At 39.0% G+C, this 65,152-nt stretch overlaps 5 protein-coding genes across 5 annotated transcripts; 3 read left to right on the forward strand and 2 right to left on the reverse strand.

Annotated features, from left to right (window-relative positions):
* Positions 1 to 10,885: 10,885 nt before the first annotated feature.
* LOC139741698 (beta-1,3-galactosyltransferase 1-like) lies at positions 10,886 to 12,361 on the forward strand. The gene has a single exon (XM_071652279.1). It carries the CDS (start codon positions 10,886 to 10,888, stop codon positions 12,359 to 12,361), a length of 1,476 nt encoding a protein of 491 aa, XP_071508380.1.
* A 6,165-nt stretch (positions 12,362 to 18,526) lies between these two features.
* LOC139741700 (beta-1,3-galactosyltransferase 5-like) lies at positions 18,527 to 21,300 on the forward strand. Its single transcript, XM_071652280.1, has 2 exons — positions 18,527 to 18,602; positions 20,348 to 21,300. The coding sequence occupies exons 1-2, from the start codon at positions 18,527 to 18,529 to the stop codon at positions 21,298 to 21,300; spliced, it is 1,029 nt and encodes a 342-aa protein (XP_071508381.1).
* Positions 21,301 to 26,596: 5,296 nt separating this feature from the next.
* On the reverse strand, positions 26,597 to 27,818 carry LOC139741701 (adenosine receptor A3-like). The gene is made up of 2 exons (XM_071652281.1): positions 27,443 to 27,818; positions 26,597 to 26,943 (listed from the first exon to the last, which is right to left on the reverse strand). Exons 1-2 carry the CDS (start codon positions 27,816 to 27,818, stop codon positions 26,597 to 26,599), a joined length of 723 nt encoding a protein of 240 aa, XP_071508382.1.
* A 15,702-nt stretch (positions 27,819 to 43,520) lies between these two features.
* On the reverse strand, positions 43,521 to 50,566 carry LOC139741721 (NAD-capped RNA hydrolase NUDT12-like). Its single transcript, XM_071652307.1, has 5 exons — positions 50,433 to 50,566; positions 49,136 to 49,408; positions 48,060 to 48,748; positions 47,237 to 47,398; positions 43,521 to 44,091 (listed from the first exon to the last, which is right to left on the reverse strand). The coding sequence occupies exons 2-5, from the start codon at positions 49,348 to 49,350 to the stop codon at positions 43,769 to 43,771; spliced, it is 1,389 nt and encodes a 462-aa protein (XP_071508408.1). The 5' UTR covers positions 49,351 to 49,408; positions 50,433 to 50,566; the 3' UTR covers positions 43,521 to 43,768.
* Positions 50,567 to 54,856: 4,290 nt separating this feature from the next.
* On the forward strand, positions 54,857 to 64,838 carry LOC139741702 (elongation factor-like GTPase 1; the record flags this gene model as incomplete). The annotated part of the gene is made up of 8 exons (XM_071652282.1): positions 54,857 to 55,012; positions 55,871 to 56,029; positions 57,182 to 57,312; positions 57,717 to 57,911; positions 58,848 to 59,044; positions 59,635 to 59,758; positions 64,051 to 64,130; positions 64,702 to 64,838. Coding segments are annotated over exons 1-8 (1,114 nt in total), but the record flags the coding sequence as incomplete, so codon positions are not given.
* Positions 64,839 to 65,152: the final 314 nt, after the last annotated feature.

Below are 65,152 nucleotides of genomic sequence, written 5' to 3' on the forward strand. Positions count from 1 at the left end.
TCCGAAATAGGGGTAGTGGGGCTTCCTGGTGTTTGCAGGATCTCTATAATGCTTATACTGATGTACATGTCTTGCTGCAGAGCATGCCATGCCGGCTTACTCTTCCCAAGACATTTCGCCAAACGCACTACACGTACGTTAAATATGCTTCTTTGCTAGCTTCCCTTCCAAAAAACTCAATAGAGGTTCATTTTGTTGGCTTCCCTTCCGCAAATCCGTGATAGGAGGTCAAAACCATAACCACTTCCCATCCTTCAAGGGGACATCACTGAGAATCTGGAACAAGTACATTGCTGTGTATGGTTGACCGCCTGACTATAGCAAGGATCATCAAAAATGTTTCGTATTAAGAGAAATCGGCGAGTGTAGGTATAACAAGCATAAAATCCATCGAGACGTGCGCGTTCTAATGTAAGCCCTATATACTGTATGCCGACTTTCGTCTTTTCATTAGCACGTCGAGGCAAGGTTGCGGTGTGGTGTTGTTCTGCTCGGTACATTTAAATTGAGGTCGTTTCCTCGTCTTCGTAAGGATGCAAACACGAATACGTCCTTGCTGGTTGGATGGGTTGCCTGGTATACTCTATGAGCAGACGCACGATTTGAAAATTTCTCGGATGGAACCCTATATACTGGTCCAGATCTAAAGGCACACTATGTCTGAAAATTGAAATGTTTCACCTATGTTGCAATATTCGATTCTTTTGGTGTATACAATTTCCATGCTGCGGACTCGTGTTTATTCGGATTTATTGTAATGAGAGGGGGGGGGGGGCATCACGCGATAATATGCTTTGCCAATCAATTGCTCCAAAACTGTGGAATATGTGCCTGACACAAGATTTGAGTACTTAAGTTGCGATTTTTTGGAAATTAGACTTGCGCTGCAACATCCACTTTAAACCATTATAAAGAACGAAGATATGGAACATGGTTTGTTAAGTGTTAATCAAACGGCCCTCGATCTCTCCAAAGAATACAATTCGAAGGCATCCAGCTGGGCCTGGTGGAAACATCATGATTCATATACGTACAAAGGAATGATCCGGACTTACTTCAGATTGCTGAATACGGTATATAGGCCACAGTGGGATGCCATCGTCATAGACACTGGTAAAAAAACTTCCTGTTTCTGGTTTTTCTCTGTGTTTTTGTTTTTCTTTTATGTGTGTGTTTTGCTTGTGTTTTGTTTGTGTTTGTGTGTGTGTGTGTGTGTGTGTGTGCGTGTGTTCTTTGGGGTTTGCATCGGATATCTTTGGATTTGTGCATAGCTGAGGACAGACTTTCAGGGGCGAGGAGGGAGACCATAAGCCTACACATGCCAACGCGGACTAGAAATAAGTCACCCACAGAATGCGGACTAGAAATAAGTCACCCACAGAATGCGGACTAGAAATAAGTCACCCACAGCCTGTAAATATAACCGTAAAACGCACAATCCGATTTATTAAGTTCAATTAAACTGACTTCAATGACCTTTATTTCCAGCAAACAATACGCATATTAAGTAGAATTAACGTTAAGCGAGTGCCATTACTTCCTCCGCCTCCGAAATCACACAAATGTATTGAATTCTAACTTGCATCAGTGACTCGTTAGACAACGATTATACCCTCCTATGACTAATCGTTTCCTCATTAGATTTGCTAGATCCATTCAAAACACGAAATAATTCAACTGCACACGTCATGGTGTTGCTGATCCAACAAGCAGGTGATAAATGGGCATTCCGAAAGAAAACAGCATCATCATGTCTGCGCATATCGGGCTTTTAGGATGGCTTATACCTTTTACGAAAATATATAGTCCATCTTACATCAAGACTGTTGGAGAGGTATTGTATAAAATGTCCATTATCTCTCGTGAATCGATAAAGAAATTCGTCGCCTCCCAACGCCCGGCCACCCACACACTTGGCAGTGAGAGACTCGAGTACTATTAGTCATTGTTAAAGGAGGCAGGACACCAGAGCGGAACAAAAGATCTTCTCTAGAATGGCAAATAGAAGGGGAACGTAGCTGTCCCTCTGCTCTTATATTATAATAGCATCCTCCACGGCAGCAAGCCGGATTGGTTCATGACCATGTAGGCCCTACAGGCAGTAGTTCAATGAAGAAAATGACAAATGCCAGGAAAAATTTCCCAACACTTCTTAACAAACTGTGGTTATCTCTAGGGATGTTCTCCGTGCGGGATTCGTATATATAACATGGAAAAGATTATGATCCAAGATATACTGATATATGTAAGTGAGAAATCGCATCGGGAAAATTGACGTTTTATTGACAAAGGAAGAACTGGATTAACAGAACCTGCCGGCAATACCAGTGAAGTGTGTAGGGAAAAACGGATAAATTAGTTCATGTTCTCTTGTAAGTAAATTTTATATAAATTAATATTTTACTTTGAATTTGGTAAAACAAGGGATTCTAATGAGAAGCCATACTTACTCCCACAAATAGAGTGAGTGAAACAGCCCGATTATGACCCTAAAAATATAGGAACACAATCACTTTAGAATTCTATATTATAACTCCAGGTAAGAGTTTTTTATTCTACCTTCACAAGATTAACGGAAATAATGATACGTGGCTGAAAATTATATTTCCAGCCATAGGTAATGTTTACTGACTATTCACCAGATCATGTAGGCCTATACCCACTGGACTTTATCAGGAGTGATAAAGGAAGAAACATGTGGAGATACGTAGTAATGTTTCGGACGATGACAATACAGTTAAGGAGTAACAAGGGTTCGTTGTCGTTGGTGTGTGTGTGTGTGTATGCGTGCATGTGTTTGTGTTAAACCTGTAATAGATGTACCTTTCTTTAATAGAGCACCCATTTTCAATGATGGCAACTACGCCGAAGATGGTCATCTTGTTCATTCCACGCCCCCCCCCCCCACACACACACACACATACACGCACGTTGTAAAGATTGAATTTAGCCAAAATTAAGACATTGTTGGGTCATGATAGTAACATTAACGATCTAGCTGCCTAGCGAACCAAAAGGTACTCACCACTTCGCGCTGAAGTCCAAAGGATACTTTTAACGAACCAATCCTAACACCTGCCCACTTGTGTCTGCCTGCGAAGGGTGTTTGACCGCAGCAAGATGTATAAGGATGTGAGGTCACGTAGATCTAGTCTAGATAGGAAAATATCCGAGGACCACGACGAAAAATTACGACGGAGATAAGGAAATATCAGTGAAACTAATTAATTCCCGGGAATTCATTCCGCCGTCCCTAATTGCACTCATTGCACACCGCTTGCTCTCGTGTAGCTTTGTGTTGGCGGAAACACAACTTAACATGCCACCAGTCAGTACCAGAATGATGGCTGGAGGAGTTGGGCAGCACACCGACTGAGAACAACCCAGTGATGTAAAAAGAGTGTATTGTGTGGAAAGCGCGCGCAACAAAAGATCCCGCGAGATCTGACGGGGGACGCCCATTAGCCACCCGTGAATTAAGCATCTGTGAATAAGTTCCTTAGCTTCTTTCTACATTTCAGAGAACAATTCCTCTCTTAAGAAACGCTGATTCTCTAACATGTGAGATCGATGCATACCTAGCGCCTATGGAAGAAAGCGATTACAGCTGAAGAAAATGAATAAAAATACTAAAAGCGTCTATGTGCGTTAAAGGGTCTATAGTGATGTAAATGGATGTTGCCTTTTATTGATTCATAATAACTTGATCATCACTTATAATGTGGCCAAATAGATATCTAAGTACGTGCCAGGTATTTATAACAATTTTTCAAATAATCTTCTTCTGATTACTTCGATATGCCTACAAAAAACTTCCAAGACAAGATTTTGTCACGTTATCATTGGTCAATCAATGCTAAATTATACCAATATGATTAAAAAAGTATGTTTTCCCCTAGACTGATCATTACTAACTTGCATGTTTTACTGCAATATCTTTTGTTGGTTATAATCATATTATTAGCAACGTAGTCTTTGGAAAGGGACATCCATATGTCTTTCGTTAATCATATTAGTACTTAGTCAATGATTGACAGATGATGTCATGTACAGGATCTTGGACTACATGGTTTATTTTTGTTGGATAATCTAAGTAATCGGAAAAAAATAAATACATTAAAGATTTATGTATAATGAAATACATGGCATGCATTTAGGTGTTCATTTGGCCACATAAGTGATGATCAGGGTACCATGAATCAACACAAGTCCACAAGCATTTGCATTGCATATTGACAGTTACTTTAAGCTGAAGATCTGAGAGTGAGTGCGAGTGTGTGTGTGTGTATGTATGTGTGTCTGTGTGTTGCGGAACAAAAACGCTTTCTTTCCCTTTTCTTTCTTTCTAGTTATTGTTACATGTAAAGAATTGGAAACTCCCCCAAAACAAACAAACAAACAAACAAACAAACAAGCAACAACAGCAACAACACTTGACATATTGCACTTCAAGTTTCTTTATTCACAAAAGGAAAGTCGATATGAAAAACAAATACATACATCAACATTAGAATACAATTACAAACATATCAATTAAGCAGTGTAAAAAGGAATGATACGGTAGGCAGCAGCCAGAAAGAGAATGTCCCTTATATTCGGCTGACCTAAAAATATTCATTAAATTTCTGTTACGAATGTGTTCGAAGCAAGCAAAACATAAGAACAGGACAAGACAAAGACAAAACAATCAAAACATACAATGGCAAATAACAGAATACATGATGTCTCATAACATAAGGGATAAGAAATGATACTCTTGACTTCAATGAGTTTGGGTGTAATTATTGAATGTTTTTATATAACCAGATTTGAATATATTCGAATATTTGAACATATTGCACAGGGGAGAGAATTCTACAGAGTAGGACCACTGTAAAATGATAGATCGTTGATAAGAAAAAGTACGAGATAAAGGTAGGTGAAAATCACTCGCGGATCGCGCATTATGAATTTGATTATTGTATGTGAAGAAATCTAAGAGACTATTTGGTAATAAAAGATTCTTACATAAAAACATAAACATTCCCACTTGATATTTATACATATCATTCAATCGCAATATTTTCAGGGATGAAAAAAAGTGGTGGGGTACGGGTAAGATAAGAGGCACGTTGTTGAAGTGTACTTAATGTCTAAATATGATATTCATGAGCATTACCCCAAACAGTTATTCCATAATACAAATAAGGTAAATTTATAGCATTATGAATTAATTTCAAACCAGACTTCGGGAGAAAACCAAGCTTTTACAATTACACCAATATTTTTTGATGATTTATTACAAAAAAAAATATGATTTGACCAATTCAATTTATTGTCTACAAAAACTTCCAGAAATTTCAGTGAAATATTCTGCGTGATTTGAGAACCACACATGTTGATAGACACAGTGTCAATGCTACATTTTTTCTTTGTAAATATCATAAAATTAGTTTTTGATATATTAATCAATAATTCATTCATTCGTAGCCAACTCAGTTGTGACATATTGCAATTCCTTATTAAAAACCTCTTGTAAAGAATCAATATCATCATGAGACAAAAATATGCTTATGTCATGGGCAAATAAAGTGCATTGTTAAATATTAGAAACATTTGGTAAATCGTTTGTATACAAAAGAAATTACAATAGGCCCGAAAAGCGTTTTCTCTTCTTTTTTTCTTTATAAAAGGGATATCATTTGTAATAAGAGGATAGGTACATAGGTTCATTGGTAGATTATGTAGATTGATTACAAGAGAAATAATATGAACGGAAAGTAAAACATACTCGTGTGCTCGTGTGTCTTGCGGAGTATAATGTGCGCGAGACAATAAGTGTTAAAGAAACACGGAATGATTTGAAAAAAGGCAATCTCTCACTTGCTAAGAATGATAGTCAATTACAAGTGTTGTTGTGCGCAGTGCCCTTCTTGCGATGTGGACGTATTAAATGTTCCCACCACATTGTAAGCTGAAACATCATGTTCGGCGTCTATTGCAACTAATCTATTTGCAACTTGAAATAAGTTAAGGCGATTGTTATGCCTCCACTCTTTCGCACTTTTCTCACAAGAGGTCTTCAGAATATCTTGGCAACGTGAGACAATGGTTTCAGGATTAGCAAATGATAACTATCTGCATGTATTCACCAATTTTCATGAAAATATTTTGAACAATTTTTCGAAATATAGACAAAGGCAGTGAACTTGCAGCATTTTCTCTTAACGTTTGATCACATGGCTCAAATGTTTCCTTACATAATCATTATTCAGAATATGCAAGTTTAATAGTGTACACATTGAATAATTTCTAAGGTACACCTCTGTACGGAGAAAATAGTGTTACTTTACCTTACATGCCTTACGAAGTATATTTTTCGCATTTTCACCTAACCTTTATTGACCATTGACCTTATGACCCAATACATCCCATGAGAATCATTGTCTGGAAGCTCATGTATATGTATGAAGTTTTATCTGGAGCAATTTCTGAAATGAGGAAAAAATATGAAATCTTAGCATTTTCACTTGACATTATGTCTTTGACCTCATGGTCTCAAACTTTATCCACAGAATATTTTACATAGCAATACATTCATACACCAAAGTTTAATGAAAATATTTTCCGGTGTCGTACGTAGAGATATTGGGGAAAATATGAAATTGCACTATTTGATCTTGACTTACATGACCTTTGACCTTCAGCGTGTGCGCTCAAAAAGTTCAAAGGCCCAGCTTCGTGTCAAGTTTCATGTCGATACCTTTATAGCTCAAATCGATTATGGACGGATCGACAGAAGGACGGATGGACGGACAACCCGAAAACATAATGCCTCCTGCGATACTTCTTGGCGGAGACATGAACAAAAAAAAAAAGAAGAAAAAGCAAAGACATGAGAGAATCGCCAAACTATGCAAACTCACGTAAGTGGGGAGAAATGTGGAGGTTCTTGGAAGGGCAACCATGCCACAAAACTGCATTCTTTTGCCCTTTCTGTGTCAGGGATTTGGGACAGTGTTTACAACGCCGTGAACCGCTGTTTTCTATACCAATCGACACTCAGAGCACAAAAAGCTAAAAGAAAAATTGTGTATAAGAATCATGATCCCAGTCGCTAAACACGCAAAAGAAAAGTCACAATGTCGGGTTCCTTTTGTCACATTCCCAGGGCGAACCTATATTGTTAATATTTCATCAAAATCCTCTCGTAATATTCGAGCGATACTGCTATAAACAAACATGCAAGCCAATAAACACGACCCCAAGGAGGTGGCAAAATAAAAGGACGGAATCGTGAATAGAAGCCTTCTTTATTTCCGCTGTGTTGGTATTATTGATCGTTGGTGTCCTATTCGTTAATCACCGAAGGATGAAATTTGCGTACATTTGAGAAGATTGACCACCGGGAAAGAAACCCAAATATATTATTCAAAGTAAACCGTGTCGTTGCAACTTTGCCTGTAATCATTGTTAGATTCGTCCGTGGGTCAGAGGATAATGGTGAAGACGTGTCAAAGAAATAAGACCCGAGACAGAGTATGTCAAATACAATCTCGTCCTGTGTTTGGAGTTGTCCCATTGCATTCATGGGGGAAGGTAAATGCATGGGTAGTGTGATTTAGCCTGTTACGTAATGACAAACGACTTTCCTTTGTTGTAATGTCTGCGGGGAATAAGGATTCACTCATGCCGTAAGTATTCTCTGGTCTCATTCCACGGGGTATTATACCAACCTGGCCAATGACAAAGACCCTCCGCACAACTGCGCATTTGTGCCCGTGTCGTTTATAGGGCGCTCTTGTCTTATTTTTAGCACGATCATGCGTAGTATTTCTTCTGGGTGTTCCTTCAAGAGTTAAAAAGCCCCATGATACGGACATTTTTCCTTTTCAAATTCTTTCTTGTTTCCTTCAAGACTTTGCACAGGTGAACGCTGATATGTAAGGACATAATACCGGCATTTTTCGTGACAAATTTTTAGTGCTAGTCGGAGCGGACGGAGGTACGAAGAGAGGAGCGTTATCCAGGGCATTCTTTTATAAGTCGTCCCTTTCTAGGAGCAAGGTTACAAGACTGCCACACAGACAACTATGCTCTGCTCTTAGAGCCGCAGCGACTGCAGCTCTGCAAGAAGTCCACATTTCATGTTATCGGCGTGATCTATCTGGTAAGTGACTGAAAAGATTCAACATGATCCACATGAATGTATCCCGCGTCTTCATCTTCATGTTTAAGTGGCGATGATAAAAGTGGCTTCTTATACCATGTGGGAATGTGCACTGGGAAGACGTGTTACGGCGAGTAGGCGAGTGAGGAGAACGAGCATACGCTTCGAAGATGATGATATATGATATATTTAGAGAGAGAAAAAGAGACTGTCAAATAATGATATCGACCACCACCAGAGAAATCATGTTGGATATATATATATATATATATATATATATATATAATACATGCATATATGGATATATATGGATATAAACACGCTAATACAATGTATACATGTATATATGTGTATGTAGGTGTGTGTAGGTGTGTGTTACACACATTGATCTTTTCTGTGGTACATGTATTTCTATTACATATATACAAGTGTATTATGATTGAACTACAAAGCGTAGGTATAGTTGCTGAATAGATTGTTTTACGAGAATCTTGAATCTTGAAGATAATAATCCGATAGCAGCTTGTCCATGAAGCCAAACTGGGATGGGTGTGAGCCAGTATAGGTGACAGTGTTAGAAGTATAGAGTATAGGCCACAGTGAAAAAGTTGTATGTATACATTTAAAAAAAATGAATGCGCAAGCAAAATCCACTTCTGGGTTTAGAGCAGCCTGGGGCACACAAGAGGGTGCATCCCTTGATGACAGGAAGGGTGGCCTCCTGGAAAGCAGCAACTGATGATGGTGCTGTGACTGCAAAGAGAGGTACATTAGTAGGGGTTCCAGGTCCTGATTGTGCGGGGGTAGAAAGAATAGTAATTTCTTAGCGTCAATGGGTGCGGCAGGAAATTCGTACTTTAGTAGGTGATCGTCTCTGCTGAAATATTTAACTGGAGTTATATACACTGGAAGTGGGATATTGACGTGATGGTGGTGAATCTTGAAGAACATGGTGCATCGTGCTAGAAGTCTGCGAGTGTGTAAAGTGTAAAGAAAAACTTCATGTCACGAGATTTTAGCGGGGTACATATGGAACTCTTGCCTATCACAGCATTCGTTCCGATATCATAATCATTCATACCGGTGAAATAAAGTCTCACATTTTGCAAACACCCATGGGTTTATGTATAGTGTATCTATATACAATGCACTGTATATATTTACGTATAATATATACACATACTACATTGTATATATCTACGTATACATGCGTATATATAATTGTATATACATACACTCAGCAAAGAAAAAAAAGAGAAAGTGAACACTTTTTAACTCTCATATTTCGCATAGAGTCTTTGGCTAGAAATTAAAGTATAACAAATACCATTCTAAAGGTAATTCAATTGACTATCAGCCTGGTGGGTCAATAAAAAGGGAAACTTTACACATTGGTAAACACATTCGTTTTTCTCTTCCGAGGCACAAAGGACAAGATTGCAATAACGAACAAGTTGACATTCATGAGTAAGTGCTCTACAACATATGAATGAGAACAAAAGACAAATTTAGCACTATAAGAAATACTTATTATTTTGAAAATAAACCTGTGATCTCTATACATAACGTTTTTGTAGACATGATGATAACGAAAGACTAACAAAAATGGAGTAAAATCATTAATCTTCTGTCAAATCCCAATTCAAATGGCATTAGAGAGGAAGTGATACTTACAAAAATGTTAGAAATTTGACATTTTATTACATGTATGTAATAGGAACTATAAAAAAATATTTGGCTCTTGATTATTGTCTCATGAATTCCTAAATTTGTGAATTAAAAGAATGAGATAATGAATTTTTTCATATCAATCACCTTTGTGGCCAAACTCCCTACAATTTTGTATATCCTTTGAAGTTGATGTTGACAGAAAGTTCTTATGCCCCCTCTGGTTTCCCACTTTGGTCTTCTAGTTTTAGTTTGAGGCTATGAAAAGGTACAAGAGAACAAAAACATATTTTTGCTATTTCATTCATGTCTCTCATTGTTTTAAATTGGTCTTTTGTCATTGTTTCTTGAAGGACATTTGTACATGAATAACAACATGTCAATATTTGCAACTTTCGCTTTTTACTTTGGAGGACAAAAATGAATGTGCTCAATCATGCATACCTTTCCCCTTTGTATTGACCTCTGGGCTGATTTACAGTGTAGGTAATAAAGTAGCTTTAAAAGATATATACATGTAATATATTGATTTTTATCAAAATCTTCTACAGTGTATGAAAAATATTAACTGCAAGAAGTGGTAACCTTTTTTTTTTTTTTTGCCGAGTGTATAATTGTACATGTAGTTGTGTAAACACGAAACATGATCATTAAGTTGTATTTGATGGAAATTGAATGTCCGAAATTAATAAGTAATGCTTCCCCCTCAACTCCTTCAATTTATTTTCTCAAATCCACTTATGATTTACAGATTAAAGGTTGTCAAGTGTGTTTGCTGTGTCGTCACAATCATGACTGTTTATTCTATCTTTAAAAATAATGCCAAGTTAAATCCACAGTGCCTTGACAGGAGATGAAAACGCGATGGATTTTTGGCGAAATAATGATTAATGAGGAAAGTAGCGTGATATTCGAAATACATTATTTCAGCTAGGAAAAGCTTTAACTTATTCATGCGGTTGCAGTAGAATTTCCAATACAATTTCTGAGAAGAAAACAAATGAAACAGACGCATCAAAGCTTACAACTTGTATGCCAACTTCTCTTTATTTTTCAGGTCCTTGCAAGATGTCGATGATAGCTCGATCCAATCTCGTGCGCATATCATGGCTCTTCCTTCTCGTACCCCTTGCCATCTATGGGCTACTCTACCTCCACTGCAGTTCGAACGCCGAATACTCCCGCGAGCTCCATCGACGTCGACTCGTCCTTTGGAGTATAACCAATCGCGAGTTGTCGGCCAATAAGACGATACGGACGTTTGCCCGGCTCGGGCTCCTGCCCGACAGCGCTGTCGTGGGCAGACTCAACGACACCTTGATGTTGCTGATGGACGCGGACAACGATATCGTGAACGTTCCCATCAGCACAATGGCCAGCGGTCTGGATGATAGGGCTTTGATAAACCTTTCGCGTGGAAATGATAACCATGAGGCGACGAACCTCCGTGAAATGGGAAAAGGACGTTTGAGGGAAGATAATGTGCCCGAGACAAAGATGGAGAATGAAATCATTAAAAAGATCAAGTCTGATGATGGCGACCTGATGAACGATGATGACGAGGAAAGCGAGGCAGAGGATGACGAGGCTGTCCAGAAGGAAAACGAGAATGCGGCAAACCAGCGAGCAGTTCCGGAAATTAAAGTGAAACGGTACGTCGACGAGCGCGTCGACGAACACAACTACCGTTATGTTCATCTACCTAAGCATCGCTGCACTCTGTCCACTGGGAAAGTCAAGCCCGTCTTCGTCATATTCATGGTGGTCACCGCGCCAGGGAATTTCAAGCGTCGGTTGGTGGTTCGTGAAACCTACGGCAATGAAAAGGAATGGCCCGCCATCAAACGCGGTTCGTTCACCTCGGTCTTCCTGCTCGGAACTCCGAAAAACGCTACTCTCCAAAAGCTGATCGACGAAGAGGCCGCAAAATATGGAGACATTGTGCAGGAGGACTTCGTCGACAGCTACGCGAATCTGACTCTGAAGACGGTGATGGGGTTGAAATGGATGACGCTTCATTGTCGACACGCCAGTTTCATGATGAAGATCGACGACGACTCAATGCTGAATCAGGGTCGGTTCCTCTGGATCTTTAAGAACTCCACCATTTCCAACTGGACGGCTGCAGAGGCCCTGATAGGAGCAAAGGTCTTCCGAAATACTTCCAGCAAGTATTACATATCTGAAGAATACTACCCATCTCCTACTTATCCGCCTTACCTCAACGGGCCTGGCTACATCATGTCAACGGATCTGGGAGCAGCGGCTTACAAGGCGGCCCTCACCACACCCCTGTTTCCCTGGGAGGACGTCTTTCTCGGCACCTGTCTCAAGAAGCTCAATGTAGATCCCGTCGTTCACAGACATTTCCTCTGGATATCGGACGAAACCCTACTGTCCATCAAAAGCGAAAAGTCTCTAGTAAGAAGACTGCGGGCCTATGTGGTCGTATCAAATCTCTATCCGGAATATATGCGAATAATGTGGACTACCTGTAAAATCAAGATATACGAGCATAGATCGCGCATTCCGCGACATCATTAAAACTGACTCATGGAATGAAGCTACAGTTATAGTTTGATTATCACGTTCAAGTGATTAACAAAAAAGATAATTAGTGAATTTAGCAAAGACAGTGTGTGCAATGATGTTGTAAACTGTACGCGCTTGATCTATATTTGCATTTTTTGTTGAATTATGTACAAAGAGTTTGCAATTATGAGTATGAAAGCGAACTAAACAAGGAATGATGATTTGTAATATCAACATTAGATGAAGGGGCACTTTCGGACCAATTGATTATCAATCTGGAAGGAAATGCATTATGTATTGATTCTTTTTACATTTTTTAGCACTAAGGTGAAATTGATTAAAATCGGAATGGAAATAAAAGTAGTTATGAAATGACGAAATTATTCTAATATCTTACCAAACAGTTCTTGAACAGTTGACACGAATATACAAATAATTAAGCTGATGATGTCATCATCTCACAATTTTTCACTGTTTGTGTACAAACAAGACTAACAAAATAATTGTTTTTTTCTGTCAAAAAAGTGTAAAACATGTTAATTTCCTCTGAATAACTTCAAAATCATGATCAGTCAAAATAATAATTAATCACTCATTCATTACGATTTGAAACTGGGACATAATGGCGTTTGAACAAGCAAGCAAACAAACAAACAAGCAAACAGAAAACCCGATGAAATCTTAAGATTTTGTGCACATGAAAACCACGTGGCACGCTATGAAGCGATGGTATCATCAACTCACTCATTTTCATATTCATTTTGACTGTTCAAGAACTGTTTTATAATATTTCGGAAAACTTCAAAATTTCATAACTTTCCTAATTCTTATCATTTTTAAGAATAAAATACTGTCATTCTTATCAAATTTTACTTTTCCTTTTCAGAGTAACTTTACACTGTTCCGAAATTGTCTCTAAGAATACGTTTTGTTGTGAAACTTCTACCTTTAAGTAGGATCTAAGAGAATGAGAGGAAATGTTTTCACTGAAAAAAAAAACACGAATGAAAATGCTACTCAAAACGCCTTTCATCAATTCTGTTTCAATGCCTCAATCAAATTTAGCCTATCAATTTTGCGAGTGATATTGAGGTATGGAATAGATTTGCTTCAATACGAAAAAAAAAAAACCTACTTGTTCTCTTTGGTTTCTGAAACATTTGCGTACTTGAGGTTAAAGGGCACCTTTTTAAAGTGCAGCATCGTCTGGTCCAGTGCATATCAGTGTACGTGCACAATGAACTGGTGCGTGCATGACTCATCATAATGTCTTGGTCTTAAATAGACATACATCGGATTACAAATTTGTCGATTCAAGAATAGGTTGAGAAAGAAAGAAATATCTTGAGCAACTCCCACTTACATACATAAAATATGGTACTCAGTGTGGCATCTATATCATACAATGACATGTATTTTGTATAGGTTGTACCATGATTACGGGTTGACATCGTGTATGACAAAAGTCTAATTCTGCTCTTTCCTCGTGTATCTGTGTGTGCTTGCGTGTATGTGTGCAAATTATTAGCATCTGCGTGCTTGCGTAAGGCTCTTGTTATTAAGCTGAATCAACTTGTCACTGCACGCCTGGCAGTACAAGACACAGAAGACACACTATTTGAACACCGAAGATTTGCTCTATTGTGACAACAGGCCAGTGGATGTAGGCTGTAACCAGGAGGGGGTTTCTTTTGTGTAACGCTCACAGCGCGGTAATGAGAGAGGCTTGAGTGATTCTCAGTTTGCATGGAAGCCAGACAAAGGCCCTATTATGCTGCACAGGTTGTAAATGTTAAAAAGGCGCCGTAAGTGATTTCACCTTTCGCAGGATTTGTGATGACGTCACAATCACTGCCAGCGGTAGTTCATTACAACATTGTATGAATACTTTATCACCACGAGATAAATCCTTGATTGCATGTCTGAGGGATGGGTTTTTGTGTATTTTTAAATCTTTGTGTATATTCGTCCATCAGGTCGATGATGTAAGGAAGTTTTATATAGTTAATATCTTTCATTTGGATATGCTTCGTGTTGATGGCGAACGAAAGCACGTGATTTACGAGTTACGTCTTCTGGAGCGGGGAATGATCTTATTAATGATGCACAAAGTAGATTTCCCTATTTAGAATATTCCATAAGCAGACGTTATATACGAAATAGGTCTACATTGTTTGTGCTTATGTTGCTTGATTCATGGAAACAGGGAGGAGTTATCTGACGATGATTTCGAGTCAGTCTGTAATGTTTTGAATTTTTGTCAGGGCAAATACTTCGAAATTCTATTAACGAGTCATAAGGTACGCTTTCCGATAGCAAGAAGGCAATTTTACGACATGTAATCTTTTTGTTTAATGAGCATAAACTCCTTCTTTGTATCCTCTCTCTTTTAAATGACAATCCCAGCTATAAGGTAAGAAGTCCCTTCTTTATGTCCATTGTTGTCCAAAGTGTGTTCGTAGATCCAGAATTACTATGGTTTTAACGTTCTGAAAAAAAAGTAAAATCAACTGCTGCGACAATGTAATGCTAATAAGTTTCTTTGTTTATTTTTAGATCCTCAAGCATATTAACAAAAATCATATGCAGTTTGGTACAAGATATTAAAATCAATTCAAAATAATGCTGTGGGATTCGATGAGAACTGTCTTCTGCCGCTCGCTAATTGTAAGAAGTTTTGAAAATGCTACATGTATTCATTGTCTAATAGGCTTCTTAATAAATTTCGAGGGAAATTGTATCTTAGGAACCTAAGTGCGTGATGAGCTTAAAAATAAAATAATGTTTTATCGGAGACACGCAAGTAATCAGTATTTCACTTAAATTGCGGGTTTATGGTGTGTAGTGATTATCATACATTGAGCAGTATAAGAGAAGTTAAGATATATATAGTTTCTCTAAAGGCAGTTCTTTTCGTGATGGTGAACTGTGAAAAAATCCTCCGTAAATATTTCGTATAGTGAATTCTTGTAGATAATTGTGTACTGGTAGAGATGAAATATATTACTGTGATGATCAATAATTCAACTCAAGGCGTGAAATTGCACTTTACAAGAATGTTCGAACAAAAAAGAAGGGTAAGAAAGCGAAAAGAAACAGCTGTTTTGACTGTCAGCTGTACGTGAAATATGAAATTGATGAGAAAGTCGTATTACTCTGATATCCTTGACTTCAGTATAATGACTGATGTGATACATTCTATAAAACTTAGTTGGCATGCTCGTGTAAAAAAACAACAACACATCTTCATTTTCTTTAAATGACAAATTGGAATGTTCCTATACAGTGCACATGTGTGTGTGGTATTAGAGTGTGCAAAATATAGATTTTACTCTATGGCATATCTTGATCATCCTTATGACCATGATAACCTTGACGTAAGATGTTTCCATCCAGTCTATATGTATACAAGCAATGGTATTGTTCGATAGGCGCTGGAGTCTTTCTCCATAACCTCTCCGTGTCTCTATGTAACAGTTGCAACAAGAATTAATTACGACACTTTTATTTACAGACATTTAATAATTGTTGTTGTTGTTGTTGTTGGCAGTTTGAGAACCCGGATTGACGCCATTTTACACATACTGGCATGCAAAAAAAAAAAAAGTTTTCATGTTTCCAATTTTAGTCATGCCGTTTTCAAATTTTACTCATACAACCTTTTAATGCGGACGCATGTATGTGTATCAATTTCTTTTACTTGTCTCATTTTCTAAAGTAATTATGTGAAAATATAGGATGTCGTGAATAATAGCGTAATTTCACGGTGATATGACATTCTGCAAGCTTGATCACCTTTCCAAATACACGACGATGCAATTGCCAGTACGAATAAACAACTTTGATAAGGTCTGAAATAGTCTACTGTTTCGCTTCATTGGCGTTTAATTGCGCCCATTTTTTTTGTACATAATAATCACTTGTTCATGTTATGTCTTTTTTCAACTTCGCCATGAATCAGTAATGAAGTGCTAGTAAAGATGAGCTTTCGCCAGCAGGTATGGTACCGTTTCTGTCTCTCCGCGACAAAAATGGTAATCCTGAACAATCATTTATGTGGTGATTTTCAACGTATTTCATATGTTTTTACAGTCTTTATGGTGATCCTGTCAAACTTTTGGAATATTTTAGCATTACTTAATGATATAAAGAATGTTCAATTTTATTTTTCATGTTCTCGTTAGATATTTTCGTCGGATATCTCCGTTATATGGGTTTAATTAAAACAGTTATTTTATCAGAAGTATTTGATTGTGTGCTCTTTTCACGTTTATTACAGCGTAACATCTTCTCTTTCGCTCATAGATGTAGATTTGGCATTCATTCTTTTATCCACGCATTCAGGGTATGTTGTTCTTGTATTTGCTTTGTTTCTATACTGTATTATATAGCACAATATTAGTGCTATAGTACAAATAAGAAATAAGCGGAAAGACCATTACGTACAGAAGGGTATCAACAAAAAGAGAATGTGATGTGTGTTGAATACATATCAACTAATGTATATCACTAATACATAGTAACAGCCTTTTGGGTTCTACTATTTAACTCCTTATAGATTAAACAACCGTGTTGGTGGCAGGTTTTGTACATGGTGCCTATTTGCGGCAGGGGCCCTTTCATTCATTGCTGAAAGCGCCCAATCCCGTGTAACTTCCCACATAACACTTGCGAATAACTCCTGCTTGTGTTCTAAAGTGGGAATACATAATTTTTGTAAGCACGCAAAATGTTTATTAGCTGTTTTATTAATGAATGAAACTGCCCTGCCACAAATAGGCACCCTGCCACATACAGGAGTAGGAGACCTTTCCATATTTTCAATAGATCAGTTTACAAACGGAGTCGAATTTCTCGGACACCTTTCAAACAAATGAGTTTCTTTGAGAAGGATTTCCAGTGTGTTGCGCGACAGAGCAATAGTCGATTAATGCAAATTGGATTCCCGTGTAACTTATTTTGATATTTTACATCATCGTGTACGCATAGGGCCTATGTTTCAGATATGACAAAAGGCGTTCTTTCAATGTAGAAAGTTTGCCGAGACCTTGCCCGACATAGGAATGGCAAATGCATGCCTATTGCATTCCAAATATCAAGATGCAATTAGTATGTACAGGTGGACCGGATATCTTGTTTCTTAGGTCCTATCAGGACAAAATAGTAACGAATTAGCCACGTTGGTAAAGTGCCCTATGAAAACGTTTTCAGCAGGAACATTAGTTAGTTACAAAACTCTGCACCTAGCATGCTTAGTCCTCGTGATATCTGTGGAATATCTATATGAACTTGAATACATTTGTAAATTAACGAGTTCGATGAAAGAGATAGATATATGAGCGATAGGAATTAAGAACCGGTCAATCTAGGTCTACCTCAGAGCTCTACCAACGTACTTTTACACCCAAGTACCTGAGTGGTGACGTCACAAAGTAGCAAGTTCAGCAAACTCGAGGTGAGGGTACGGTCACACATCAGTTCCTTTTTTGACCTCACGTATCGTTTGAGTCAGATTGTATTGATTAAATCCTATCGATCACCTCCTCCCTCGCATTGTACTTTATTAAAGCCCTCAAAAAATGTACCCAATGTTTCTTAAAATACCGATGGAATTTAAGGGAGAGAGGTCCCAGAACGGTCAAGCGGATACTTTCTTTCATTTTGAAGTCAGATGCATTACTCTCGAATAGTTGCGTTGATAAAAAATGTCTGTTGCTCTGAAAGACGAAAGGAGTCGACTGATGAACTTGGTTACCTGAATGTTAAAGTGGTTGTTCCCGCGAAGGACAATACATTCTTATACCTTCCTGCGACACCCTGCAAAGCCGTTGTCCACATAATCGATTTAAAGGATGCGAAAGAGCGAAAATAACAACGACTCACAGGTGGTGGAACAATGGCCGGGTGAACATAACACATCTACGGGAGGGATTTTTTTTCGGCAGTTGTATTGTTTGGAAGAGAGTAAGTGCTGAAGAAATTCTTTTGGTGGAAACTCATTCATAATCAACTGTACGCAGCTCTTTGCACAAGTAAACAACTCTCAAACGATGGCTCGTGGTCTGAATGTGCGTTCACCCTACTAGAGCTGACCAAACTTGATCTACGGAATCACGAACCACTGACTTGATATGACCATGGCGACGAATAGGTGTAAATTGTCATGAGGGTGAATGAATGAACGAAGAGCTCACGGAGGAGGCAGTCGTGTGCATCGGCGACTTCATAGACATCGATGAATGCAGACCGTCACGTGAGTTATGAGAGTCGCTGTTATAATACTATGCCGTGTCACTTGGCTACATCCAGACTGACCCGTTGCTGTAATGTTGAAACAGTCCGGGGGCGACGACACTAAATATTGCTTGATGTACTGCGTCCCAGTATTCCCTCCGGTTATTGGCTATATTTTTTTATGTTTTTCATTTTCCTTGTTGATATCAAATTTCGTGTCCTCATGACATTACAGTGGAAGGTAGATCAATTGATTTACGCCCACAACTCATAAATGCATTTGATATTTGCGCATTGCTACTATTATTCCTATCCAAGACAATTTGATAAAAACGTGAACGTACAGTGCAGGCTTTCACTGATTGTGTTACGAATGTACATTATACAGGCATATTATGTATGTATAGAAGAGTAATCTGCTATTTGTGAATCTGTCTCGTTTGGGAACTTGCAGTGGGAAAATCACCAGAATTGCCAAAATTGTAGAATAACTGCATCTTTGGAGTTAAAAAAGATGTGCATTGTACAAACATTGTTGTGTTCCTCTAGGCAAGTCCAAATAAAGCAACAGAAACGATATAATATAGCCTGCACTGTTTATTGGTTGAAGAAACGGGGTTGCAAACAATGACGCATTATTGATTACAGACATTGGCCCCAAGGCTTATACTTCTACAGAAAATAGACATTAGGCAGTAAGTGTGGGTTGGAGGTGCAGGGGTGCTTAGAATTATGGTTGTGGATAACGGTTAACCGCATAAGCGACCCCGACACGTTCGTGTAACTGGTTACAGCGTCCCGGGGGCGTTAGGTTGTGGATAGCATTGGATGAAGACATGGGCTTGGGTCAACGTGAATAGGTGTATCACACGTATATACCTATGAAACTCTTTTCAAGGCCATAGATGGATTTCTTAAATATTCAGCCATGATATGGACCATTGTTTCCCTCCATATCAATCAGGGGTTTGCGTATGATACACTGTAACATAGTCTAATCGAATACATGTGGCCGGTTTTTGTTACCTATTAAAGATCTAGACGTAGGCCTACCTTTTGATCAAAGGTTGTTCTTGACAACCTGAAAGTTTGTCCGAGGCTTGTTCTGCTTCCTTGAGCACCCAATCATGCATTCTTATGTGAAGCTGCTTTATCACCACCCTTGTTCATTGTGATTTGTTATGAATTTTGAAAACATTCATATTCCCTATCCCAATCACTTTAAATTCTGTAACTCTGTACCCAGTATAACTAATTTATAGATGTTCCCATGCAAAAATCTAAGAATTATCCGGAGCTTCCCTTTAAAACGTTCGCTGCAGCAGTGTCTAATTCAAAGTAAAAGTATGACTTTGAAATTATGAAATAAATGATAGTCGTTGCTCGTTATTTGTAATGGAATTTCTGTGAGAAATGAATGTGAATGTTAATTTAAAGTGTTATACTGCATCAAAGATTTATTTTAGCATTCGTTTAATCGACATGGAAATGAATGGCCCTTTGCTAATGTGGTTTGTTTGTTTGTTTGCTTGTTTTTTTTCAGCATGAACGTACGAACCTTGCCAGCCCGCCTTGCCTGCTTGCTGTTATTCGGGCAGATCGCCTTCTACTGTTTCGTGCACCTGAGGAGTCGGTCGACCAGACGAAAATATCCAAAACATATTCAGTTTCCCGGGATGTTCCAAGCCGTATCCAATCACAGATTAATACAGGGTAGTAGACTACATCGTTCCGATGAAGATTCACTCCTTGTTCATCATTCAGTGCAACCCTCGACTCTAAACAAAACTGCGCAAATCAAAGATGGCGGAACTATACAAGAAAAGCCAAAGAAATCTTATCTGGAAAGACATGCCGACGAGCACAACTACGCCTATCTGCACAACCCGGCAAACATCTGCATGACAGCAGGCAACACCAAAGAAAAAGTATTCGTGATTTTCGTCGTAGTTACAGCGCCGAAAAATTCCTGGAGGCGCCGGGTGGTTCGCGAAACCTATGGTAGTCCAAGCGCGTGGCCCCTGCATGCTCGGGGCAGCTATAAACGGATCTTTCTGCTTGGCTCGACTAGCAACGCAACCATACAACGATTCATCAACAAGGAGGCAGAAAAATATGGCGATATCGTGCAGGAGAGTTTCGTCGACGTCTACGAAAACCTAACGCTAAAGACCACCATGGCTCTGAAGTGGGTGACGAACTTCTGCCGCCATGCGCAGCTGATGATGAAAATCGACGACGACTCGATGATCAGCCAGACCCGTCTTTTGAGCATCCTCGACAAATCGTCGCCGACCAACTGGACTGCCGGCAAGGTGATGGTGCAATCTCCAGTGTTTCGTAATCCAGATGCCAAGTTCTTCCTTTCCGAGGACTTTTACCCTCTTCCTACTTACCCTCCATACCTCAACGGACCTGGCTACATCCTCTCCACAGACTTGGTAGAAGCCAGCTACCAAACGGCTCTGACCACGCCCATTTTTCCGTGGGAAGATGTCTTTGTCGGCTTTTGCCTCGCGAAGCTCAACGTAAAAATGGATAACACCACGTATCATCGATTTCTCTGGATTCCTTCTTTCGACAGCGTGGACGAGAGGCGGAAGTACCTCATGGTCGTGCGGAGGATGAGGTCATACGTGGTCGTGACGAACTTGGATTACAGATTCATGCGCATTATGTGGGCTGTCGGGAAGCTAAAGAGTCCTGGTACCAAATGAATGCGTCAACTCGTTGCGTACTCATTGTCATATTAATTGTCGTAGTCTACCATAGGTCATTCCACGAGACCAACACCCGCGAGTCAAACAGCCCTAGAGTTTGGCATTGAAAAAAGTCCATGAGTCATACAGCCCATGAGTTCGACACGAAGTAGATACAGCCCGCGAGTTCGACATTACAACATGGGGCTTAGTGTGTCGGTCTCGTAGGCCCTTTTTGCTTAGTGTCAAACTTATGAGTTGTAGACCTATGACTCGTGGGCTGTATAACTCATGGGCTGTATGACTCATGGCTGTATGACTCGTTGGGTGTATGATTCGCGGATGTCAAACTCGTGACATGGACCCGTATCGCATTCAAACTATCATGCTTTTATTCGGAAATTTGCAGTACGGTCTCAATATTTAGACTTACACACAGAACACAATCGAAAATCACATGAGTTAGCTTGATTACCTACAACAGGACTCGACATTAGTCGTGGTGACCCGGGGCCCCTAAAATCTAATGTTGGTCCACCAAACTGCCCGAAAAGTTATCTTTTGGCGGCCCGATCGGGCAACTAGGTTTCAAGATGGATTGTTATGCTTTTATTTCGGGCAATAAAAATGTCGAATTAAAAGATTCGATCCCTGTCTTAAAAATATGATCATTTTGGTATTTTTTTTTGACCATGACTGTATTCATCCATTTCAATAAGGTAATTATAAATACGAATGTTAGTCAGTACTTCCATTTTAGAATTTTGTTTCAGAAAACAAGCATTGTATGACCAAGGGGGTACGAGAGAACACGTATACCTCCTTGGTATGACTCACAACTTGGAAAATCTTGACTCACAGAATACCTATAGAGTATTTTACCATTGTTGCTTATATGTTTCCAAGACAAGGCAAGCCGCAAGTCATATAGCGTCAGATTTTTTCTGCTGCCTTGAAAACTGTGGGAGACCTTTAACACAATGGTCGTTCAAACTCACTGTAATACCTTCTTTCATGTGTAGCCTCGCTATCCGACTAAAATTTGACAACAATTCAAAACTCGGGCTGTATTGGAAATGCTACCGACGTTGGATGAGGCAGGAACTTAAACAGAGTCATCTCAATAATCGGTGAAGATAAAAAAACAGGTATTTTGAGAAGACTCAAGTCTGCATAGTCAACAGAGAATTTTGAAGTTGTGTGTGACTATTGGTCCCTATATAGTGGTAAGGAGAATTGCTTGTTAAAAATTTTCTGCTACCATTACCCGTATAAAATGCCCCTCGTCGTCATTGACAGAATACAGTGCAGCTCTGTACTGACATTCTTCTGCCGTGGATCAGAAATTGGTGAAAACAGTTCTACCTGATTTCAAAATGTGAGCCTCAAGGCGGTCAATATGATTTATATGTGCATCGCACTGCGGACACATCAGATTTGAAGTCTTTAAAGCTATTCATACAAAAAAATTTGGTCAAGTCCGTTGGAGACAAGAGGTTGTATCTCAAGGTGTATTTGACTCTTTCCGCTCTATAGTATACATGCATATTTAGGATGAATTTGAATCAGATGTGACTGGTTTCACATTTCCTATAACATATTTTTAGTTTATCACTCAAAGCTGGTTTAACTCTCAAACAAACAACAAACCAGTGAACAAAACTGGATCATGTGGTGCTATGTTCGTCATGAATTCGACTATCAGCAAAGTGCCCTGTTTTATGAAGAGTTAAAATTGATTATAAAGTTGATTTCTATTATAAGTCTATGGCAGCCTGTGTGTTAAGGAAATTTAAAATCGATTATACATGTTTCGTTTGATAAAACAGGGCACTGGACTACTACACTACAGTAAGAGTGTAATTATGTAATTATGTTATTGAGTAGACACTCTGTACCATGTCCATCTGTTTGATTATTTTTTAACCGATGTTGGGCCAAATGTTTCAAACTTGATACACAATGCAATAAAAGCTGATAAACCGATGACTGCCTTCATTGGCTTTTACAAGGTATATTGTATTACAGTATAGTACCATTCAGCGTTGTCTGTGATCTGACCGAGTTCTCTTGTATGGTGCAAACATCTTCCGTGTAGATGTGATAAGATGTTTGCGTTGTTAATATCATTTAATCATTCGTCCATGCACTCGTCTGCTGAATCACCACACACAAGTGTTTCGTCTTCGAATTCGCATGCAGACTGTCGTATTCATGTGGCAAGGCAACGTCGCTTATCTTGAAGTATAACGTGAACAGGGGCGGATCCAGGAATTCCGTAAAGAGAGGGCGCCTTTCCAAAATTAAATTTTTATTTTTATTTCTTTTGTTTTAACAAAGAAAAAAAGGGGGCGTCCAGTGCGCCCCCCCCCCCCCTTGGATCCGCCACTGTTGAAGGATGCCTTTTCACGTCAGAGGAAGAGAGAGAGAGAGAGGGGGGGGGGAATTAAAAGCGTACGATTAAATTTGCAAAGCTTTTGCGGATGCTGATATCGATTTAACAAGAGTTATTCCGATATGTATAGAAATGGATCAGGCAGCTATACATTGACCTTGTTTGTTTTGAGTTAAATAGTAGGCTACATATACCAGCCCGAAAGTCATTTTCAAATGATTCGATCAAAGATAGATAAACTTGTATACTAGTCGAATCTCGAACTCATATAGACCAATTCGGTTTAGGTACTGTTTTTATGGTAATTTCTAACTGGGGGCTTCAAGTATGGCTAACAAAAGGTAATTTATGCACTGACATAGCAACGAACCTGGCTCATTCCTTGCATAACCCATTGAAAGTGCTTTTGTTTTTCTTTGCAGGCCTCAAGTTATGGCCGCTATAATTTACCATGCTCTGAAGTCGGATTCATCTATATAGGTACATGTATCACATGATTGATGATATCATAATGAATTACATTAATAACGTAAACCGAAATGTGCTGGTCGTTTTCATGATTTTATGTCGTCTCTGAGATGACATTTTTTTCGTCACCAATACACAAAGTAAGATTTGACACCGACATAATTCTAGCAACAATTCGAATCGATTCCCTCTGTCCGTGTTTTTGTCCCTTCCCCTCTTCACACACACACACACACACACACACACACACGTGCGTGTATATATATATATATATATATATATATATATGTGTGTGTGTGTGTGTGTGTGTGTGTGTGTATGTGTGTGTATGAGCACATTGGTATTATGTGTGTGCATTTGGCTATACATGTATGTGATTAGCATAAAAACAGCACATACTAAAATTGATAACAACCATGTAGACACAGATTAGTAAGGTTGTTCAGGCCCTATTCACGGAAACCCGTGTGTGTGTGTGTGTGTGTGTGTGTGTGTGTGTGTGTGTGTTTTAAATCTTGCTTGTAACTGCTGCATTTTGGAACAATGCAATTAAGCAAAGGCATAATGTGCTTGTCATTGTTTTGGCTAATACAAGACTAGTGGCTACAGCAAGTGACTACCACATTACACTCAGACGGATCATATACTATCTCACGTCCCTTAATGACCACACACTCGCAATACGTATCGTTCTTTTCCACTTTATTATTCTTGCAAATAGTTGGACGAATTAGTGATATAGCATGCCGTATTACATGTATAATGTGTGTGTGTGTGTGTGTGTAGTGTGTGTGTATGTGTGTGTGTGTGTGTGCGTGTGTGTGTGTGTGTATGTTTAGTAATTCGTAGTCCTCGTGTTGGTCTAATGATGTTATCAATAACAGAGCAGAATTCCAGAACTGTATCATGCTGTCAATTCCAGCAGTTTTTTGAAAAAACACAAATTTTCGGTATTCTGCCCTTTGTCAGTATCAAAATAAGTTGACAAAGGGCAGGGTGCTCGAAAAAATTGTGTCCTCTTTAAATAAACAGTTGGTATTTACAGCATAATACATTTCTGGAATTCTGTTTTATTTTTGATGATAGGATATATACAGTGAAGCCTCGTTATATAACGAGGTCCATGGGACCGCTGATATCACCTCGTTATAATTGGTACCTCGTTATAACCGTATACCTAAAAACAAAGAAAAAAACATAAGCATCGAGTCACATACCAGTCAATCAAAAAACATATAATTATGAGCAGTCTTTTCGTTGTAATTACACAAGTATATGGATCATCATAATAGAGAAAAAATAAAAAGGAATCATTTGTGAGTTGATACGAAAAGGAAGAGAGAGAAAAAAAGAAGGGGTTCAGACCGTATTCTTCATTTTTCTTCCGAAAATCTGTCGTATATGCGTTCTTGAAAAGTGCAAGGCAGTGTCAACTTCGTGATCCTTTCTATACCTATGCTCTTCCTCGTGTACTGAACCATTCTGAGAGAATGAACATTTCCGTTGGTGAAATACAATATTAAATCTTAATGAACAAAATCCGGTTTTTTTATATTGGCAAAGCAAATAATAAAATGCATTGTTCAACTTATTTTATGCTGATGGCGCCAGGCGGGATCATGATGATTTCATCAATTATTTCGGCTGTTAATCTTTTACTATTTCGTGGGTATTTCACGCTGTTGATACCCAGCGGGACTGCAATGATTTTGTGAATTATTGGGGCTATAAACTCTCATGATGTTGCGCCAGAAGAGATAAAAAATGCGTTATTTCTTTTTTTTTCACAAAATCTCATCGCATTTTGTACATGCGTTCTAGAAAGGTACACGACAGGGGTGAATCCCTGATCCTTTTTACACCTATATCTTTCTCATAGTATTGTACCATTACTGTCATTTGTAACCTATACAGATTTAATGATAATGAACAAAATGAGATCGTATCACACACTTGTATTCGTTACTTTTTCTAGACATCGGCACACTAAGTAGAATATTATGCATTATATTCAACTTATTTTATACGCTGTTGGCGTCCAGCGGGATCGCAATGGTTTCATTAATGATTTGGGGAGTAATCTTACTTAGCGCTTGTAGGCCTACACTCCAATGTTTACTAGCCAGCAAAACAACTAGAAGTCTGAACTAAAATGGAAAGGATGTGATGAGCTGCACATGCATACCAACAACATATTCTTCCATGTTCTGCCACAAGTTCGTTTCATCAGATGAAGAAAGTGTTTGATTTTTTTTTTCATGTTACGACTGGTTTGAGCTAAGTATAACGACCTTGTTAAGGCGGTGGAAGCGCTGTCGGGCAATTCTGTTTCAAGTTTTGAGATTACTAATGTACTCAATGAAATACTCTTATGGCAGTCTGGAGCCAAAATGTCAAAAACATTCTTAACTGCAGCGAGATGATGTTCACTTAATTTCAGTTCCGGGTATCTCATACATTTAAGATTTCACCGTCCAGCTTGACTGTCAGTCTGTGATTTATGTATGTTTTCTCGGTGATGTACCCGCTTGCAGCCACCCTCGTCACAATGGTAAGTACTGAGGTGTATAGTGGGCACTGCCTCGCCACAGCGGGAAGGAGGCCTCTTCGGGCGAATGGGACGTATGACAGATATCCGGCCTTGTGCTTGGGGAGTAAGGTTTTCGTTCCGCGCCGGAGTGCACGGAGGTCGACAAAGTGGCGGTGACATGACCTTCCCCAACACCTTGCCAAGGAGGCGTCCACAGCTTTTCCGAAACTGTGACTTCGTGAACCAATACAGGGCGGGGTTGATGGCACTGTTGAGATATATTAAGGCAGTAAAACAGAGGCGGACTATGGGCTTCAACCTGAAACTTGGGTTGTACGTTTCTATGAGAATGCCGATCATTATTGGTAACGTACAGACCATAAACACAGCTTGAATACTCACAAGCTTTATCACAACTCTTAGCTCGTGAGATGACCGTGCTGTGGCGAGTGCGAAGCCCGGCCTGCCAGGTCCGTCTGCCTGGACGTCAACTCTCCGAATGCGTCTCATAAGGATGTAAATCACTCGTGCGTAGAACAATATAGTAAAAAATAATGGTACGCACTCGTGCACGTACAGTACCAAGTTTATGTATAATTTGTCGAAAAGTGCTGTAAAATCCATACATGATCGACCGTCTCCGTATCGAAACGTTGACCGGTACGATGTCACAATCATAGGTACGATAGCGGTGATCGTGGCGCATATCCAGATGGATACGATTAAAACGCGTGCATAGAACTCAGTGATGCGCCATCTTAATCTACCAGCGATGTGGAGGTAGCGATCCAGCGCCACCCCGACTAGGCTCCAGATACTGGCGACACACTGTCCTATCAGGATGCAATAGACCAGCAGACAGGACCAGTAAGGTGGAGACGAGTGGCTGATGACGATGCCGAGGATCATAGAGAGCCCGAGCAGGAAATCGGCCACGGCGAGGCTGATCAGGAAGGCAGTCGTGACGCTACGCAGCCTGTGGGATCCGCACACCGTCGCAAGTACAAGACCATTGGCAACGATGGTCCACGTGCACACAAGGACCTGCAGGATCAAGCTCACTATGAAAGATCTCGGATTACCATCGCTTCCATGCCTCACTCCTGCTGTGTCGTTCTCAAGTTCACTAACCAATGGATCCATTTTGTCTGTCCTGTCACTTCCAACTTTCCCCACACTTATACACGATGACTCACAGATTTCTATGGCGTGATAGTTGTTAGCACACCACAAGGAGAATCAAACTCACATGCATCCTCTGAGCCGCTCGAATGGAAGGAATGCTTTAGAATGTTGTGAACCTCGCAGCATTATTATTGTCTTTAAACTTCGTCGAGACAATGATTTTGATGTTTCCGATCTTGAAAAATGTAGCCGTTGACGCTACACAATGTTTCTGCTTGAGATGCTTCGAGATAATTGTGTTAGGTGCACGCGATACGTCTTCACGCCAGCCAATTCGCCACACCAACTGTTTCATGAAACTATGGGTTCTTTTATGGTTGCTAAAGGTAACTGACTCAAGAGATGCCCATGCGAAGTGTTCTAGATATACACTGGTTCCTTGTTCTACTTTGCGACGAGAGAAAAATCACGCATGCGCGCGCAGGTACTCCGCTCACGCAGGCAAAAAACAACAAAAGTTTCTCTCTGCTTTCCTGGAAATCTGCGTTGACCAGTCTAATTTTGTGTTGCCAGTACTCATATAAATCAAGTTGTGACCAAGCGCTGTCATGTATGACTCCAAAATCCACACTCCACACTTCTCTTGAGCAACACAGTAATCTACCGTTACATTATCATAATATTATTTTGTGTCGTCTGCGCATTTTTCTTTTCACTAATAGGGCACACGTGCGATTAATGCACCTGGATGTATCTAGTGCTTGTGAGTTCATCGTCACGGGGCATCGTCTATTTTCGTCACGGGTATAGACAGTGCAAGAGACGATATTCGGCTTGTTCAAAATGATCTAACATCTCGGGAGGATTGATGACGTCTTTAATGGAAGGATGAAGATGTTTCCAAAGACCACTGTGAGAAAGAGAGAAAGAGAAAGAGAGTGCAGTCATTATCAACCAAGATAATTGGAGGCTTTTCCCAGGGTAATTTGTATAATGACAGCGAAGGCGAAGTAATGATGCCGATTGGTCAAATTGTCGGTAGTATACCTGCGTAGTATTTCGGCAACTACACCTAATGAGGGTGCTAAGATTACCTCAAAATCTGAATCCTGAAACAAAACTAGTTGTCATTAAGTAGTTAGATAAACTGAAAAGAATATCCTTGCTATCTATTACAAAAAGTGCGAGATACAGAAGCTTTTTACTTCAAGCCAAAAGACTCTTTACAAGATGATTATGATATACATTTATTATGGTGTACACAACGCACAAGGGCGATGTGATTAAGATCTGTAGATAACTTTTACTGACGTTCAGCAATCAACGGATACTTTTACTAACTTTGTAACATTATCTTAAAATATTAGCAGCGTCGTTGTCAACAACAATATTATGGTTACGAACAATATGTGGGGTTTCTTAGTTCGTTCTTCATGTAGTAGCATAGAAACAACATCGTTGTCGACAATAATTATGATTACCAAAAAAAAAAAAAAAAAAAAAAACCCATGTATGGAGTTTCTTCGTTCGTTCTTCATGTAGTGGCATAGAAGCAGCGTCGTTGTAAACAACAATTATAATCACAAAATATATGGGGTTTCTTCGTTCTTTCCTTCGTTGCTCGTAGGTTAAAAGTGGTTGTAAATGGAAAAGAAGGGAGGGGTCTCGAAGGTTAAACTTTTCGCCTTCAAAGTCTTATAACCAAGCATCTGAGATGAAGCCACATCGCCGTAAAATGATGACGTTGGTCCAGTACCCACGCCTCGCCACTCTTTCTTCCTCCCTGGTTTCTTTTGAATGGTTCATTAGTATCAAAGAAGACATACTGTATAAAGAAGACATATAAAGGGGAATATATAGTATTCTCTAATTTATTTTCGCATGCAGCGAGTGTGCAATTGTAGAACCGACAGGTTCAGATCCCGGGCTATTATAGTTCCTTATACTTTTATATCAATGTATTTTAATGCATCAAATAATAAAGGTTACGATCAAAAGTCGATACTGTCAATAAAATTATCGGCGTTATTATTATTTTGATTATTACTATCTTAACAATTATCATTACTATCATTTTGTCATTGCTGGTTATTATTAGTGTCTCTACTATATACTATAGTATTACTATTATTATCATTACTACTGCACTTAATTTGTCTTCATAGTGTGTAAAGATAACGTTAAGAGCGGTGGCATATCATTCATAGCAGTATCATTGCCGCTTGACATTTTGTTCCTCTTTTAGAAATAACGGAAGATATGGGATCAATTTGGTTTCGACAAATGACAGTAGCCCTAATTATCGGTAAGCACCTCAAGTTTGTATCATCTTGAAGTAATTAGCCATGACTGATGAGACAATCTTACGACGATTTCATCTGAAATGTTGCAAACGACGGTGATCTTTCGTTGTGGCTACCATCAACAAACATAGCTGTTATAGGTAACAGTCAGTTAGGGGTCAGAAAATAGGTTTTTGCCATCGAATCAACGATATATTTATACTAAAATCAGACTTAATGAACATTCACAAATACTAAGAACACCTTCTGTATCGTGAGAAAAGACTGCTTATCGAACATCTAAGTGGTACTAATCATATCGTCCCTTTCTATGTGATATTCGTGCCATCGTTTCGATATGGCAGCGCAATTAAGGTTCATTAAGTTCGCTTCCAAGACGGCCAGTCGAGGTGATGCAAAATCTGCAGTCATGACACATCGTGCGGTTTCTGTACACTCCCCCCCCCCCAAAAAAAAAAAAGAAAAAAACGCCATCAAAACAATTATATAGGAATGATATATAGTTGTACGTGAACCTACGAAGAGGATGAAAAGGAGGAAAATGTGGAGGAGGTGGTGGTGGAGGAGGAGGAGGAAGAGGAGGAGGAGGAGGAGGAGGAGGAGGAAAAGAACGCGCACTCTCGTTAGTATCACGTCGCCTTCTTGACAAACCTCTACGTCTAGAAGTGTAGTTTCTCCTACAGACAACCCTTATCATGATTGATTATCCCATTGGAGAATTGCGTCGCTATGACAACGAGCGGGAGAAACTCTATGATGTACGTGCTTGCGACCTCCCACACTTCATTTCTCCGACTGTGACAATGGTCTGAAAACAAAAACAAAAAAAAAAAATCGAACAACAAACACTAAATAAATTTCATTAGTTCCCGCATCCAGCCAAATTAGAAGTTTCCGTGAAAGAAATTTCTTGTCAACATCACAATTATAAATGATATTTTCCTTCCTGCGAACGAAACACATATACAGAACAATACGATTGCTTGAAATTACGTTATGACTCCACGAACAGGCATTTCTACTGCGTCGTAAGAAGTTGGCCTTTTTCCTTATCTGTTGTGGAGAAAACATTCCATGACATGCAGTGTCTTTACTACTGACTTCACAGTGTTTCATTCACAACTCTATACCTCTACAAATAGATTACTCTATTATGACTGCTTCCTTTTTTTCACTGCGAATCAACAGCGAGGTTACTACAATGACAAATATATATATATATATATATATATAATCTTATACGTGTATATATATATACATACATATATATATATATATATATATATATATATATATATATATATATATATATATATAGAACACTGGTAAGGCTGAAGAGAGTAGCAAATGGTCGTATTATGATGACAGCATGATTCAAGGGGAGCCGAACGTTTTAACCAAGGTGTGTGTCTGTATGTGTGTGTGTGTGTGGGGGGGGGGGGGTTAGTGCTCGTGGTCACGGGTCAATGCTCCCACTTCCCCAACCCCTCCCCCTTCAGTTCGATGAGAAAAATGCCTGGGGACAACCCTCAATAATGAGAAATTCATGCATGGGGTTTGAGCTTTTGTGTATTACCTCATCATTTTCCCTTTTTTAATAGCCCAAATAACGTGTGTGTGTGTGTGGGGGGGGGGGGGGTTGCAGCTAGCCCCCTTTCGCTGCTGATGTGATCTATAGTGCTTAAATTGTGTGCGTGTGTGTGTGTGTGTGTTTGTGTGTGAGGGGAAATTAAGCTTTGATATTGCTCCGCAAAGGCATCATCCTCACTATAAAATGGAAAATTAAACCTGCACGGGAAAGAGAAAGCTGTGCTTTCGCTTTATACCAAAGAAAAAAAAAGCTTTTAGTGAATAGAGGACGACGTCTTCTCGGGAAACAATGCAAGCCGGATAATTGGCAACGCTGATAGGCTCGGTGGCTGGATACTTCAATAACAATTACCGCCTCCCGATTTGACGTTGGTCGGTATAAAACCCAACAAGGCTACCCCCATTTTGTTTACCAGCACATTAACGTTAATCATGGTTTGATGCACACGCATACCGAGTAAGGATTGCCGTCTTCATTCCTTTATTAATTCATGAAGCTGATGTTGTTGCTTCTGCCAGAATTGTTTCTTGTGAAAAAAATAAGACACATACGACCTACACAAATATACAGGTTAGGTCTTCATGATCTGTAAATCCAAACAAGATAAAGAGAAAAATCAAGTACAGGTGTAATCAATTTGTGGAACATTACATAGAAAGTACTGATCTCCATGCTTCTTGCATAGATCTCAAGCGTCTCAAGAAAATTAAGCTGCACTGTGATAGTGATGTTTTTAGGCTTATATCTCGTGGGAACAAAAAAAAAAGAAACTAATGAAAGACTTGAAGTGAGACTACTGAGGATGCAATCTGTACGAAAGTTACTATAGAACCGAACAGAAATCCCACACGATGGAATTTCACCAGCTGCCTAAAGATATCGATTAATAGGGACTCCACGATCCTAGTGTTACATCGTTCCAGTTCGAAAAGCAGCACAACTTGTACGGGGAGAGCAATGGGGAAATTAAAACAAGATGACCCTTACGAATGAAAAAGAGAAGAAACTCTAAACTTCCGTGGAAGATAATTGCGCAGCCACGGTAATTTACCTCAAACGGCAACGAATGGAATCGGATGCTGATGTTGTGTACACTAGTATATTGGATGGCACGCTGCGAAAAAAAAAGACACTCAGTACAAAAGAAATAAGAAAGACACTTCATTTTAAGACTCACAGTAGTCATGTTCAACGAAAAGGGTGCTATCGGTCCATCACGATAATGTGCGAATGGAAAAGTGGTTAGTGACACTATTGCATCCCACGTCTCCCCTTTGTTTTCACTTGAATCTCCAATCAATGTCTTGTGATCGAAACAACTTTAAACAGAACGAGTATAATGTACTAATTGTCATCAAATCAGTCGTTACGATACAGAGCTGCTATAGTAATGGCTATCTTAAAAGGGGTTGCTACTTTTCACATTGCAAAATGTTCTTTTTGCTTCAATATAAACCTAGACGTGAAAATGTACCACTCAACACTGCTCAATGAGAAACCGAAATTCAAAGATTTTATAGCACTTGTCATGTTCTGTTGCTTCTGTTTTTGTTTTGGATTCGTTTATTATTCTCATCAAAGTAAGTCTTATCATAGAGCGGGGCTATTTCGCTTTAAGTTTGCCATGCGCTTTTGGACTGAAAATATAAACTCAGTTAACTTTCGGCAGTAGTTGTTTTCTTGTTTTCCCAGCTGGCCTCAAAACGCTTCGTCACAGTATGTGATCTTTGGCATCATCTTATGATTAAAAAATAATAATAATAATATATATATATATATATATATATATATATATATATCATATATATATCTTACATATATATATATATATACATATATAATATATACATATATAATATAAATATAATATATACATATATATATATATATATATATATATATATATATGCTTTCCAGGGAAAACGACATCAGCATGCTGAAAAGCTGCAGGACATTCTAATTACCATCTCTCTCTCTTTCTGTTTTTCTCTCTATCTGTCTTGAGCACGGGAAAATGTTGCCTCAGTATGAAGGGTGATATTTATGACATTATTACCATCGTGACTCGTGACTTGAGAAACTATGATGACGGGCTAATATTTCATGAGCGAGAAACATCATTACACAGGTGCAGATGGGCGAAACACGCGCTGCCTTCGGCAAGGCTATAACATCCATGTCGCAACGATGGGTCTTCAGGAAATTACAAGACAGGTGCATATACTGCACGAGCTAGAACAGTCATTTCAAGAGTTATAGACCTGCGGAAAACGTACTTTCTTTATCAGCAATCAAAGGGCAACACCGGTTGATTTTTTGATAAGACGAAGTCTCATAATCTGTATGACGCATATGATTTCTATCACGACGTTGCGTCCAACAGTGAATATAGGAGGTCTTTTTTTTTTTGGCATTATCACCACACGTAACATGAGAATGGGACGGCATGTTCAACCCGATTGATAAGTGATAATGAATAATTGTATACAACCGAATCAAATGCATTGACAGAAAAAGAAGAAAATAAATGGAATTAAATTGTTATGAATTCAGTCCGTCGGTCGATAGGCAAGTCAAATGACAAATGGCATGGAACTCACAAAAATTACAGGGAAGCACTCTTCAAAATAATTGGAAAACTGCCTCCAAGTTTCTGTAAAATGGCCGATGTTAGAGAGTAAACACGACACGTGAATGTTATCACTGATAATTTTCTTGTCCGTGCGGAAAAAAATAAAGCAGTAAATGTATTTTCACAATGCACAAACGTGAACTTACTTTGTATATGCCATGTCTCCGCAGAATAATGAACGATGATATGATCAACTGTATAGAATACGGATGTTTGTCGCATAACCACTAAAATGGGAAAAGATCATTTTCGGGTGTCTCTCGAAGCCATTCTGTACAGCAGAGACTCGCAGATATCAGGATGTACTGTATTCTGAATGAGCAGAAGGGGATTTGACGATTTCTCTTTCTCAGCCCAGTTATCTTATATCTACACATATAGCACGCGATTAGATTTGCGTAAGGAGCTAAGTAACTTACCATTTCTGGGAATCGGCGGAGACTATGCGAATTTCAGAATGCCAGTACAACGAAGGTATACCAACGAGGCATTCACATCTAACCTAGATGTGCTCATCCTGTCGAGTTGAAACCACTGCCAAGTTATGGGCTGAAACGCAGGGCGTCGCCATCCTATATGAGGGAAGCCGAGGAATTATAGCATACACCACTTGTTTCTCCTACACTGATTGTCTTCCTGACAAACTACAGGCCATGTTCTCCCTCTCCTCTCGCACGATTGCTGACAGGATTTAATTTTCACTATACCGCGCTAGGTAATCCTCAGAAAGAGCATAAAGCCCGCCAACTTTTCGTGCTTAGTCGTCGACAACTTGAAAACCACCAATGGATTTCGTCAGCTGCGCAGAAGACACTGATCTTGTCGCAAAACAACGGAGACTGGAAAGAGAGAAAGTCGAATGTGAGAGGACAGAATACGAAGGGGGGGGGGGAGATAGAAGGCGGATGAGGAGAGAGAGAAAAGGATGATATATATACATAGGGCGGGGGACGCGGTGTTGTCACATACCACGAGGTAAAGAAGTGGCTCTCTTTTCCACGACTTGTCTGCCTTCGAGAAAAGGGATGATTGATGAAGAGTCGTTCTTGCCATTTCCCCTTGCCGTCAATGAGAAGGCACTGGGGGGTCAATGATTGTGATGGCGGGATAGTGACGGGTAAATGCTCTCCCATTCATTTTGTTCTGCGCTACACAATATCAACATCTACAGCTTTACAACATATTTCCTTCTCACATCAAAACGTTATCATGATTTCTCATACAACACAATAACGCACACTTACCCCTGGCTAAAAGTTCAGAGTAGGGTTTGGGTTAGATTTGGGATTAGAATTTGGGTTTGGGCTAGGGGAAAGGTCTCGGGTAATTGTCCGCGGTAATTAATATAGAATCGTACATATAGATGTACATGTACTGCATATTCATGTATATAACTTTCAAAATATAGTGTCATTGACGGTTTTGTATATTGTATCTGTGCTTGATAAGAATATTCATCTGTATTGCACTTGTCATCTTCATTAGGAAAAGAGACAAAATAAAATAAAAAGACATATATACTGTGCAATACCATGGCCATATACTTACGCATACACACACACGCAAAGAACTTTGCATAACGTATATAGCATTAAACATTACTCATTGCATAAAAGGCTTTACGATGTACTGCATAGGTTGTTGTCGTTTTTTTTTTTTCAAATTAAGAAACTCCTTCACTCAACCACAATCACGAGCTCCAGACAAGTGTAATTCTAAACCACCACGATCTTATCACTCTTTCATGCGAAGGTTTAGGCAAAATCTGAACAACTTATCCTTGGTGGAGGAAGAAGTGACGTGTCGTAAAAGGAGAAACATTAAAGAGTCCTCATTCAGGAAAACTGAGGATAAGATGGCAGTAATTATGGCACAACCATTCCGCCCTAAGTCATCAATAAAGATCACACTCAGATTTCCTGTTGGAGTTTATACAAAGACAAGATGTTGACGGGAATATAGTAGCTCAATTATTTATCTCGTGCAGTCGTTATTGAATGATTATGATATTATAGTTTATAGCATGCTACAGTGCACCAGGCCTTTGCGAAAGTTATCTGTAACTAGCTTCTAATAGTAACATAGAGAAAGGAAACACAAATGTATGAAAATGAGGATGTAGAACGCATCGACTTCTAAAACATGTGGCGGGAATGCTAACGTAACACACGATCAACTACCTGGCCCAGCAGTATCCACTTAGCATGCTCAGTGCTATACGTGACCGCTGCATTATAATAATTATGGTGGACTCGATTACAAATCATGGTCTTTTCTCCATGGGCATGATAAAAAAAATCAATGCATTAAGAACAAAAAATAAAACAGAACAAAAGTGAATCAAAGATGACAAGATAAGAATAGATTGTTAGCTAGAAGACTGAAGAAAGAGGACGGGGATAATAGGACAGTAAACGGACAAGGACACGGACAGGGAAGGAATAATATATTGATGATTACGGTATAAAGAAAATAATGACGAGGATGACGATTATAATGATGATGGTATAATAATTACTATCATCATTATTATCACTATAACAATCACAGTTAGGAGAAGAGAAATGTTTTGAAGAAAGAATGGTGAACAATGCAACACACATTGATACGTTGGTGAGGAAAACAAAACGCAAAAAACATTCCAAAGAAATCCTTATATAGGCAGCAAGCTTTTTACCTGAATTTATGTGTCGAATTTTGCATGATTTTTTTTTTTTTACGATTGAGAAATACAAAATTCATTAAAAACAAAAAACAAAAAGGCAGCGGGCAAACTCACTTTAATGCAATCTGCGTTTGTATTCTAATTTGTCAATTTCATGATGTTTACATTTTTTACCAATGACAAATCAGCGGGACAAAAGTCAGCTTGAAGAAGACAAAAAAAAAAAAAAAGGAATACGCATGGGTCTGAACTAAATTAGGAGTCAGTGAGGTGACGACTGGCCCCTACAGACCTCATTATTCATATTCTTTTCTTTGAAGCGAAGATGTTATTAAGCCGTCAGTGCATAATTATGGTCACACTGTTCCCGTGTTACCACACGTGCCTTCCGTGAAACTTATTATCTTCAGGACACATCGGATATTCACTATTGTCATTGGTCTATACATTTCATTTGGATTCGAGATTTAACTTTTTAATGATTACTTATCTGTTTCTTCTTTTTTTTTGTCTTTTCAAGATAGTCTTCCTTTTTTTCTGATCAATCCGAGAAAAATTTGGCGTCCGTGAGGATACACACAAACACACACACGTATATATATATATATATATATATATATATATAGTTGCTCCACGTATTGGCAGTACTAGAAATAGCAATAATAGTGTCACAACAGTGGAATGCATTAAATGCCAATCTTGATTTTGATGGATAATCCGAATTTTCGAGGATCCTTCCTCTTCATCAGGGATGACAGTGCGAATTTTCACAGTGATATCACTGTGAAAATATCACTGTGAAAATTCGCACTGTCATCCCTGATGAAGAGGAAGGATCCTCGAAAATTCGGATTATTCATTAAATTCAAGATTGGCATTTAATGCATTCCACTGTTGTGACATTATTATTGCTATATATATATATATATATATATATATATATATATATATATATATATATTATATACATACATATATCTCAGAAAAAACAAAAACAGTCATTATTACAGGTTGAGATATGCCACAAGCAGGCAACCATTTCCGATATATGAGATATAGCCTTGTTCATGTATCTCCGTTTCCTTCCAGACTGTTATTGAAATATATTATTCACGATTTATGTAAGCTGGCAAGGACAATACTTTGGAAAGACTTCTTCTCTTCCGCCTCACCCCTCCTCCTTTTTCTTGTTCTAGTCATTGTCATTAATATCACTAGTATGATTATCATCGTCATCATCATTCTTATCGTCATTACTTGTATGTTTTTATTACTTTCTATTGAATTATCATTTTAAACTTGTTGTGGGTTAACCAGTAAATCATCAATTCAAATTCGTAAAAAATGGAAAGGGAAATTAAAAGACAAGGTGTTACAGACCTCCCTGGTACGCAATATTCATCATGATTTATTTTGTTCCATCACAAAGATTATCAATTTAAACGTGCTGTGGGTTCAGAAATCTTCAATTCATGTTGGACAGGAACAGAAAAGGGAATTAAAATGACAAGGGATTGCAGACTTTCTTCAAAATTCATCATATTTGTTTCATCACAAAATCTTTGCTAGGCAATTTCACGATTATCATGGGACTTACCCAGCATTGCAATAACGAATGAGGACGGAACAAATTTCAGTCTTCGGGGGAAATTGGATGGTGGAATGAGTAAACGATTTTGAAATTAGTGAATCACTTCATGATTACTGAATGCAAACAGTCACTATATAGTTACAATTTGTTTGCAATCACTGCTGGTGCCTTGGGGTTGGTGCTACTGACACTATCATCGATATTATCACTACCATCGTTATAGTTACCATCCACCTTACTGGTATACAAAACTCGTGGGAATGGAAAAGGGCCAGCGTCGTGCCGCCCATACGACGTTTTATATACCAGTGGCGGATCCACATATTTTGTTGACTATTTCATTCTTTAAAAATATTTCCTGCATCAATTGGTATGCCTAGGATGTGAATTTGTTTTCAAACGATTAATGGTTGTACTGAAAGTGTCAATTGCTTATTTTTAATATGCACATTCAAGTGAATGTTTATGATTGGTACAATAGTTATGTGTTGAACGAAATGAAAAAAAAAAAGACCATTGAAAAAAAAATACATGTACCCGTTTTCACATCAGAACAACCTATTTTGATGTATTTGCCATATGAACTTTGCAAAGAAACACAATTTCAAACTGGTACATGTATGAAGTTTGCAAATAAGCCAAGTCTGCTGTAGGTATACTCTACAAACATTATTATTGGCTTGTCAGTTCAAAAAGGTATACATAGGCGAATATCTATAGAACAATAAAGGGCACCTGTTCTAAGTATTTCAGGTAGTAGGAGTGTATTTCAATGAGGTATGAACTGGAAGTCATTGTTGGGCTTGCAGTTGTCCCAAACAAACTTAGGAAAATCTGGAAGCACAATATTACTATCTGCCCACGGCATGTGACTTCTTCGGCAAAACGTAAATCAAAAGCAACAGATTTACCGAGCGTTCAAGGTCGACAAGACGCACAGCGATTGCGGTAAACTCTCGCCAAACACGCAGGCTCGTACGTCGTGCGTGAGTCCAGTCGACAAGCACCTGTGATTGCGGAGAAATCGGCGCCCACAAAATGCCTTGTTGACCTTTTCCGAAGAAACAGCAGCGAGCAGGTATTTTCGATCGTGCAGGGCGTCTCAAATATCAAAACAGCGCGGTATCCCCGGGGGCAATTACTTCGTGTCTGTCTTCATTTGGCAACTTGTCTTCTCCGGTCTCCGTCGAAGGAAGGCAATAATAACAAAATTTCCTCCATTTCATTTGCAACCAGACACCGAAACCCCATGATAAAAGCAGGTCTTCTTCAGTATTGATGGTACACCGTTATAAGCGAGCTGACAAGCATATCATATCATTCCATAATCAAGTGCATAATTATGTGCATAAGGAACATCTCACAAAAGTCGTCGAAGGAAGGCAATAATAACAAAATTTCCTCCATTTCATTTGCAACCAGACACCGAAACCCCATGATAAAAGCAGGTCTTCTTCAGTATTGATGGTACACCGTTATAAGCGAGCTGACAAGCATATCATATCATTCCATAATCAAGTGCATAATTATGTGCATAAGGAACATCTCACACAAGTCATTTTTGAGTCTCGATATGTATATTTAAAGGTGAGCTACTGTACAAAGAGCTAATGTTAGATATTAAACACACTGGTTGGACTCAATAGGAAAACATTTTAGTTGATTTCAAAATATCAGGGCAGTGTCAGTAGTACGTGTTGTGCAATCTGTTGACAAAAAAAAAAACAATTAAAAATGGAAGCAGTTAAATAACATGTTATAATTTCACTAACGTTAGTATTATCAGACCCCCCCCCCCCCCCCAAAAAAAAAAAAGTGATTTTGGGCACAATCAATACTGAGACTGAATGAGGTGGTGTCACAATAATACATGTTCCTAACGACTTGTGCTTACCTTTTGATAATCTTAAACCCCTCGTCCTTGACTAATGACAAATCTGTGAAGAATACAGCTCTAGGATAAATGCAAAAATTGGTGTGATGGATACCATAACTTTTTTAAATTTTCAAATGAAATCAAAGAAAATTCATGTGAAGGTAAATTGAAGATGTGATGGAATGACATCATCACCTAATCTCCTTATCTCATTTATGTGAATCCAACAGAGTATTAGTCGCTGAGCAGAAATAAAGTTAATTAACCCAGAAGTACCAATCACTTTCAGCAATATTTCTAATGAATTTTCACAATTCATCTGTTTATTTTGCAATATCAATTTAGTCGACATCATTCAAAAATATTCACAATTCATTAATGTACAAATATGTTTGAAATAAATTATACATAATAAAGCTTTAATCAATACCAATGATATTACATTGTAATAAGGCATATGTATATACAATGTATCAGAAAGGCAAAAAGGGTCATTCTATATGGCCCACATTCATTCAAAGTTTATTCCATGGACTGTCACCAGTGTAAAATAAGTGAATCTTTAACAAGCTTTCACATTTGGATGTCTTTTTGCATATGTGATATATCATGCACATTTTGCAGTCCAATTTGCATAATCCACAGACTAAATTACACCATCACGTACCATCAAGAATTCCAACCTATGATTCTCAAATGTAACATTGTTCTGTAATGATTCTAAATACAAGTATGTATGTAAAGTTCATGACTTGTTTATCCTGTTTGGATAAAAAAAAAATAGTTCTCATGTTCAGCATCCCCCCCCAAAAAAAAAAAAAAAAAAATTAATAAAAAATAAATAAAAAAATAAAAAATGAATGCTAAACTAGCTAAAAACATTGAAATACAAGCTTTGCTAAAAATATTACTAGAGATGACATAATTCAATCACCATTGGCCCATGGAATTGTCTTAGAAGAGTAATAAGGCCTTTCCCACAGAAAACATGCTTTCATCACTCACTCCCCCCCCCCAAAAAAAAAAATAATAATAATAATGATTAAAAAAAAATGAATGGCATACTTGCTAAAAGCATTGAATACAAGCTTTGCTAAAAATATCAATAGAGATGACATAATTAAATCACCATTGGCCCATGGAATTGTCTTAGAAGAGTAATAAGGCCTTTCACACAGAAAACATGCTCACCACTCATCCCCCCCCCAAAAAAAAAAAAAAAAATCAAATAGAATAAAAGTAAGAATGTCAATACAGAGCTAAACATGTCTTCAAGTTTCAAATGGAAAAGTTAATCCAGTTGATGCACGTTCTGTTACACCATATTTTAAGTCAAATCTTGAGTCCAGAACAAAATTAAAGCTCAGCCCTGCTCTCAGTCAAGAAAGGACATATTTCACCAGATGAATTATTTTAATCGGTGGCATTTCACTGTGAAAACCAGGTAATCACAATGCTGCATGTGCATGACTCACATGTGATACTTAAAGAGATCATATCTCCCTACACATCAGAAATCATGGCAAGATTAGCCAATCACACCTTTGAGTTGTGGCAAAGATTAAAAGCTGAGTAAAAAGAAGGTACACATATTACTCAGTGTCAGAGATTTATAAAAAAAACACTATTCAAAATACCACTTGAAGGATATTTATCATGATAGAGATATGCTATTATCATAGTACTCACTTCATCTTTGAGTGAAATTCATTCAGGGAGTAAATTGTGAGGTAGATTCATTATACATCAGAGTCATCAAAGTCTGTAAACAAAATTCCTATTCTGTTAAAGTCACTTTGTAGACATAAAAATCAATTTGATACACACAAAACGCTGAGACAGTGTAAGAACAAACTTACATATCAATCAGCATAGTTTAAAAAGAGCTCGTAAGAAAATTCTGTTGATGCCATCTTCTGCAAAGAACTGGGATGTTTCTGACAGATGATGACAATGTGTCCATTTTCTTTTTTTTTTCAGGAGAGGAAAGAACTCACAAGATAAGATCACAGAGAGAACTGGTGATGGTAAAATCTGACTTGTACAGTGAAGCTATAAACATCTGCTAACTAGCACCTTCATTTCTAACCACGCAACATGTGCAACAAAACAACAATCAATGTTCACAAATACTTTGCACGAAAGTCATGTGTACTTCTCGATCCCCGCAGCGACACTTGTGACTAATTCTTAATTAATCTCATGCATGATTTTAATTGTTATGCAGGATGAAAAAAAATTTGAATGAAGTACAGCAGGTGAACCATGCTCTGACAACATAATCGCGGTATACATATACCAAGAATATTCATGTTATAATGAAATCTCAATAACATAGTCGCCAGTAGGTTGCCTCTTAACCCATTGAGGATGGGCTGATTTTCCTACAACATGCATTTCCCACAGACACCTGCCCGAGTATACTCGGGACTTGTCTTCAGTGGGTTAAAAGTACATATATGTAGAACTGCAGATGGTCAAGACACATTAAGCCATGCTTGTGTTGAATACAAAGTACAATGCTAAATTCATAAACAAGTGGGCATGTGTATTCGTAATCAACCAATAAAATCACCAGATTACACAGAATGATTGTTTACTTAATTTTTGTGGGTCGGTATGAGCAAAAATCCTGCATAGAGTGAGAAGGGGGGAGGAAATAATTAACTTGCTTTCAGTGACAAGATTTCTGTCTCTTACTACCTTCCATATGAAAGTGGAAGCATCTGTAGATCATAGTAAAAAAAACAAAAAACAGTCACATCCTCATACCACATACTGTATTGTGTAAATTCCTTCATACATGACACTTACATACACTGCATAGTGAGTGTTACCTATCGGCTTCATGTGTGATGAGGCGCAACCTACACCATGTGTTTGTGCAAGTGTGATAAATATAACATTTATACCTGGTTGTAAATCCTTTAAAACCATATATTGGGAAGTCCAGAGTCAACCCCTCCCTGTTCCCCCTCCCCCTTCCCCCTCCTCACCCCTCCTCTCATTCAATCTTGTGGAGAGCAGAGCAAGAAAGGGAATAACTACAGTTTCTGGTTTCATTACATGGCTGTATACATTCATTATCAAGAGGCTGGCTTACTGCTTCCGGAGTGACAAGACTGACAAATGGCATCTTTAAAATATCAATCTCATGATAATACTTGCTGTACAAATTATACAAATTTCAAAGAATTGACGTATATAATTTAGTATGAAAAGTGGCTCAGCCAAGGAATGATTAAAGATATTTTGTCGAAATCTAATTTCTATCACACTTCATCTCAGCAAAGATGATAATGCAATAAATCTATAGACTGGGAGCCATTCTCGCCCAGTATTTGATCAGCTGGTGGGCAATGGCGTTACTGGGGGGAATGAACATCCCTGACCCTGCTCCCAGATTCGAGGTCGCTCCCAGCATCTCGATGACTTCGTGACGCGTGAACCACCGCGCATCTTCCAGTTCCTCCATATCCACAGTGATCTTTGAGGACACCGCCTGGGCGATGCATCCGATCATGATCTGGGAGGGCATCGGCCACGGCTGGGAGGAGTGGTACTGGACCTTGCCCACAATGATCCCGCTCTCCTCCTTCACCTCCCGTCTCACCGCATCCTCGATCGTCTCTCCTGGATACCAGCCCGGGTGGAAATGTGAATGGGAACATGAATTGAGGAGAAAGTACAATATCAGACGATGGAGGAAAGACATACATGTACAACTATGAATAAGGCGAAAATGATGCAGCAATATCACACCATAATGAAATATATACATCATGTTGTAGAGTTTAATCCATTGAGGACAGGCTAATTTTGCTACAACGTGCATTTCCCATAGACACCTGACCGACTATACTCGGGATTCATACCCAACGGGTTAAAGAACAGTAATATACAAGTCTTAGTTGGAGATCATGAAAAATTGCAAAGGCGAGCTAATACAATGTAGTACAATGTTACCATAAGGCCCAATGCCCACTGTATGACCTGAGCTTGCGAGCTGGTGCAAGCTGGAGCAAGCTCCTGCATGCTGCGGTGAGGTCGCACAGTGGCGATCAAAGCTGGCACCAGCTAGCTTGAGCACGCAAGGTTTTGGACAGAAAATCTTGTGACCTGCGGTTAGCTCGCACCAACTCGCAAGCAAGTCGAACAGTGGACAACCCAAGCTCACAGCAGCTCGCAGCACCTCCCAAGCTGGGCAAGCTCGCAAGCATTCAAAAATATCTGCTCGTCCTTCCAAAAGGATACAAATCTCAAGAGAATTCATGGGAAAGTTAAGTTTTAAAGACAAATTCAAGTTCAGTTATCTAAGTTAGTTTCATAACAAAGACTAAAATCTTACAAGTATGCCTATATAAAAGTGAAAATTTGATAAAAATAAAAAGAACAGTGAAATCATGACATTGTGAAGTGTCACTAATTTCTGCAGAACTGTTCTCGTACAGTTGATATCTATATGCAAATGAGTTGATGATGTCATCACTTCTCAATTTTTCATTGCTAGAGTACAAAAGTAATGACAAACATTCAATGTTTCTGTTATCAAAGAGTAAAATATGACGTTATCCTGGTTAGATAACTTGAATAATGATCAGATAGACATGTTATCAGGATTTGAGACCCAGGCAAAATTGTGCTTCAATTATAAGCTGGAAATGTAAAAAATCTATGTGCAACGTATATGGCAAATTGTAAAAAAACAAAAGAAATGCAATCAAGACTTCACTATTTGGTTTTTTGTATTAATTGTTCAAGAACTGTTTCTAGAAAAAATTAATGAAGCTTCAAAATGCCATAACTTCTTTATTTTCATCTAATCTTTTTCCAATTTTAATAGTTTTTGCTAGAAAAATATTCCTTCCTTTCTGATTAAAAGCATAATTTACCATTTGCAGTTGAAACAAAAATCCAGCAATAGTGCTTCAAAATAGTTTTAAAAAATAGAAATATTCAGATTTTTTTTTTTCATTTCGAAAAATTCAAAATAGTTCTAAAAAAAAAATAGGGATAGAAACAACCAATGTAGAAATTTGAATCAATACAATTAATGTTAAGTATTGTTTAATACCGGTATACAAAATGTGAACAATAATTACAATGAAAATGTTTCTAGACTAAACCGTCTACAGTTATGGTTTAGTGAGAAAAATAGTGATACCTCCTTATATTTTAGGCTTTATTGCAAAATTCTTACAAGGTAGGATGTTTTATGATACAACTGATCTACACATATGCATCAAATGTGATATCTCGAACACTTTTTAAATCACTGCTCCCAATGGTAAACTGTACCTTTAACTCTCAGCTGCACTGTAATTCCCCTTTAAAAGTAACATATTCTAACATAAGATGACACTGTGCATTCCATTTAAAGCCCCATTCAGGCCAGATCCTGAGCAAGAAGAACTAATCGAGCAGTGATACAGGGACCAATTAAAGACTTACTCTACAATGTGGTGGCATTCAGATACCACAATAAGCCCAGTAAGGAGAAGTGGGCCGAAGGGTCCTCCAAGCTGGACCTGCATGGTAGGACCACTAATTATTGGTTGACCTGCAGTGCTGAAACCCTCAAAAAAAAGAAAAAAAAATGCTGATGATAAATGTTACACAAACAAGCAAACAAATGAAATAAAGCATGCCTGACCATTTCCTCTATGCACATCCACACAAGTATGCCTACTGCGCCCCTCCTTGGACACAAGCTCGGCGTGCGAAAGAATATGAAATTTGCTTATTCCTCATCCGTGCATGCATGCGTGGGGATGGATCAAAAGGCTTTTACTAGGGAGCTTGCAAAGATGTCGCACAGTGGGCATTGAAGAGGTCGCGTCTGCAATGAGATCGCAGCAGCTTGCTGGAGAGCTGGTGTGAGCTCAAGTTCACTTTCAACTCGTACCAGCTCGCAGGATCAGGTCGCAGTGTGCATTGGGCCATACAGAATATTTCAGACACTATGAGGACTAAAAGGACCCCTACCCTCCCCTAAATGACTGCCATAAATAACAACAGCGGAAAGCTGGAGGTCACTAACTCCTTGTTCTGCAACAATGCCAACATCATTTCACAGCTTTTGGTTCTACCATGACAAAAACTACATGATAATCTCTTTATGCTGCTAAGCAGAGCATCAACACAGAGGTGCTTCCTTTGTAGTTTGCTATAATGTACACATAGTATGAGGATTCATGACATCAATGTAACTATCCTTTCCGTCTTTCCAGTGGAGACTGTTAAAGGTTTTACGACATACAAATGCTACCATCAACATTACTTTTGCAGTGAAACGAATATCTAGAAACAATCCATATATTTTTAAATGCACCCTCCCCGAGACCGAGCATAACTTGCATGTTCCCTCACCATGTCTTGTGTTAGTTACATTAATATCACAGAAACATGCAAGTTATGCTGAGTTGAGGGGAAGGTGCATTCCAGTGTCTTTCGTTAAACATATCAGTACTTTAGCAATGATTGACAGATCGCAACCAGAATCTTGGTTTGGAAGATTTTTTTGTGGATGTATCCAAGTAATCTGAAGAAAAATACAAGAAAAATTATTGTAATATATGGAAAGTTTCTAGATATTCATTTCACCACAAAATGATGTTGAGGGTATCATGAATCGACATAAATCAATGTGCATTTGTATGTCATAAAACCTTGAAATGGATATTACTGTACAGAGACAAAAATACATTTACATGTACCTATAAATAGAGAGTTACATGAGGAATGGACAACACACAGCTAAGAATTTCACAAATTGTACCTGGTTCCATGAAACCAGCAAGACATGAATACATCTTTCCAGGAAAGCCCTTCTTTCTGCCAAGGAGAACACTCTTGCCATCTTCGGACACTACAAGCATGATCGCCACAGGATCCAGTCGTGGGTGGCAAGTGTTATGTACTCCTTTGAGGCTTCGACACCCTGGGGATTTCAGAAAATGTCAGCAAATCAACACACGATACTGTGCTATCTCGAATACTGTATGAGGCAAGAAGTTTGTGGATGTTTTGCAATTAATAAATCGTCGCTGGGGTGATAAGACCTTGTATCTGCAATTCTGGTGAAAATGAGTTTTTTGGATTAATGGTCAAATAATGGGTTAAGTGATGTCCTGTCCAAATCCCAACTGTCTTACTCCAAAAATGAAGCCACCACGGCATGTCGAAGGAAAGGCTATCCCATTCGCCACAGTGCTTTGGCCGCCATGTTTTTTGGCTCTCCTGAACATTTGACATTTTGTAGATACGAGGTCTTATCGCCCCAGCGACGAAATAGATGATTGAGTTCAGCACCAATACAATTCACTTCTGCAGGGCTTGTTTTCTTCTTTTTTTTACTTTAAAGTTTCAGGCATGGAAGTGAAAGAATTCAAAATTTTCAGCATCTGATAATCTAAACATGATGCAAATTCATTGGCCATTCACTACTTTAAACATTCTTGAATAAATTCTTAAATCCATTTACATTCTTTGGTAATTCAAATATGTCTTATGTATATCTCTCTATCAGTTAATATTCTTCAATTACAGATCACCTCAATGCATGTCTATTCAAAATAGCATTAATATGAATAATAGTTCACCCTCTATGGTGCATATCCTCTTGTATCCTGCATCTGCCATCGTTGTCTTGGCTCCGCATGTTGGGCAGAACTTGTAACGGTCGTGCCAGGCCAGCATGGACCTCCCCTGAGCGATGATACCAGCATCTTCCTCTCTTAACGTCATGAGCGCCAATCTGTTCCTCCTAGATAAGGCCTCAGCCTCTGGCTTCACTTCCTGCATCTTCTCATCCGGTATACTCGTCACATCCAGGGCAAACCACGCTCCTTCCTGAAGGCGCTCTCCTCCATTTTGCTCCTGCTTTGGAGAGGCCTTCAGACTCTGGTGCACTGGTCCCACACCTAAAAAGACAGTGGAAGATTCCGCCTCATTCAAAGCGAAGGAGATCTCCCCATATGTGTATGCAGCAAGGGCATACTGGAACGATCCATCACTGCTCTCTGAAGGGGTGACGTAAGGGTTCAGGTCTCGGTAGAGCACATAGGTGGTGGTGGGATCTCTCATGGCGTCGTCCAGCCACTGTCGGTCAGTACGTCGGTGGCTCTGCCGATCCAGAGGATTGACACCAAAGAAGTTGACCACATCCTTCTCAGCAGCCTTCTTGGCCTGTGGATCACTCCGCAAGAGACTGACCACTGAAGAGTGGTCCCAGAACTCAGCAATGTCCAGAGAGTTTTGCCCTGATTTGTTGCGGAGAAGTGGATCGCACCTGCATACATTAAGAAATTCATGCACACAAATGATGCAAACACATCAAAATGGAGCAACATAATACTTGGCTGGAGAGATTACAGCATATGATCATTTGAGATCAGGGATGTGATGTCAAAAGGGCAGATGCTAAAACCATTTCCTATACCAAAAATAATTTCAATCTTATGAGTGTATATAAAATTTACACAGTAGTCAAATTCTCATTTGCATTGATTCCATTTGCTCTCCAAAAGTCCTTTGGCTGTACCGGTATGTCCTTTATAGTATGAAAAAACTTCACTGTGGTCAGTGCGCAGCAAGATAAATGAACAAAACAAACAAACAAACAAAAATAGAAAAAGATACCACCTTTCCCGTTTGCACCACCTGACCATTCACTCACCCACAGTCTAACAGGAGCTTGACCACCTCGGCATGGCCATTGCGGGATGCGAGCATCATGGCCGTCCAGCCCTGCTCGTTGCGCTCATCGAGACCAGTCTTCAAAGCCTTGAGCATGCGGGCGACCTTGGCACTGTCGCCCTGAGCAGCACCACTCTGGAGCTGGCTGAGGATTTGCTCTCTGGGAGACGTGGCGTCCCTGACCGTGGGATCCATCTTGGTTTGGTCCTGTAGCTGAATTTATTGAAGGCTCTCTAATCTGATCTTGATCCACCTGGAAACCAGAGTGTTATGAATGAGACACAGATCATCATCATTCTTCTAAATTTGGACTATGAGCTGCCACTGTGTGAAAGAACAAAGTCATGATTTCCCTTTGATCTATAACTGTGCATTCGATAAAAATTATGAGGAGCAAATATTTGTAGAGTGCTGCTACAGAAATGTATAAATGAGTTGATGGCATACATTTTTCTCTAAAAACATAAGTCTATAGATTTAGTATGGGGTGTGTGTCATGGCACTATCATGTAAATGGATGGGGTATATTCCACTGTGGTTCCTTTTCCTACTAATACTATTTCTGGACAGAACTGACTTTTGTTTTATATCATCATCATGAATAAACATGCAAAACTGACTTTATATTAGTGTTTAAATGAATGTTTTAAGATTGCTCAGAAAGATGGCAGCATCAAACATCAACATCACAGCCAAGAAGGCACAACACCATTAACATATAGACCACATCTAGGTCTACACAGAATTCTTTTGTGCATCCTTTGAAAAACTGACAAGTGCTTGAATAATTTCAGCCGATAAAATGAGATCAGCAGTGACACATAACAAGTACAAAACAGTGCAAACTACAAAAACAAAATCCTCGCATTGTCTTTGCTCGGGGCTATTAACCATAACATTTCTTAAAATGCAATAGCTGGGCTTACCAAGAAATGTCTTTTGTTTAATTACAATTAGTAACACTACTAAAACTTGTTCGCTAGTTGTCAGGCACGCTTACAATATCTCTCTACATTCAATGCGGCACAACACTCACAGTTCGCTGTGCAGTGGGCGCCTAGCGTTAGCTCTAGCTCACCGACTGTGCTGCAAATCCACAGCTGATTTTATGGTCAATATTTATTTTGTAAATTGTGCAAAATCATGCCATGATCACGGCGATGACAATCATAAATACGTCATATAGGCGGACGACAACAGAAGCTTACCTATTAATCAGTAGTAATTGGGGATCGCGTTCATTAGTGATATGTAATATCACAGATTGGAGGGCTTACCTTCAATATTTTGTCTATCTCCCATTCCCCAACCTTGATCACACATTCAATTGACGAGGGTTTACAACAACCTACCTACATGTACTGTATTGCGTAAGAGTTGCAACGCCGAGACTGATAGACTTAGCAGAAGGGTGATATTATTTCCCTATGGAGGTGGTAACATTACGGCTGGTATACCTCATTGATTCTTTCGAAAAACAACTAAAAAGAGTCTAGCAAACACGTAAATCTTGCACCACTGGCACTGCATTTCGGCAATTCGGTGCATTTTGTATGCGCACCGGTAAGTGTAGCCCGTACGTAACACATGCACGGATGGAAGGAAAAAGACGCATCTGAGTTCCGTCCTGTCAAGAAGCCAAGGTGTTTGTTCTGGGAAACGTAAGTTTACGCCGATATGATAGTAATGTCAGGTTAACTTGAGGCATTTCATATTCAATGTCATATTTCTCTGGCAGCTACTACGAACCGAACCGCTTGCACTGACTAACGTTAGTGTGCAGCTAATCACCAGCTGTCTACACTGACATTTAAATCATGATAGTCCCAGAAATGTAATATAATGTTGGATGCATATGCATGTAGTTATTGTAGGTTATAAAATTTACTAGACGTCTATGGTTCACTTTTAAAATACACAATAACCGATATAGACACTATGGAAAAATAGGGTAAATTACAGAATACCGGCAGCCAATCACGGAGAGCGCAAATCGCTCTGAAAAGAGCGTAATTACGCTTGCCGATAGCAACTATCTGAAATATTAATCCGATCTGCGATACGGTTCGTGATTCGGCTGTCGACGATTGCATTTGTTTACGTGTGTTTTCTTTGATCTGTGCGGTGAGAAGTGTGGTATCTTACGTTGTTCTCGGGGGTTTCGGGGGTGTCCCCCGAATAATGTAGTTCTAGATCCTGACGATGCTAGTCTAGACTAGCCGTTAAAATTTACCCGAATTTACGATGTATACTCACGTTTTCAGGAGTCGAGGATAGTCCATATCTTAGAAATCGATAGCAATTTAGGTGAGACTAGAAAACAATCACTTATCTAATTGCTGGTGCTAGCTTACAGTAGAGCTTACGCACTGTGTGGGTGCTCTTGACAGCCCACCATGTTGACTCTATGCAGTCGTACAACAACAGTACCTACACACAACAGCTTATGATGCGTACGTGTGCAGTGGTAGCGCGTATTGAGTCTGCAGAACGCGCGCATGTTTACTAGTACAGTGTACAATACGTATAGCAATTGAGTGCGCACATGTCTCTTGACAATACGCGTATACGTGCTGCCTTGCCAAACTAGTGTCTATAGAGCGATTGATCGTGAATGACTTGTGTCGAAAAGAGAATGATGAAGGAAGGAGGATGTCAGCTGTGATGACGTCATCAAGTTTAAAGTAGTTCCGTCAAAATCGGCTCGATTTTCTTTATCGACGATTTACTCGAGTTATCTTGATTTAGAGCAGTTTTCCTCTGAAACCACTCAATTTTCATAAAAATTGTGTGGTCAACCTACTTTTTGACGGCCGTTCCGTTCCCGGGCTTTTTGGGGGCCCCAGACGACGGGAAAGATGAATTTCAGCCCTTCGGGCTGAAATTCATCTCTAAGGGAGAGCCGCCGGAGGCGGGGCCGGAGGCCCCGCCTCCGGCGGCTCTTATACGCACCAATATGCTAATTTATATGGCGCAAAACCGGTATTCTGTAATTTCCCCGAAAAATAAATTCACTATGCACTATAAGGCAATTGTGCACTTTACGGTTGCTCTAATTCTAACGCCCTTCCTACTCCTAGCCCCAGAGACCGCGCCTTGCGGCGCGGTCCTGGCGGCTACCTCGCAGCTGCGCAGCTGAGCGGGAGCAAAAATCACGAATAACTCCATTGCATTGCCACATTCACGGCGACTTCACAAATAAAGCACGGCTAAATTTCTATCATAAACACTGTGACAATAAAAAATGAAATATACGTTACCTTTTCGACTTGGTTCTTCTCACCCATTTATCTAGGTTCTGCAAAATTTCCACATTTTTTAGGAGTAATAAGCGGCCTGCCCTAGTGCAACAGTGGAGAGACTTGCTGCTATATCCATTAGTACATATCTACGCATGCGTAAACAATGATGTCAACGTTATGGACACTCAAGGATATGAATGATGCACCATCGCACGGTGCTTACAAGGTGAAATGAATATGCATCATGTAGCCAGCAATACAGCTGTCAATGCACTGCACTGCATGCATGCTGTGCGCATGTGCAAGTGATTGTGAGTTTTAGTGAGCATCGGTGAGCTGAAGATATTCGCCTTTAAGACAACATTTTCTGCATCATAAGCAATGAAATGCATCAAACAGTCACCGAAATTAATCATTTAGGATTAATCGACCCATGTAAGTATTCCTAGTAGTTTTTGTTGAAAAACTAAGGAAATATAGCGCCGAAACGGCACCGTTTTGTACAACTCCTCGATCTGAATGCGAAAACGGCGTAGCCCCAACGCTGCACGTTGGGGCTGGTCGCAGTTAATGCCCTTCCCTGCTCTGTGCTATGTATGACTGAGGCGCAAGCGTGATTGAGAATAACTAGTCTATACACAGCCCAGTCGCTGTAAAATAGTGATAGGGCTGTACCGGCACGACCCACAACACAAAGAGAGCTCAGCGATGGCTTTGCGATGGCTTTGAGTTTTGATACTTGAGATCATTTTTTGTCACCTCAAGCGCTCAAACGTAACTCATTGATCATCTAATGAGTAATGTAGATCTTCATTAGTGAGACTGTCATATCTATGCTATCAATATTGACATACCAGGTACACATTTCACAACTTACCGAAAATGAAGAGTATATGCAGCATTTGACCGAATGATCGGTCTGTATCTGGTCGTCGGGGAAATGTTCCGCGGAGACTGCATCTGGCTTCATGGATCCCCTCCGTATACAGACCGAAGTCAATGATCCTGGCTCCTGTGTGGATGCGCTGCCAGCGGTCGCGCACAGATCAAACGTTACGATAAACCAAATTTCAGACAGCTTTTTTACATTCAAACCAAGTTTGACAGGACATGACACATTATGCAGCAATATTTGGGGTAAATTTCTCACATTGTGCAATTGAAATACTCACAGTAACTAGGTTATAACGCAGAAATTTTATCCATATCGCAACATCGCCGTTCGCTAGCCGTAAGTCGCCATTTTGAATCTGTTAGCCAATCACATGAGAGGTACATGTTTTAATTAAAAAAACACGTAGAAACTACCTCGCATGCGATTGGCTAAGGGATTCATATGTTGCTGCAGTTTGAACGTGACGACGCGACGGGCTGGTTGATCGGTGTTTTACGTTGAAAATTCTACCAAAATGTTGGATTATTCATTAATCTGGTGAGTGTAGCGCATTTTTGAAATGTTGATTTTGATATACAAGCTTAAATTTGCCGACCTAGGGCCGTGAATTAGACGCAATCGAGAAGGGTGAGGTACCTCACCCAATTTTCCATAGAGACAGTGGTTAAGACCATCCACACAGCGATGTGTACTATCAACTTCCGTCTGTCTACGGAGGAGAGCGATAATGTTAAAAAAATAAACGACTCCTCCGGACAGACGGATCTTTCTGTCTAATGCAGCATGTGCGAACGGTACATCTGATGATCGGGAGTTCTCGCGATCTGAATGCACTTTTAAAGTTCACGCTGTCGACCGTGCTGCTACCAAAGAGCGCACGCACGCAGTAGATCACTGCACTTCCCGCCACGCATGCATAATTTGCATTTGCTGAGTGGTCAACACGCCATTTTGAATTCTGCAACGATGAAGCCCGATGGTCGGGGATTGCGCTAGAAAGTGCCATTTTTTTGTTAAATGGACTTATCGTGAGGGCTTTCTATGATGGGCTTATGTACCTTCAATGATATAAGCATGCACTTTACGTGAGTAACGTACAAATGTCTGTACATGTAAGTAATGTATAAATTGTTGTAAGTTTTGTAGTTGTGTTGTGGTTCCCCACTTTGATGGCGAGGCCCGGTCTGTCTGACGCTGTGCTTCGCACAGCATCTGGTCGGGCTAGATTGAGAAGAGACAAACAGTAGGGTGCTGTGCATTGGCACACAACGCACGGAATGCAACCAGTGGTAAACTTTCGTCCTTCATTCATGATTTTAAATGGATGGACGCTGCATTATTATCTCAAGCAGATTAATAATTAACCTATCGCAGAGGATATTATGTCCGCTGATTGTCAGTGATACCTAGCTTTATGTAGTATGTGAATTCATTGACACTGTGATCCTATCTAGTATCAAGTAAACTTGATACTAGATAAACTTGCAGAAGAATGCATCTTATAGTTAGTGAAATGAGATTCGTTATGTGCTTTGTCTCTGACCATATGACCCAGGTTCCTTATGAGGTCCGGACCTCCCCTATAATATACACACACCACTCACTGGCTGCTGAAGGAATACACCAACCATGAGAACTGTTCCTGTTCAAAAGTTGGCTGAATTGCAGAAGAATGCAGATAGAATCAGGAACATCTGCATATTGGCTCATGTTGACCATGGTAAGAAAGCATGTTTTTCAAATATGTATGGTCAGAAATTTCTTATTTGAATTACAGTCTTTATAGCTCTTATTCCTGTAGAAGTTTCATTTTCACAGATGTTCTATGATGTCTGTACATTGATTTAAAAATATATATATATATCAAATAGTGTTTGTGCAACCTCACAAAATCCAAGCAAAGTTTTCATCTTTTCTTGAAAGACAACCGGAGAGCATTTTCTACCTCTGAAGTATATGCAGCTATGTTTATGTTTTCTCAGACAATATTTAACAATGCTTCTTTAAATGTAAAGTTTTGACGTCAGCAATTTATTCCTTGTTTGCACAGAGTGAAAATTCTAGTATGCTACTTGTCAGAACATTTATCCAAAAAAGTATACTTTATTTATTACTTGTTATTTCAAGATAGGGGGATTACAGTGATCAAGATTGAAGCCAATAGGACGTGCAAACTTTACCAGGGATCTCAACAACTCTACAGTAACTGAACAATACTCTATTACAGTTCTCATTTCATAGTTCTGAATGTCAACTGAAACCTTGCGAATGGAATGGTGTTCACTTATAAATCAATGACAGGCAATGAACCATGACTACAATTCACTAGATGTGATAACAATGATATCACAAGTGTGATATGCTCAAGGGTTATGAGGGATTGTTGGGAACCTTTTAGGGCCACCCCTGTCATATAGCTTTGCTTGGGGCTCATGCAAGTAATGACTGATTCAACACGACATTATGACTATAACATGTCAATACCAATTTGGGCCTTCTCATAGGTAAGAGAAAACCAGAGAGATTTTAAATAGTAGAGAGTCTTTTTCATCTCTGTCATTGTTCACCTTCCATCCAGGCAAGACTACGCTGGCTGATGCACTTGTCTCCAGCAATGGCATCATCTCCTCCAGAATGGCGGGCAAACTCCGCTACATGGACAGCAGGGAGGATGAACAGCTGCGGGGCATCACAATGAAGTCTAGCGCCATCTCTCTCCTTTACAGCCACAGAGAGGGTAATTCTACGATACATGTTCTTATGTCATTTAAAGAAGGCGTTTTTTTTTTCTTTCTTTTTTAAAAGCTAATATTTGTAAGGAAAGTAAACAACACAATGGTGATCAAAAAGTAGTGAATTATAGCGATTTATTTATTTGTTTTTTATTTATCAAGTCTTCTTTAAAAGCAGGGTAATCCAATTCAGTGCCACAAAGGCCTGCTTTACAAGACAGCCCTGCATTGATATACATTACATGTGCACACAATAAAAAACAAGAACAAAGCCAACATAAATATGGTACAGCTAAAAAACAATTGGTTTGTAAGAGCATAAAACACATAACAAAGAACATAAATTGAGTGGAGAGAATAGATATCTGAATAATGCATAGCTAGTGCAAAGGGTTCACATCAAATGAGAGACTGCTGTTGGCGTACAGGATTCTTAAATAATACTGACCATGTAAACAAGATGTGATGAAATGATTTTTCAGTGTACCACTTGCCATTTGCTGATGTATGTAGTAATTAGGAATGCTTCCTAGGAACACTTTGTAAGAGTTGAAATATATGCATCAGAAATGGGGTTATGAAAGGATCACACCACCACAGTGACAACATTTTTTGCATCATGATGATTATCATCCACAATATCAGTGATTTAGCAAAACTGGCCATAATTCAATATTACTTGAAAATTCTGTCCACCGTACATACACAGGAACACTCATTCCCCAGTACTTTTTCTTCTCTTGTATCTTTTCCATACACACTCTAAGGCAGGTGTGATGGAGCTTTTAAAAATGTAGTGTAGCATTTTCCATAATGCAGCTGTCTGTGAGGGAATGTGAATATTATTGAATATTAAAATTTTGATGTGAACTGATTGCTATATCTTCATATTCCTTGTGGTGATGTGTTTGCATTGTGTTTGCTAAAATAGAGCCAATGTGGTTAATGAAGTACAGTGGGTCATTGCTGGCATTTGACTGCTGATATAAAAAATGAGGTCACCCTGAAGGGATGGAAATTTTCTTAAATTGTATTGTGCATTTGACCTCATGTCTGTCTCCAACGTGTTACCTTAAGGGCCATAGAAGTTCACAAAGATCATTGTTGTGACAGAAAGGAGAGAGATCACTTTAATTTCTGTCTGTTACAATATTCAGGCGAGGACTATCTAGTTAACGTCATCGACTCACCTGGCCATGTGGACTTCTCCAGCGAAGTGTCCACAGCTGTAAGACTCTGTGAGGGCGCTCTTGTGGTTGTAGATGTTGTCGAAGGAGTTTCTCCTCAGGTAAGAATATATGTTGGGTATATTGTGTGGCTGTGAAGGTGACAGGGCTTCTTGGAATGTATCTCCTTTTATTGCATTTGTCTGTGGAACTGCTCTGTGACACTTTAAAATTCTGAAGGTGTGCAGGTCATGCTTATGTTTGCACATATTGATTTGTGCTAGAGAAACCCTTTATTCAAACAAGGATTCATGAGTATGTTAATGACTGAAATAATTTAAATTAAAAATTTGTTTTACATTGCGTTCAGTTTCAAAATATGCCTTTCATGTTATATAATTTGGAAATTTCCCACTGACAGTAACTGTGATTACTTGCAAATATGTGCCACTGTATAAATATATGAAAATCAAGTCCACATGAAGCTTTATCTACGACTTACTTCTCTGGATCATAACACTGTCAGACCCATGTAGTCTTGCGTCAAGCCTGGCTGGAGCATATCAAACCCTGCCTGGTGCTGAACAAGATTGACCGCCTCATCACCGAGCTGAAGTACACACCCATGGAGGCCCACCTACACCTCCAGCAGGTCTTGGAACAAGTCAATGCTGTGGTGGGAAACCTCTACGCCACTGAAGTCCTTGAGAAAACCTCTGCAGTAAGTGTATTTAGTATTTATTTCCTCCCTTTGTATAGTACTCCCACAGTTTTAGCCTACCCAATGCCGAGGCCTAGTCAAATTACTGCATTTGCTCATTGTTTGACATTGTGGGTAATGTCATCGCTTCTGTAGAAGTAGATTTTTATCAATGCAGGGATTGAATCGTCTCTTGGCAATGGGAATCTTAACTAAACCATGGCCTGAGTGTCAATAAAAGAGAAAGAGAGAGAGAGAAAAAGAAAAGCAGGAGTAGCACAAATACAAATTTCTCCTTTAAAAGCTCCAGTAGTAAGAGAGCTTATTTTCTGTTGCATGAAGGTGCCATAGAACATCGCTTCTCAGCCGGTGGGCTCGGATGTTGGCCAAAAATAAGATAAAATAAGATTTGTATTCAGTCTAACTTGGTCTCAAAATGCTGATTTGTAGGAGCCCAAGTGGGTCTCGGGTTAAAAAAGGTTGAGAAGCACAACCGTGTAAGATGGAGAATATATTGTTTCAACTAGTTTGGTCTAAGGTCACCATTTTTTATCTATGAAAATGGAAAGGTGCTTCACAAGTAATTGAGTTTTAAGAAGGGAATGGACAGGTCCAAATGATGAGAGGAATTGGTGCAAAGAAAGAAATTCTGTAGCAGGAAGGAAACTGCTGCAGGTGTTTTCATGAAAGATCAAAAACATGTTGGAGGAAGACATGCAAGGTAATAATACAAGTGAGATACAGACACATACACAATCACTTTCACAGACACTTGCACAACTTTGATATAGTTATACACAAACACAGACACAATGCAAACACTAAAATGAACACTAACACAAACATAAACACAGATAGATGCAAACAAGAAGGTGAGACAAACACTGACACAAGCACTCGAGATACAAACATATGCACACTCACTAATTACTGTCTTGTGTGTTATCTGATGCACAGAAAGCGAATGACAACGCAACAAGTGAAGATGGACAGAAAGAAGCCCAAACAGGAGGAGGAGGAAGAGAAGGAGGAGAAGGAGAACAGGTGTATGACTGGAGTGATGGACTGGAAGACACCGATGACTCCCACATCTACTTCTCACCAGACCAGGACAACGTCATCTTCGCCAGCGCCTATGATGGATGGGGATTCAGGTACCTTATACACAGGATTATTTGGAAACATGCGATGCACCAGCATCTCTCAACTCGATGTATATTTTGCTGATGGTGTTTATGCCGAGAAAACATGCATAATGTATATATACATGCAGACATGCATGCATATTTTAAATGATCAACACATGTTTTGATGTGATGTGATGTGATACAGTGTATAGCTAGTATAATGTTACATAAAGAATCTGATATTCAATTTGATGTGTCATTAGATAATGCTTTAATATGATAAAAGCTTAGAGGTGACTAATGATATCTGAACAGATAGAAAGGAAAATGAGAACTGTATTTGATATTTGGAATCAATGAAATATTATGCAGGAGTGCAGCACAGCATAGAGGAAAGCACTATTTACCCGTTGAGGACGAGTCCCGAGTATACTCGTGCAGGTGTCTATGGGAAATGCGTGTTGTAGCAAAATCAAACCGTCCTCAACGGGTTAAATCGAATTGATTGGTATCAGACAGAGTAACATAATGCATTGCTTGTAGTCATGTGCCAATTTAGCTTCATGTGTTGGCAGTGCTCTGATTTATTTTTTTCCTCTCACTTTCCTATGCCACAGCATCAACCACTTTGCTGAGCTCTATGCCAGTAAGTTAGGAGTGAGGGCAGACATTCTTCGCAAGACGCTGTGGGGGGATTTCTACCTCCACACCAAATCAAAAAGGATAATGAAGGGAGCTCAGGTATGCTCGTATTTACATTTTGATCTTCATTTTTGTTGTTTATTTGTAATGCCGTTCATGGCTAATTCTTCAGTATGAAATAATTTCCAAACAGAGAACTTGAAGACATTTAATTTGCGCCACTGTTAAGGAGCATACAGACAAAGAATGTTATATTCATTTTTTAATCAGTGTTTCTTCAAATGTGATATACATGTATATGCAATATAATGCATTGCAGAAGAGCACTTAAAACATTAAAAAGAAAAGAAAATGGGACAAAATATTAGTTAGGTCAATATGATATGTGACAAGCATGCGCTGATTCAAAATGTTTTTATAGGCAAAAAGAGAAACTTCCTTAGAAAACCATGGGTGACTTCAGCAATCTTGAAATCTATCAACAAAAAATCTAAGTTCTATAAGGCATGCAAGGCACTAAACTTTGAAGGAATTCATACAGCAAAGTATAAAAGATACAGAAATACTCTTGGAACTGTTTTGAAAAATGCAAAGAGAATGTATTACAGTAATTTATTTCATGAGCATAAGAATGATACTAGCAAAACCTGGAAAACCGTCAATGAATTACTAAATGGCGGAAATAGAGGTAAAAAGAATACTGAAGTGGATAAATTGGTAACAAATACTGATGGAGTAGAAAGGATTATCACAACAGAAAAAGATATAGCTGAGATCTTCAATGACTTTTTCGTGAACATTGGCCCAAAGTTAGCAGAAGTGATTCCAGCAGAGAGTGGAAATCATATGGAATATCTCTCATTGAGAAATGAAAAATCATTATTTTGGGCACCAGTTACACCTGGGGAAATCTACAATTACTTCCAGGCATTGGATAAAAGGAAAGCACATGGTTTTGACAATATACCAATACGTTTGCTAAAGGACTCAGCGCATCTAATTTCTGAGCCACTGGCTTATATCTTCAATTTGTCACTCGAAAATGGAGTTTTCCCAGATGCTCTGAAAATAGCAAAAGTTACTCCAATTTACAAGAAAGGTTCTAGGGAAGACCCGGGCAATTACAGACCAATTTCAGTATTGCCAGTAATTGCTAAGATTTTTGAAAAAATTGTCAACAAGCGGTTGGTGGATTTTTTACACACACACAGTATTTTATACAAACATCAATACGGTTTCCGTAAAAAATACAGTACTAAGCTCTCTGTAATCAACCTTGTGAATTCACTTCTAACGTCTATCGATAAAGGTAAACACACTATTGGTGTATTTATTGATTTCCAAAAGGCCTTCGACACAATAAACCACAAGATCCTCTTAAGCAAGTTGAGTTTTTATGGCATTTGCGGCAAACCTTTACAATGGTTTCAGAGTTATCTTGCTAATCGATCACAAGTAATATGTTACAAGGAAACAGTCAGTAGTCCGAATACCTTAAAGTGTGGTGTACCACAAGGATCAGTTCTCGGGCCAACGCTCTTCTTAATATATATAAACGACCTACCAAATTCAACTTCATTTTTTAATTTTAGACTATTTGCTGACGATTCAAATATATTTCATACATTCAATGTTGGCCAGAGGGAAGTTGACATGGGGATTATCAATCTGCATTTAGGGAAAATTCAAGACTGGTTCAATTCTAATAAAGTGACAATTAATTTGAAAAAGACAAATTATACGATTATAAAAAGTAAAAAATGGGAAGTTACAGTAAAAGGAACAATGAAACTATCAGATAATGTCATTAGTAGAGTGAATGAGGCATCTTTTGTTGGAATATGCATTGATAGTCATTTGACTTGGAAAAGTCACATACAAGCTGTAAATAAATGTGTAAGACGGAAGGTTGGTATTCTGTTTAAATTACGACACTGTGTCCCCCAACATACACTTATTCTACTTTACAAATCCTTTATCCAATCCAACATAACATATGGAATTGAAGTGTGGGGGAGTACATGCAAATCTTATCTAAACTGCCTTCATCTTAGTCAGAAAATGGCCATGCGAGCTATCACTTTCAGTCCACTCAGAACACCTTCTGATCCCCTATTTCAAAAACTGGGAGTAATGGATGTATTTGAACTGCATAGACTTTACATCTGTACATTTATATTTGATTTATCAAAGGGAAATATGCCACATGATCTAGTAGAATATTGTCAAAACATCCACCATTCTTATTCAACAAGGGGTAAAAAAGAAGGCTTGCTTTATCTACCAAAATGCAAAACTATGTATGGCCAACTCTCACTTTCTTATATAGGAGTGAAATTTTGGAATGCTTTGCCAAAAAAATTAAGGAGTATTAATACCAGGAAATATTTCCAAAGTAATTTAGCAAAACACATTAAATCTGTATAGACAATGGTACTACAAATTAATAATGTTATAACAGTATTTTTAAATGTATTTCAATAGTTCATTATGTAATACGTGTTTAAAAGGACCAACACCTACTAGCACCTGTGCTACCTCTTGGTTCTTTTAGCAACCTCATTGTGTACAACATTGCCATATTGTAGCTCTTTTTTTAGATTAATAGTTTCAGATTACATAATCATTTATAATTTTATATTATAGATTATATTCAATATGTTTTGTTTAGATCGTTTAGACTGTTACATGTAGTATGTATTAATATTGATGTATAAACATGTATTCAAACTTTCCTGTACATATGTTGTTGTTATAAATAAACTCAAACTCAAACTCAGCTTAAGACAGGGATGATTAATATCGGAGAAAATTATATGATTTGGGGAAATTACAGAATACCGGTTTTGCGTCATATAAATTAGCATATTGGTGCATATAAGAGCCGCCGGAGGCGGGGCCTTCGGCCCCGCCTCCGGCGGCTCTCCCTTAGAGATGAATTTCAGCCCGAAGGGCTGAAATTCGTCTTTCCCGTCGTCTGGGGCCCCCAAAAAGCCCGGGAACGGAACGGCCGTCAAAAAGTAGGTTGACCACACAATTTTTATGAAAATTGAGTGGTTTCAGAGGAAAACTGCTCTAAATCAAGATAACTCGAGTAAATCGTCGATAAAGAAAATCGAGCCGATTTTGGCGGAACTACTTTAAACTTGATGATGTCATCACAGCTGACATCCTCCTTCCTTCATCTCTTTTCGACAAGTCATTCACGATCAATCACACTACACACTAGTTTGGCAAGGCAGCGCGTATACGCGTATTGTCAAGAGACATGTGCGCACTCAACTGCTACACGTATTGTACACTGTACTAGTAAACATGCGCGCGTTCTGCAGACTCAGTACGCGCTACCACTGCACACGTACGCATCATAAGCTGTTGTGTGTAGGTACCGTACCGGTATTGTTGTACGACTGCATAGAGTCAACATGGTGGGCTGTCAAGAGCACCCACACAGTGCGTAAGCTCTACTGTAAGCTAGCACCAGCAATTAGATAAGTGATTGTTTTCTAGTCTCACCTAAATTGCTGTCGATTTCTAGGATACAGACTATCCTCAACTCCTAAAAACGTGAGTATTCATCGTAAATTCGGGTAAATTTTAACGGCTAGACTAGACTAGCATCGTCAGGATCTAGAACTACATTATTCGGGGGACACCCCCGAAACCCCCGAGAACAACGTAAGATACCACACTTCTCACTGCACAGATCAAAGAAAACACACGTAAACAAATGTAATCGTCGACAGCCGAATCACGGACCGTATCGCAGATCGGATTAATATTTCAGATGGTTGCTATCGGCAAGCGTAATTACGCTCTTTTCAGAGCGATTTGCGCTCTCCGTGATTGGCTGCCGGTATTCTGTAATTTACCCTATGATTTTTCTGCTTAAGCATATTGGTCAACATCTCGATGTCAGCATTACCCAGTAGATTTCTGTTTTTTTCTGTGCTGCATAATGTAGTCTGTATCCACCATAATCACAACATTTGCCTATTTGTCAATTTCTTTGTTTTTATGGTGCTGTATTAAGTTTTAATGGATGTGTGGCCTGCAAAGTAAAAGGCTATATACGCACTCATAACTTGGTGATCACAGTTTCCACAGATGATGATAAGTTTATGGGCTTTTCAGTCTCGAGTGTCTTGATGAAGCCTATCCTTTGTGAACCACCATGTCATAACAGTTCCCTATGTTGATAAACCACTTTGGTTTTTCTAGTGGTGTTTAAGTGTTTTTGAATTATTGTTTGTACCAGGAAAATGAAAAGATGAAAATACTCCCATAAACCTAAGTCTAAAGTTGCTAGTCTTTTCATTTGCAAACTTGTTCTGCATGGAAATTATTCTGTGTTGTTTACGGATGGATTTATTTTTCCTTTTTTTTTTCAGGCGAAGGCCAAGAAGCCTCTATTTGTACAATTTGTTTTGGAGAACATCTGGTCCCTGTACGACACAGTTTTCGTCAGAAAGTGAGTTTTTTTTTTACTACTATCATTATTATTACACGCTTTTGGTTTAGGTATCCACATTTTTAACCGTTTTTATTTCAAGATGTCTCATTTGAGGGCAAGACAGACATCTGAAGTGGCACAAGTTCACAGACATTGTGATGTATTGTTGTAAGATTTTTATTTCTTTTTTGATGTTACACATGATTGAAAGCATAGAGAATGCCTTTGCTTACTGTTGATTGCTTGATGCTCACAACATGTACTCAAAGCTCACCTGCTGTTTGTCTAGAGATCTGGGCCCTTTTGTATAAGAAGATGCAATTAAACATATGTCAGGTATCAGCCAATCAGAATTGAGTTTTCAGAGACTTGTGTTTGATTTTCTGACTCATGTTTGATCTCAACTTTATGCAACAAGGCCCAGATGCCATTCTCAGAGGAAGTTTGATCCAATGCAGGAGGGCTAATAGAATTACTAATTGCAGTAACCTGAATAAATTGTGGAATTATTTTTTTTTAAACATGCTAGACTGCAGTGGTTCATTCAGTTAACTTTCTCATCTCCCCCCCCCCCCCCCATTTCATCCAGAGACAAAGAGAAGATGGAGAAGATCGTGAAGTCATTGGGGTTAAAGGTCGCCAGCCGTGACCTCCGACACAATGACCCCAAGATCCACCTGCAGGCCATCTGCCACCAGTGGCTGCCCGTCTCCAGTGCTGTCCTCTGTATCCTCTTCAATTCATCCTCTTTCTGGAGTGGGCAGAAACATCAGTCTCATTTCTCATTTTCTAAAACCCTTTTAGTCTCAGGGATTTTGACAGTGTGTATAGAGTTTTCTATATCAGTTGGCATGCAGAGCACACAAGGGATTAAATGCAGCAACCCACAAAATAGTGATAAATGTGCTATGCATGTGCAAATTAGCCAAATACAAATCCTCGCCCTTTTTCAAGTTGACTTGTCAATATCGATTTAGCTACTGGCTCAGATGGCAAAGCCTACATATTTTCTCTTTATTTTTGAATTGACAATGTGAAGA

The sequence above is a fragment of the Diadema antillarum genome, unplaced genomic scaffold (genome assembly GCF_040938485.1).
Source record: "Diadema antillarum isolate AM-2024a unplaced genomic scaffold, OU_Dant_1.0 seq00000946_RagTag, whole genome shotgun sequence".
NCBI lineage: Eukaryota > Metazoa > Echinodermata > Echinoidea > Diadematoida > Diadematidae > Diadema > Diadema antillarum.

Bases quoted from the DNA above. Each gene is read 5' to 3' on its own strand.
- LOC139741698 (XM_071652279.1), top strand. From the start codon at position 10,886: ATGTCGATGATAGCTCGATCCAATCTCGTGCGCATATCATGGCTCTTC.
- LOC139741700 (XM_071652280.1), top strand. From the start codon at position 18,527: ATGAACGAAGAGCTCACGGAGGAGGCAGTCGTGTGCATCGGCGACTTC. The intron at 18,603-20,347 runs GTGAGTTATGAG...TTCATCATTCAG, and splicing joins CGATGAATGCAGACCGTCAC to TGCAACCCTCGACTCTAAAC.
- LOC139741701 (XM_071652281.1), bottom strand. From the start codon at position 27,818: ATGGATCCATTGGTTAGTGAACTTGAGAACGACACAGCAGGAGTGAGG. The intron at 26,944-27,442 runs GTAGATTAAGAT...ATATCTCAACAG, and splicing joins TCGCTACCTCCACATCGCTG to TGCCATCAACCCCGCCCTGT.
- LOC139741721 (XM_071652307.1), bottom strand. From the start codon at position 49,350: ATGGATCCCACGGTCAGGGACGCCACGTCTCCCAGAGAGCAAATCCTC. The intron at 47,399-48,059 runs GTGAACTATTAT...TGAAATCCCCAG, and splicing joins GAGGATATGCACCATAGAGG to GGTGTCGAAGCCTCAAAGGA. The intron at 44,092-47,236 runs GTACAATTTGTG...GCTGGTATCCAG, and splicing joins TGCTGGTTTCATGGAACCAG to GAGAGACGATCGAGGATGCG.